At 44.0% G+C, this 60948-nt stretch overlaps 1 protein-coding gene across 6 annotated transcripts; it reads right to left on the minus strand.

Moving 5' to 3' along the window:
- Positions 1 to 25160: 25160 nt before the first annotated feature.
- LLGL2 (LLGL scribble cell polarity complex component 2) lies at positions 25161 to 60641 on the minus strand. 6 transcript variants are annotated; one of them, XM_034067448.1, is made up of 27 exons: positions 60550 to 60641; positions 51348 to 51455; positions 44828 to 44925; positions 43774 to 43855; positions 42395 to 42510; positions 41640 to 41798; positions 40719 to 40881; positions 40406 to 40538; positions 39562 to 39616; positions 39226 to 39380; positions 35541 to 35758; positions 34980 to 35047; positions 33827 to 33980; positions 33614 to 33718; positions 33239 to 33531; positions 32856 to 33009; positions 31758 to 31908; positions 30970 to 31086; positions 30287 to 30453; positions 29299 to 29563; positions 28474 to 28627; positions 27766 to 27803; positions 27252 to 27299; positions 26695 to 26737; positions 26407 to 26464; positions 25918 to 25979; positions 25161 to 25522 (listed from the first exon to the last, which is right to left on the minus strand). In XM_034067448.1, the coding sequence occupies exons 2-26, from the start codon at positions 51420 to 51422 to the stop codon at positions 25926 to 25928; spliced, it is 3123 nt and encodes a 1040-aa protein (XP_033923339.1). In that variant the 5' UTR covers positions 51423 to 51455; positions 60550 to 60641; the 3' UTR covers positions 25161 to 25522; positions 25918 to 25925. The 6 variants fall into 6 exon arrangements, with proteins under 6 accessions (XP_033923339.1, XP_030910999.1, XP_030910996.1 ...); XM_031055139.2 differs by lacking the exon at positions 60550 to 60641 and adding an exon at positions 59857 to 60146; XM_031055136.2 differs by lacking the exon at positions 60550 to 60641 and having other exon boundaries at positions 26407 to 26461.
- Positions 60642 to 60948: the final 307 nt, after the last annotated feature.

Below are 60948 nucleotides of genomic sequence, written 5' to 3' on the forward strand. Positions count from 1 at the left end.
CTTCTATTAGTAATAGCAACACAAATAATAACTAAAACATGATCCATTAAGAATTAGCTCACACAGCTCACCTCATCAGTACTGCGTGGTCAAGCTAAGTTTTTTTTCTGGGTTTGGTCCATCAAAACAGGGGAACGGGTGATGTGGGTCCCCAAGCCACTGCTGTGCAGCAGAGCACTGGCTGCAGGGAAAGGCCTCTGGCTATGTATGTTTGTGTGTGAGCATTTTAAGAAACATCTGGGGGTTTTGTCAAACCTTCTTAAGGTGAGAATCAAACCATGGACTTAAAATCCCCATGTGTCCTTTTAACATCACATGTAGCTTGGTTTGTGAACTCCAGTACACTTGCTGAAAAGACAGTTTTTATCTGTGTTTAGCACAGCATAAGAGCTAATTCTATAGGCCAAGTTGGATGAAAACACTGGCATTGTTCTGATTTAAAACCAAATTATTTTCTTCTTCCTTGAAATGACAGAGCCAAAGCTAGCTGTGTGCATTATCTATATGCACCACCATACTGGCCAGTTCATGCAAAAGTATTAAACCTGCATGGTGTATTACCAGAGACCATCCTATTCGAGACTAGGCTGTGAAGTGTGTAACAGTTGTTAGGACTCCACCTACACACCAGTGCTACCTGCAATCCACCCTGTCCTAGGACTTTAGGATTCTACCTATGCTACACAGTCAGGGAAGACTATGGGCTCCTCCAGATAGCAATTCATAGCAAGAGCCTACAGTAAAAGTGACAAATCACACCCTGAAGGAGCACTTCTATACTGCCTCTGAGAAAGAAAGTACTCCCCTGAACAGATACCTACATTACATGGTAAAATTACCATCTCTTCACTGGAAAAACAAACAAACAAACAATAACCAGAAAGCCCACCCATCAGATACCCTCCCATTTCTGGCAGTGGCTGAGGAGAATCAGCACCTGCACTTGCAGCCCAGACAACATCAAAGAACAGGAAAAGCAACCTCAAACCCATGTATGCTCACAGCACAGTCTGATTCCCAGGGAGCCAACCACTCATCGATCTGTAGAAACAGCTATTCAAATAGCAGGTAATACAGAGTCTTTGCAATGGAGTCTCTGAGTAGAAGAAGGGAGTAAACCCAGTTACTGCAAAGACAACACCTGTGAGTGCATCTCACCAACGCAGACAGCAACAGAAGTCACCTGGCTTCAGTGGCCCCTTCTGCAAACAGAGGGGTGAAGACCAAACGTAAGGTCACTGGATTAATAAAGAGCCAGAATACACTATTGTTTTCTCACAAATACCTACACATTTTTCAAATAGACAAGGAATTCAGGCTGGTTAATAAATGGTGTTGTTTTGGGGTTTTTTCCTACTTGGCCTGAGAATTTATACATGTATGAAAGGAAGGAGTAAAATGAGAATTTTGCTGCCATGTTTCAGGGTGGGAATCGTAGAATCCCAGACTGGTTTGGGCTGGAAGGGACTTTAAAGCTCATCCAGTTCCAATCCCTGCCACGAGCAGGGACCCCTTCCACTGGAGCAGCTTGCTCCAAGCCCCTGTGTCCAACCTGGCCTTGAACACTGCCAGGGATGGGGCAGCCACAGCTTCTCTGGGCACCCTGTGCCAGCGCCTCAGCACCCTCACAGGGAAGAGCTTCTGCCTAAGAGCTCATCTCAGTCTCCCCTCTCTTGGGCAGGTTCAAGCCATTCCCTTTTGCCCTGTCCCTCCAGACCCTTGTTCAAAGCCCCTCTTCAGGTTTCTTGTCAGCCCTTTTAGGCACTGGAGCTGCTCTAAGGTCTCCCTGGAGCTCAGCCTATCTCCGTAGAAGAGTTAGCTGGCCAAAGTGTTGAGCCTGAAGACACCTCATATCAAAAAAGAGCCCCCGTAGATGTGACAATCAGCACAGCAATCATTTCACTGCTGTTACCTCCCAGATTTTGGACCTTCTAAAGTGGCGGCCCTTCTTCTGACAGAGCACCAGCTAGAACATTCTATGCTTCAGGATGAGAAATCACCAAAAAGGTACTCACAGTGACACGATGAGTGACAACACTTTGCAGACTTTTGAAATCTGCTGCAACACACAACAAATTGGCCACAGTCTGAATCTCAGTCACTAGCAATGGCTGCATGTTCATAGGATTCTTTCTAAATGATGGAGAACAATAGACTCAACTATGAATGGGGTACTGAGTTCCACTAGTATCAGCTCCCCAGCTGCACGGAGCTGGTCACAGCCTGGGTAAAACAACAGCATCTAGGCTCATTTTAGATCCTCAAAGAACTACTGTAACAGATGGGAACCTATTGAATTGGTTCCCTCTCACGACTGAGAGGCATAACAAAGTATGTTTGTATCATAGTGTATTCAGTAGAGTACATATGTGTATGTTCCTGGTGACTGTTGAAAAGAGGCAGGAAAACATGAGGGTGCAGTTGTTCTATGAGCTTCCCACTTGGGCATGCTGGGGCGCCTGGCCAATGGTCTTGACACGGCCAACACAGATGATGAGAAACTGCACAGCCCCACAAGTAAACAGTGACAGAGCTGGGATAAAGCTCATTGTGTTTCTAAGGGTGTAAAAGCAGGAGCCTCTTGTAACCAAATCCAAGGCCTCAGATTTGGGTGGACACACTGCATAGGAACTTTCCAATTACCTGAGACTCCCAGCATCAGCTGCAAAGAGGCTTCCCAGCTGAAGTGTTTGCCTGGAGGATGGTTCGGTGGTGACTGGTGATGTATTTCTTCTTACTCTCTGTTCTCTTTGTGCAGTATTGATTTGATCCATTGCTACTTTTCATTTGTACTTTACTTTCATATATTACATATATATATATCTGATTTGCTTTATTGTACTTATTTACTATATATAGGTACATATCCGATTCACGTTAGTGTGCTTGTTTGCTTTAGTGTGCTTGTTTTATAAACTGTGCATTATTATACAGCTAGTTTGTGGTCATTTTGTTGCCTGCCCTGCCTATCAGCAGAACAGCCACCCAAGCTGTAATAACCCTTTGTTGCCTCCCATCTCCTGTGCCTCTGTAGGTCAGTCTAGGCCCAAACATTAGAAGAACAGAATAGCCTCCAAATGATACAATTTTCAGTCAAGAATAATGTCCCCAGTTCCATCATGTGGGATAATAGCAATGTTAGAATCATGGAATAGTTTGTGTTGGAAGGGAACTTAAAGCTCATCCAATTCTAAGTCCCTGTCACAGGCACGGACACCTTCCACTAGAGCAGGGTGCTCCAAGACTCTGTGTCCAGCCTGGCCTTGAACATTGCCAGGGATGAGGCAGTGACAGCTTCTCTGGGCACCCTGTGCCAGTGTCTCACTACACAAACAGCCCATTCCCAAGTTGCCAAGGGTTAGTGTACCTCACAGGAGGCAAAGCAATTGTTCCCATTTGCAGAGGGTAGCCAGCACAGCCCAGGTAGAGGTCAACTGATCGAGACACTGATTTCCTCCAGAGCTTGCACCAAGACCAGAGAGTGCTTGCTATCCTTTCCCAGGATGAGGGATGTGATGTGCTTTGCCCTGAGAGAATAGGGACAGATAACTGTGGTCAGCCCTTCTTGCCCCAGACTGAAGCTAAGCTACTAGTAGCAATCTTCGAAGTAGTAGTTCAGGGATCTAAGGACTGGAGAAATCTGAAATAAAGACCAAAGACACCACTAGTGGGAGCTCAGCATTCACGACAGGCCAGTCTCTTCCCTCTGGAGCTCTTGAGAGTAAGATCTCTCTTGCCAACATACCAGTTTTATTATGGCACCAATATAGGCACCCTAGCTGCTCCTTGTCCACTGTTAGACTGCAGCTTGAGAGAAGAAGGGATGCCAGAATCTACTCCCAAGTAAGTCATGTCAGAGCTGCTACTCCAAAGGGTACCAGAACCTGATGTATCAAAGCCAGTGGATTTCTGTGCACCTCGAGAGCCATCCTGGATTATAGTCCCACTCACCTCTGCCACAGAGCTTCACTACAACACAGGCATATCACTCCTATTCTTCTTGTGCTTTTCTCTACAAGAGGACACTCCTAACAACAGTCTGTGACCCTGAAATCCTGGGTCAAGGGAGCCTGTAGAACCTGTTTGTGTACGAGGACATTCTTTGACAAAAGTTTCCAGCTGATGAGGTTCTTGCAGGCCCTGGGCTGCTTCTTGCCAAGACTAAGATCCAAGAGACATGTTGTCAGTCTCTGCTAACTTCTTTACATATTATCTGTTTTTTTTCCTTTTCTTCCCTGCAACAGGCTGAGACACTCCTGTTAACTATCCCTTGGAAGAGTTTAGTTTACAATGCAGATCCTTTGCCAGCTAGGAGCATCACCCTATTAAGGGATAGGCCCTTAATTGCCCTCCATCCTTAAGTCATTATAAGTCATTAGTGGTACTTGTTCATTCCTTGCCTGAAGGAAAGATGATAGTGATCATTCCCCAGGTATTCCTCACATGACCACAGCTGCTGTAAAGAGCTTGCCCATCTGGGAAAGCTGACCCAAAGCTGAAATAGGAAAGATATCTTGCTCTTACATACTCTGGAAATGGAAAATATTCTTAAAAGAAAAAAGCTGTGCTCCAAGGTGATGACTTGCCATAAGTCTGGCAAACAATTTTCCAATTGAAATAGATTTTAGTTAGCAGTACATTTTAGTGGTTAAAAATTTTCACTCATTGACTCAGTCAATGAAGCAAGTGTTTTGAGGAAAGTAGAAGTAAATATCCCCTGCTCTTTTCAGTCCCACAGTAAATTGCAAATGCCAGGGAAAGGGAAGGAGAAAAGGATTTCTTCTCTAGAGGGGAGAGCCAAGGGCCTACTGATTCGGAGAAAACTCCATGAACAAACTCGCCAACAGAGTTTCAAGTTGACAAGCAGGTATTCTTTATTACGGCGCCGGGAGACACGGGGGATAGCTCCTCCTAACGTGTGTCCCCGTATTGCTCTACAGGTCATCCTTATATGGTCACTGAGAACATTACATCATTTCCAGAAAGTTTCCCGCATTCATACAAAATATGATGGTGGTTCCCAGCTTAATTAACATTACAGATATAGCAATCATCCTGTTCTTTTACTTATCAATAGGTTTTAACTACTGCCATCCTGGCCATCAGCTAGTCCCAGGTGCTACCCACCCCTTGGTCGTTTTCCATTCTGTTCTTGTCACACCTTTTGTATTGAGGTTCTGAGGACCTGAAACTGCCTTCAGGCAAAACGGTTACTTTTCATTACAAAGCCAAACTTATCATTACTTTAGAACTGATTACATTTTGTGCCTCTTTGTTTCAATCCCCCCTTTTTCTGTCCTTTTGCAAATTCTTTTGCAACATTTTATATAATACCATTACCATCTAGAGTCTTTTGAAAGTGTCCTGTTTCTACTTGATACTTAAGTTTCATTTCTTTTTCCAGTCTTCATAACTTATTATAGATCATTTACAATACCAGAAAGAAAATTTTGTTATACCACAAGTAATTAATATTAAGACAATATCCTGCAACCAGTTGCCTTAAACAGGAGAGATCAAGTAACCATGAAGTTAACTTTTTCCATATTTCTTTAAGCCCCCAGGAGGTATCATCCTTGGCCATTTTATGAAAGATTTTAATTTATTTCCAAATTTCCTCCAGATTTGTTTCAGGAACAGCAACTTTCACTGATTATGGAACAACCCCCTCCTTGTGAAGCCAATAATGTCTAGAGCCATTCGGCTTTGTAATACCATTTTAGATATCACCCACAAATTTGTCCATGAGATAGTGTTGGAAACTGGAATGCCAATTAATGGACGGCCCTGATCTCCTGATTCAGGCAACTGTGCACACACTCAACAGCCACTACAATTAACAATTTTAGCAACATTCTGCATTAATTTCAGGTATAAGTATTGGTCCCAAACTAGTATGCCAGTTATCATATAAGTTCAAATTACGACCGATACAATTTCATACACCAGGAGCCTGAGGGTTCAATCCGCCATGTCTTCTCTGGTTCTGGTGCTTTCTTTATTCTTGAATAATGTATCCAAGCAGGTTGTTCCTTTATCTTCACTGCTGTAAAGGTGGTCAAACTCTCAGAGATGGCCTTCTCCCACTTCCAGAAGACTTTCTCTTTTAAACTGGGACTGATATGGTCTTCCATATAAAATTTTACATGGTCTAGCCTTTTCTTTCGACCGAGGTTTAGTTCAAAGCCTTAATAGAGCCAGTAAGGCTTGGTACCAATATTAATTTATTTCCTGACATATTTTACCAATCTGATGTTCTGATCAGATGAACCATCTTTTCTACTTGCCCACTGACCTGGGGCCTGTATGGTACATGTAGTTGCCAATCAGCTTCTATTTTTGCTAGTTTCTTGTAACTATTTTGCTCTAAAGTGTAAGCCTCGGTCAGAAGAAATTGCCTCTGGTGCTCCAAAACAAGGTATATCATACAACGATGTTCCAATTACTTGTCTTACATTATTTATTCTACAAGGGAATGCTTCTGGCCATCCTGAAAAAGTATCCGTTAACACCAACAAATATTGGTAACCCCCTTTTCTTGGTAATTCAGAGAAATCTATTTGCCATTGCTGTCCCGGATAATTTCCTCTCCCAATGGTCCCAATTTGATTTCTGTTTTCAGTTTTAGGATTATTCTTAAGACAGAGCTGACATTGTTTTGTCACTGATTGAACTGTGGTGCATAGATTCCTTCCTACAATTTGTTTGTCCAAATATTTATACAAAGAGTTGCTACCCCAATGAGTTTTATTATGTTCCTCTTGAACTAGCCTCCAGAGTTGATTATAACGAATTACAATTCGCCCATCAGGTATCTGAACCCAACCCTCTTTGTTTTCCTGTCCTTCGAGATCTTCAATCAATTTTCTATCCTCCTTTGAATATCTAGGTTTAGATTTCTCAATTGTTAGTTTGTCATCAGGGATTAAAAGAATGATTTTAAGATTGTTCAGCTTCTTGTTTGGCTCCAATATTGGCCAAATTATTTCCAGTTTCCTGATCAGAGTCACCAGCTTAAATTTATTTATTTATTTTTTTTTTTAAAAAAAAGTTTTCATTCTTTTCAGACGTCACCATGTCCATGGACCACAAATGCATATTTAGAATCAGTCCAAATATTTATCCTTTTGTCTTTAGACAGTTCCAGGGCTCTTGTTCAGCATGTTCCAGGTTTCTTTCAAATTTGGTAAAAACAAAAACCAAAAGAAAAAAAAAACCATGAAGAAGATAACCAGTGGGCTTCTTTCTGTTCCAGAACTGCTAATACAACATGAGACACTAGTACAGTAATCTTTTGTCCCAAGGTAAATTTGCAAGCCTCTTCAATGTTCATGACAACTGCAGCCACAGCTCTTAGGCATCTGGGCTATCCTTTGCTTGCTTCATCCAGCTGTTTTGAAAAATGCACCACTGTCTTCTTATAGGGTCCTAGCTTCTGAGCAAGGACCAAAGCTATTCCCTCTTCATAGGAATATAGCCAAAAGGGTTTAGTCACATCTGGAAGTCACAGAGCTGCAGTTCTCATTAGCTCTGTTTTAAAGCCCTCCTCTACAGAATCGGTCTATTCCAAAGAGAGGTTTCTTTTAACAGTTCATATAGTGGTCTTACCAGAACACCATAATCACGTATCCATGTCTGCATCATTCAGTCATTCCCAGGAACGTACAGAACTCCTTGATGGTTGATGATAGTGGTGTTTGATAAATGGCTTCCTTTCTAGCAGTTCCAACTTCTATGTTCTCCTGTTGTTTCATATCCTAGGTAGGAAACTCAGGTTTGAATTAGTTTGGCCTTTTGTCTGGATACCTGATATTCATTCAGCCCCAGAAAATTCAATAATCCCACCATTAACGAGACATATTCTTCCTTTGTTCCTGTAGCAATTAATAGGTCATTCACATATTGTAACAGAGTCCCTCTGAGTGGGTGGATTCCATGTTTCTAGTTCCAGTGTTAACTGATTTCAAAACTTGTTGGACTGGTTTTAAACCCTTCAGGTAATACTGTCCAAATTAGTTGAGTTTTCCTTACTGTGTCAGGATTTTCCTTATTCAAAAGCCAATAAATTCTGGTTTTCTTTGGCCAATATTAAGCAAAGAAAGAGTCCTTTAAATCCAGGACAGCGAACCATTTGATTATTATTCAATTTAGTAACAAATGCCTATACCCCCCTTCCTTGGCAGTTAGTTACATTCAATGCTTTAGCTATATTTTCAGCAAGATTTACAAAGAGATTTTTTTAGCAACTGTGGGAATTTCATATTGGACTCCAGTTTCCATTTCATGATAATACATGATGTTGTATTGACTCTTTATATTTTTCTTTGATCTTAATACTAATAATCACATTTGGGTCTTCTTCAGTTCCATATATTTTAAGTCCAATTTTAGTTACTTTTTTTCTGTTTCTAATTTTTCAGTTAAATTTACTGGCTTGCAGGCACGGGTTGTACAGCTATTCCTGCTATTAAATTTAGTCATATCTCCAGCCTGCAGTATTCCAGCATACACAAGACCATCCTTTTCTTCCACAGAGGTGTGATGACTGATATCTAGCCGTTTGACTAGGTACATCATCAGGATTTATGTGACATTGGTATCCACCTGGGCAAATATATTTTGGTTGGCTACTGTAGTACCGCCTCTACTCTGAACTTCCACAATTAGTATCTAAATCATCATCTATAATATCACATGCATCAAAAATTATTGACAGTGAGGTACTCAAATTGGTTATAACTTCATTATAACTTATTCCAATTAATCTTCCGTCTGAATTTGTTCTCACTGAGTTTGATTGTATATGCAACTGCCTGTCTTTGTTCCTTTGCATTCATAAAAGGTGTGGTAGATCAGCATTTGAGAGGTTACTCTCCCTTGTCTAGTTGTGGTAATGCATTCACTACAGTTGTGAATGATTTTAGAAGCCACGGCATTTTCCCATATGGTTCCTATCAGAACCGACACCAAAAGAGGTCCGGTCAGGATCATAGTGCTCAGCGGTCACAGCCCCAGGGGTTGCAGCCCTCGGCAGACCTTTTCAGCTGCAGCACCGATTCCCTCCGGTCTTGCCCTCTCTGGTAGCTTAAAGGTATATTCCCCGTCGGCTACTATGGCAGTAGTATTTGACCCACAACAACTGTTCCAATGAGGTGGTAATTTCACACCGAATGCAAAAGAACTGTAATTGATTTCTCAAAAAATTGTTCCTGGTCTCCCCTACGAGTAATAATATGCTTCAAACAATTGGGACACTTAGGTCTAATATACAAATTGCAGTGTTTGCATATAGGACATGGACTGGTACTGGCCCTTATCCTATGGTTTCTTAAAATAATTTCAACTATATCTGCATTTCCCATATCAAATTTACAGGAGTCAATATGAATTCTCTCAGTTACTTATCCCAAGTCCTCTTGAGGGTCAACTTGGCGTCTCTGGGTTCAGTCACAACTTTTCCATTCTTTTATGGGTCCTTTTACTCAGGACGCATGTGTCCACCTTTTTTCAGCAGTTCTTATCGCCATTTCTGGAACTTCAGATGCCCATACTCCCAGATATACTTGATTATGGATTTCTTCTATTTCAGGGGGTGTCCTCCTGTTCGCTTTTCTGTTGAAGATATAAACTCAAAACTGAAATTAACTGATTTTTAACTCTCAATTCCATTTTACCTTCTTTAAATGCTTCTTCTAGTCCTAATATAGATTTTGGAGAATTTAGTATGCATAAATTTATGCATTCTCCTTTGTTTTTCCAATTGTCTGAAAGGGTTTCAGAAAGTTTTGTTTGTTTTGTTTTGTTTGTTTTTTTTCCTTGGTGACCATTAGCTCCCACATCTGTAACAAATTCTTTTCCCTCTGACTTAACTCTGAACAAGTTGCTCCTGTATCCACTAAAATTCTACTTTATTTCCTCTAGTCCCCGGTTTTAATTTAACCAGTAGATCTACTAGGGTAGATTACCCAGGTTCCTGTCAGTCTAGCTCCAATTCAGCCACCGGAGCCATCCCATGCATTTCCCCAGCATTCATCCCACTCAACCACAGGAGCTGCCCGAGCTCCCCTACTTTCCTTCTTGGTTTTCCTTAACTTTAAACATCTTTCCCCAGTATCACGATCTGAACAACATCTCTCCAGCTTAGCTTTCAAGTTTTTCCCTGTCCTTTTCCAAAGCCAAAATTAAGGGATCTGGCGAAGGTATATTAATTTTGCATTCCATCTGTCATATCTGCATACATTACTTAATTCAATTTTCCTTGCCACCTCAAAAACAACATTAATTATAACAATGTATCATAATTAAAAGTTCCATTTTTAGGCCATTTTTCCTGATCTTTTAAACTATACAAAGGCCACCATTGGTTACAATATTTCACCAATGTTTTCTTATTTAGCGAGCCCCCAGAAGACCCTCCCAGTTCCTTCCAATGGGCCAAAATGCAACCTAAAGGACTCTTTTTCAAGATTTCTCCACTCTGCTGATTTCCCATTATCAATCTCGCATTCACACACACACACACACACACGGGATCCCACACACACACTCCACACAGCTACAACACTTGAGACAAAGACTAAAATCGTATCAAACAATAGTTATAACCTGCTGCCAACACTAACATCACAAGACGAAAATCATCACTATAACAAGCCACAGAATAGGCACTCCACAGTTACAATACTTGAAACAGAGACACATTTATAGTAGTCTGTCACCAATACCAAAAATCACAAGACCAAAATCACAACTGTAATAAGCCACAATAGAAGTCAAATACCAGTAAAATCCAAAACCCTTCCTATAAGACACCCACTGTGTCTTGCAGGACTTTCTATAAGACACCCACTGTGTCTTGTAGGACCTTAACCACAAGATGCCCACTGCCTCCTGTGATTGTAAACCACAGGACGCCCGCTGCCTCTTGTTTTACACCTTTACCCAAACCACAAGATGCCCACTGCCCCCTGTGTCTGTAAACCACAGGACGCCCGCTGCCTCTCGTGCGTAAAACCTTTTGTTCACTGTGCCTTGCGGACCCGAACCACAAGATGCCCACTGCCCCCTGTGTCTGTAAACCACAGGGCGCCCGCTGCCTCTCGTGCGTAAAACCTTTTGTACAAGACACCCACTGTGTCTTGCGGACCCAAACCACAAGATGCTCACTGCCTCCTGTGATTGTAAACCGGTAAAACCTTTTCTACAAGACGCCTACTGCCACTGCGTCTTGCATGACCCAAACCACAAGATGCCCACTGCCTCTTGTGATTGTATACCGGTAAAAACCTTTTCTACAAGACGCCTACTGCCACTGCGTCTTGCATAACCCAAACCACAAGATGCCCACTGCCTCTTGTGATTGTATACCGGTAAAAACCTTTCCTACAAGACGCCTACTGCCACTGCGTCTTGCATAACCCAAACCACAAGATGCCCACTGCTTCTTGTGGGTGTATACCAAACGGACGCTAGCAGCCGGGTATACGCCTTTACCCACGAGATTTCCTATCTCGATTTACGGAAGGCTTCCTCACCATGCGTACGCTTACCAAACCAATATACAATGCTTTCTACAAGACGCCTTCTGCCACTGCGTCTTGCAGGATCCCCCCTTAAAATATAAAAGAATACCTTTTCTGAAGATGGTCCTTGTCTGCTCCCGCAGTGATCCGAATGAGTCGAGGGGTCCCTCCAGGAAAAACTCCCGAGGGCCCTAGGGAGCCCTGTCCTCAGCGGGTCCTGCAGCCGAGCAGAGAGGGTCCCATCTGGGTCGCCAAATTGATTCGGAGAAAACTCCATGAACAAACTCGCCAACAGAGTTTCAAGTTGACAAGCAGGTATTCTTTATTACGGCGCCGGGAGACACGGGGGATAGCTCCTCCTAACGTGTGTCCCCGTATTGCTCTACAGGTCATCCTTATATGGTCACTGAGAACATTACATCATTTCCAGAAAGTTTCCCGCATTCATACAAAATATGATGGTGGTTCCCAGCTTAATTAACATTACAGATATAGCAATCATCCTGTTCTTTTACTTATCAATAGGTTTTAACTACTGCCATCCTGGCCATCAGCTAGTCCCAGGTGCTACCCACCCCTTGGTCGTTTTCCATTCTGTTCTTGTCACACCTTTTGTATTGAGGTTCTGAGGACCTGAAACTGCCTTCAGGCAAAACGGTTACTTTTCATTACAAAGCCAAACTTATCATTACTTTAGAACTGATTACATTTTGTGCCTCTTTGTTTCACTACACAATGATTCCTTTTTCTGTTCCCTTTCTCTGGGAGCAGAAGGGGTCTGGAAGGTGAGACAATGATCACACTAGACAAAGGCATTCCTTCTTAAGTCAGGTGTGGGAAGCAGCAGAATAGATTTTTGCACAGCCCTGTGAGGCACACTCAGGAGGGAAGAAAAGTTATTAGGTACCTCACTGACCAAACAGCTGCTTCAGAGCATCCTTACCTCACTCACCTGATTCAGCTAATACCATCTCTTGCAAGTGCATCATTTTCTGCTCCATGGGCAGCTCAGCTAGTAGCTCATAAAACACATGGTAATTCCTTTCACCATGGGCCTGGGGGGCAATATAGTTCATAGAGTTGACTCATATCTGGCTCCAAAACCCTATAGAACACACTCAAAGAGCAGGGCACTGAAACCTCTGAAGTCAGGAGCCACTCAAGACCTATTTTATTTGAAAAGTTTCCAGGATTTCTTCCTGACACCTTACGAACATTCCATCTTGGGAGCAGCCCCTTTCACACAGCTCCAAAATCTGACTTTTTCCACATTCCAGACACTGAGGAAAAATTAAGTTGAGGAAAGATTTAACTTTCAGTAATTCCTAATAAGTAGCTTAATTAAACCTGTTTGAGACTGAACATTGTCCTATTTTATTAAAATAAAATAAGAGATCACTTTGTGCTACATGTGGGGCATGTATTTCTTGCTATAAGAACAAATGGGAAGCAAATACCATACTTAGTCCCATCCCTGTTATTTAACGGTAAATTTAAGATTAAATCTAAATGAGGGAGAGAAAGACCCCTCTAGGAGGTAGGAGCTCATTGGTCCTCACCTGAAAAACCACATGAGACTTCTCCAGCAGGGACTGGGAGATGGATTTTCCCACCATGACACTACAAGTATAAGATAACCACAGATCCTGTCAGAAGTTAGATTCTACAGATCCACTTCTCTGAAAGTTTAGCAGAGGGAGTTGTTGCTGAGAAACAAGGGTATGACCTGACCAGCTTGGTCTGAATTTTGAAAAGCAAGAAAATGGTGCATGAAATTCACTGTCAATAAATGTAAAGTGATGCCACAAGCTGAAGCAATCCCAGCTTCACACAAGCTGACACGCTCTAAGGTAACCGGTGCTGTTTAGGATGGAGACCTTGTGGTTATGATAGACAGAAAATACCAGGTCAGTGCTTGACAACAGTCAAAATAAGCCAATAAAAAAAAACAAAATAAAAAAAATAAAATCACAAACCAAACAAATTAAAAACAAAACTAAAAAAAGCCACACATATTCAAAACAAAAAAGGGCATTTTTCACAGAACTCATTAGACCTGTACAACACTTGCCAAAGGCTGTTGCAGAGTCGTGAAGTTTGTATGAGTCCAAGAGGAAACTGGAAAACCACAAGAGCATTGGAAAAACTTCTGTGCATGAAATTGCCTGACTCCACTTTTTCTCTTAGCAAGATGGGTCTGGTTTTGAATGGCATGTTTCATGAACAATGTTCAACGCCTTCCAGGATCTGGTTAAACTGAACACGAAGTCAAAAGCAAACTATTCCACACAACTCCTCCTGAGAGCATTGTTAGTAGCTGACACTCTAGGAAATGTTCAGTATTCCAACTGTTAATCAGCATTGGTTTTATCTTTGTCTTTCCTCTAATCATACACAGGAAATAAAGAATCTAAAAGTACCCAAAGGATTAGTCCTGACCTTTCAGCCTGTTGAAAAATATCATATATCTCCTTTCCAGATATAATGATCCTATATTTTATGAGTCAATCTCTTGCTCCTTCAGACAGACCAAAATACCACTTGGGCTCCAGACTCTACTTCTACCTATTTGTCTGAATGAAGTACTAATGGCAGACCCTGGTTTTGATTCCCTGGTCACTAAACTCTTCCAGGCAAAGCACCAAACCAGAAAGCATTAAGGGCATAACTGAAAGAAAATGATAGACCACAGAAAGGTCTATCATCTATCAAGAAAGGAAAACTTGCAGGTGAATGGAAGAGGAGGATGTGACTAAGGAAAAAATCTTATAGTGAGGAAACCCAAAAGTCTGCAGGATCTTTCCACAGGGAAAAAAGATAAAAAACCTCCTGCTAGGGGTGTTTGTTACAACTTTAGAGATTACATTAGCCAGTGATGGGTGAGAAACAACCAGCACACAGGACACAGGGAAACTCCATTATATAGAATCATAGAATATATTTTGCCCTCTCACCTCTTTCGCTGTTAAACTCTTCTCTGCCTCTTCTTTCCCTTTTTCTTTGCTCTTCACCCAACTCATAGATTCGCTACAAGCAGAAGAGAAACTTCTACCCATTACGGCCTTACAACCTCTCTCAGTAGGTAACAGAGGATCTAGCAGTCAAGATTGTGTTACTAATTCCTACCATCATCATAATTCCACAAAGCATTAACTTATTTAAAGGCTGAAATATAGTGTTGGGAAGCCTTTACTCAGATGTTGGACTATTATCAGATGCTGGCAACATATTTACCTGTCTTACAGCACTGAACCCTACATCTCAGTGATTGTGATTGCAGTGTACAAGCAAAACTAGCCATCCCCAACAGTAATGGGGCCTGCAAAGACACACAAGGGCCAGTGGGGAATTCTTGAGAGATGGGATAGAGCTGAGAGGATTAGTTGTGCTGTTTGGTACAAATGTTTTCTTCCCCATAACGAAAAATAAACCCTTGCTGGTTACTGTATACACACTACAAGCTCAAAAGAGTTCTGGTCAAGGTTTGTTGGAACTTGCTTCCATCCACAGGCCTGTCCTTGCCCTAGGGTGGGGGGATGGGGGAAGAGTACACAGTCAAGAGTCCAATTCTGCATAGTCTTAAATCTTTGCAGCTATGATAAAGTCTGACAAAGAATGAGAATTTTTAAAACTGAGCAGCTCAAGAAGGCAGCCTGCTCTGCCGGCTGGAAAGGCAGCCACTCCCCAGAACACTTGGTGATGTGCTTGCAGACTACCACTTGACAAAGCATCCTTATGAGTTATTTGCAAAAAAAAAGATATTTAAAATAAATGTATTCCAGTGTTCTGGAAACAAAGTCAATCAAAGTTTGCCTCACTTTCATCACCCCAAGGAGGGCAGCAAAACCCTATTTGAGTTTTACACAGTACAGAAAGGCTGATGTTCTAAAAAGGCACACTAGGTATATGTAAAGCACATGGATTTATTGCAGAGGGAGGTTTTGCATACCACCTATTTTGTACTCTTCTGTATGACAGAAAATCTTCCACAACTGGAAAACAACAGTATCTCCCTTCTCCCCAGCTGCAACTCTGACACTGAGCAAAAAGCTGCTGCCCTGAAAGCACTGTTATGTACAGATATGGGTTCCTCAACAATCAGAACTTTAGTGTTTCCTCTAAACTTGCTTTTTAGCTCTGGGCTAGAGTTGGCACTGTTTAAAACATCTTGGACATGTATTTTGCACAGTACAGAGTTCATCTCTTAACATAAAATCCTCTTCTTTGACCCCTCTCTTTAACCAGCACTCTCTATGATACGTGTCTGGTCACCTTATTTCAGTCCCCCTCCTTGCTTAATACACCAATATTAGTGTCCTAGATCTGTACATCCTGCAACAAGACTTTAGTTACGGAGATTAATGGTAGCTGAATTAGACCCCAAATCCTCAGTACAGAATAGTTGTTAATATTCTCTCCTCCTGGGAGCTACAAGTTGATACTGCTTCTCTACAATGCCAAATGCAGTAAAAAAAAAATAATTCATAAGTCTGCTTTTATGCACTGCTACTACATAATCATGCATCTGGAGATCATGTGTCTGGAAAGCTAAAGCTGTCTGCAAAACAAAAATGTTTCACTACTTGATGAGGAAGATCAGGAACACTGCCCAGAACTGTAGGGGCTTAGAGACAGGACTTCAGTTTTACTCATTGTAAAGATAGGACCCCCAGCCTCTGAATCCAGGTTCAAATGTAAAAACCTAGAGTTCACAGTTCTTCTGAGCCAGGGGTTTAGAGCATATTGCTTTGTACCACCACTGTTATTACTGGGAATGGTAAGATGAATCACTGCTTATATAAACAGTTCATCTGACATCAGTCCTGCTCTAATTATCTGCCCTGGAATATCTGCCTCCTAGACACACTGGAGCAGGTGAAAGATCCTGCTCATCAGTTTTTCAACTGCCCTCACTATACCAACTTCATGTAACTCACTACAGGAATAAGAACTATTTGATTTTGTTCTGAAGAAATAAGAATACATCAGAGAAAGGAGAACTCCAAGCAGCACAGCATAAAACTACAGATAAGAGGAGATAGCTCATGCTGTAATTTTAAGAACAGTAGAGAGTGAGTCTTGTCTTCTCTAAACACAGTGGTTTCTCCCAGCTCATACAGAGAAAAAAGTACAGTCATTAAAGGGAAATGCTTGGAATTAAATTCTTAACAGTTTCTATTTTCATTCATTCACCTGTATAAATTGCTCAAGCTCCTTTGCACAGCAACTACTTCAAAATGCCTATGCTGTCTGATCTAATTCCAGAGAGTACTGTGTATCCTAGGTCATATGCATGTATACGGTAAGTAACTCTCCTGTGCCTTGCTCCCACACAGACTTGAGTCTGCTCCAGAATCCTTGCAAGCCTGCCCAGCTGTGGAGTCAAACATCAAGTCCAGCTGGGCTGTGCCCAAACAGCAGAAAGGAAGGAAGGAAAGTAGCATCAATAATTCAACCTTTCTCATGGTACCTTTGAGCTTTTCAACACACAATATCACCAGCTGGTTGGCAGAGTTTTGGATAAAAGAAGAGATGGGATTTCACCTAGGCAGGAGTCAGATTCAGACATGGTATGACTAGGTACACCCCTGAAGAAAGACTGAAAAGGAGAGGTCAAGTCCAATCCCAAAACATATAACCAATAGGCTATCAGACAGGCAACAAAGAATACTAGCTAAAGAAGAGATTAGGCTAGTGAAAATGATTAAATCATAGGCCTCTTTCCTCTGTATCCCTGGAGTTTTATTTCAGGGAGCCAAGCATGGATAGTTCTGCCTCTGCTCCTTCTCCTTGCCAATACCAAACTCTCTGCTGACAACAGGAAAGGAGTTTCCAGCTCAGCACTGAAAAGACAGGAAAACTGGCACCAATTTTGTCCTCATTATGCCTAAGTTTTAGTCCAAATTGAGCAGAATGACTAAATCTCCTTTGAACTTGAATTTCCGAATAAAGCCATGCTCCCCTTTCAACAAAGCTTTTGCAGACAGGTCAAGGTTACTCCCAGCAGGTGATTTTGTCCATGCACTGTTACTGCTGGATTCAGTGATGGTTTTCCCCTGCCTAGCTTTTTCTCAAGAGAGCAGCAAACACAAATACTCACAGTCTAGTCTGTGCATGCAGTCTTCCTCTGGACTCACAAGGCTATGTAGTTACAACAGGATTTAACTGCTCTGAGGATGACCCTGGTTCTTTAAGACAGTCCCCTTTTACCCACACCACTCCCCAAAAGGCTTTCCAGAGGACCTGAAGATTAAATGAGATAAACTCAGGTGTAGCCAGTAACCAGAAGAAATGACCCTAACATGACATGTGATGAGTGCAGTTAAGATAAGCATTAGCAGCATTAGTTTTGGTGGGGCCTGTTTTTCTATCTTTTGCCAAGAACCCCCTTGCTGTGCTGCATTTTGAGAGCTACTCCACTATGAATCAAAGATGAAAACTGGGTGCTGAGCTGGAGAACTTAAGAAACACACTTTACCCAAGCTTTTGGTGACTGGGTGGTCCTCTCCTCTTAGTTCAAGAATGAGGCTGTAGAACAACAGTGTAGTTAACTACTTAATCACACTCTTTTATTTATTATTTATAAATAACTCTATCCATCTATCCCTCTCCACAGAGAAGAGAGATCTCTTTTGTAAACTCTAGAGTGATTGATGTCATCTCCATCATGAATTCCTTATCCAGTTTCTTGGGGGGGGCTCTTAGCTGTAAACTTCTGACATGTGCATAGTGGGGAGAGGAAACTTCTCTGAAAAATCCAGCTCTTCACAGTTCCTGAAGAAGAAGTGGCTCTAACAAACCATGAGTAACTCCTCATTAGCCTCTCTAGGGCTCTGTATACCGCAAACAGAACTGGAGCTCTCAATTTCTTTGGTTTCTTCAATTTATGAGAAGTCTTAGATGGTATGATTCGGTTTTGCTAAAGGAGGATGTCCAAGATGAAGGTACTAGTCATGCTCCCTTTATCATCAGGCGACTGTCTGCTTTGAGCTACACTGAGATGAGAAAGGCTAAATTGATGCTGTACAAATATTCCCTTTCCACTGCAAGCCGTTATGCCTCAGCACCCCTAACCTGGGTTCTCTTCAGAGGCTAAACACTGCATTTCTCTTTTAAAGTGCTCCTGAGAGGATGGTGGCAGCTCGGTCAGAACTTTTTAAGGGAGAGGGAAGAAAACACTGGGGAAAATGAAAGATTTCCAGATTTCAGCTCCAGATCCCTGAGCAAACTGGAGTCTGTGGCCCGAGACTTTGGTTCAGTGTCCACCTCAATCACTGCTGTAGTTTTGCTCATGCCGTTGCTTCAATAACAAGACAGATCGACCTTAGAAAGGAGAAGACTGCTGATGTGACTTGCCCTCAGACACAGCGCCCTCAGCCTCCAGTACATGCAATGACAACTGAGCCACCTTTTGAACAAAAATCTTGTTCGCACTTTCCCAATTTTACTGCCCTCCTCTGCCCATTTCTGCCTGCACTCACAGGGTTGCAAACGCATTGTTGAGTGTAGTAAGAACCTGGGAAGTACACTGCCTTTGCCAGCTATGTGCTACCCAGGGATACCAGTACTGAGAGGAATTTCCAGCTGGCCAGCTCCTCTGATTTAAAAGCCCTTTTACACTAAATAAACTACTTCAGCTGAGGAATCCAGCAACAGATGAAAGGAACAGAAGGCTACATTCCTTGAGAAAGTACAAGGCTTCCCAGTTTCCTACAAATACCTTAATTTATGCAAAATATAGACTCATAGAATAATTAGGGTTGGAAAAGACCTTAAGATCACCCAGTTCCAAACCCCTGCCATGGGCAGGGACACCACACCATAAACCATGTCACCCAGGACTCCATCCAACTCATGACTGATCAGAGAAATTGCATTTTGCATTAACTCATAACAATCTTTTATTGGCTGGCTAGTAGTTTGGGTAAGAGGGGTGGTCAATCCTGTTCCTGACTACCTTAAGATGAAACTTCCCCCCCCCCCATGCATTAATGCAAAGTTCCATGCTTATCCTATGCTGCCTCATATTGACAGAAAACATTCTCCCTTGAGCCTGTACCCCAGGCTATTAAGAGAGAATTCCTGGCCTCACTGCTTCAAACTGGTGAGGCATCTACTCTCTTTTTCCAGCTATCCTGAGATGAGCTAAAGGGTCTCCAAGGTCCTTTTCTTCAGCAATAACCTGAGGAAGCCAGATAAATTATTTATGACTGCAAGAAGAAACCAAAACAATTAAGTTACATACATTTCGTAACAGCCTACTTAAATATTTCAGGGAGCACTTTGTTGCCCAGTTGTCTGTCATTCAGTGAGGCTGTTGCATTGCAAGTTAGCAAACCATGGCCCCTATCCAGAAGTCAGCCAAAACAACAGAGCAGAACACCGTACAGATGGTATTACACCCTACTGGAGGGATGGACTTTAGCTGAGTCTGAGTTGAAGGACTGCGCTGTGTAAAGATGCAGCTGAGGCTTCTTCCTTTTCACTCCTCAACCTACCTCTCCAATTAGTATCTAAAAAGAGCAAACTGAAAATCCAAGACCAGGCAAGCCTATACTCATTTCACTCTTCCTGGGCTGGTAACCAGAGCAGGTAACAACAGTAAATAGCCAATAATGACTGCAGCAGGAACTCTGGCTAGAAACCAGCAAACAGACCCATGTGTCATTCTACTGCATCTCCATTGCTGTTGTGCTCTGTGATAGAATATAACTAAAGAGGATGTTGTCTTTGTGCTTCCATGATACTTTACTGGGCACACTGAGGTGCCTGGGTGGCCTCAAATAAGAAACAGTCCTTGTTCCAATTTTCAGCAGACCTGGGAACTGTGGGTTGGTAAAATCCCATGAACTTGAACTGGGTTTCAAACTAGTTATACATTAATGCAAGAGATCTTCCACTTGTGTTCGCTGCAGCCCTGGTATGTGGCTGCGCACAGGTTCTGTTCTCCCATAAGAAATTACTTCTCTGCTGAAAGCATCATAATCCTTGAAGTATCAAAGGATCAAAAGCGAAAGTTAGATTGTCCAGACTGAAATTATTATACCCAAGTATTTGAAAATCCCCAGCAGATGCTAATAAGCTTGCAGAGATAAAAGGTAGAAGGGATCATGCAGTCTCAGCTGGACTTGCTCATGAACAGTTCCTTTACACAGCAGAGTTTCACGGCCGAGCAAATTAACGGCTCTGGAGGCCCTGGCAAGAGCTGGCTGGCATCGCAGGGAACGACCCCTTTTCTGCTCAGAGCTGGTGCTGGAAGAGACCATTGCTTCAATTTCCCATCCCCCACCTTCGTCGCTTTGTAGCTTTCACACCTGTTTGAGGTGGCAGAAGCAGAGGCAGAGAAGCAACAGCATTGCTGACCCTCTGCTGAGCGTGAGGGTAAAGTACCGGGAAGGTTAAGTATTTTATGCATTTACAGCACGCGTTGAAAACATTCACTGGTGGCAGCCATGAACAGCATCCAGCCCTCACCCAGGACACTTCAGCATTCGGCTGGGGGACAAAGGTACCTGTTTGGCGGCACAGCCCCCGCGCGACCTGCTCTGAAGGGGGCCCGTGCCCTAAGGAGCTGCCCAGCAGCAGCGGCCATGGCAGGCAAAGGGGCGGAGAGAGTCCGCCCATCCCCCTGAGGAGCAGCAGGGGCACTGCAGCTTTCCCCAAGCACCGCCGGACCCGCCGCCATGGCTGTCCCGGCTCGGAGGCAAAGCAGGAGGAGAGGGCTGAGACCCTGCAACTGCCGTGAGAAAGCAAGTTCAGCACCCCCGCTCCGGAAACGTGTCTGACCAGAGGCCATAGCGACAGGAAGCATAAAAAGCACCACAAATCCTCTCTCGGGAGGCCATGGAGCACCCAGGCAAGAACGGAAGCAGCACGCCTTCCAGGGGACACACAGCTGTGGGCTCAGAGCAACTTCCTGACACGTGAGCCTGTGCAGCTTTGCAGCTGCACAGAGCCAGGCAGTGGAAAATGCGCTATAAGAGCATTGATTTCAGTTGCTTACTTCCCATACTACAGGGAAGACTAACTGAAGGATAAACTAGTTGAGTGGAGAAATGCTTTCCTTGCAATCGTTTACTGTTATCAACACAGAGCTTTCAATTGCCACCAGAGAAGGCCACCTCAGTCTGTACGCATCTCCACAGGCACAGCATGAAGGACCTTCCTCGACTAGAAACCACAACCTAGATGTGTTTGGGAAGAGGCTCTGCCCAAGAGGAACCATTTCTATCCAGGCAACAACTGGAATGAATGAATAAATAAATCAACAGTAAGGCCACCCTACAGCTACTGCAGCCTTTTCACATAGGATCCTCTAGTGAGTTGCACCTGATCTGGAAAGTCTGTCAAACACCCCATAATCGTGTTGGAGAAAGCGGTTAATGTGCTGCTTGAAAACAACCCAAGCACTTGGGGCTTGCAGCTGTTTGTGAAGACATCAGACTTTCTGTGACCAAGGGCTTGTGGCAGCTACTGAAGGAACTGGCCTTCCCCACCTGGCTTACCTCTGGGCATCAGCTAGAGCTGCAACACAGCCTTGGCCTTTGCTTGAGGTAATGAGTAACTGAAATAATGTGGCTTACACAGACTGCTGGCTTTAGGAGAAAACTTCCACTAAAGTTTGTCACCTTCTTCAGCCATGCCAATTCAACACCAGATCCCAGTCCTGCTGTTATTAAAGACATCCCAATTCATGAGGCCACAGCAGCAGTGACGTGCCTTGCAGGCTGAATTTAGGACTCCACTCCAGGCATGTGTTTATTCTAGTCACATAGATACAAACTATATTCTCAGAAACAGATCAATTCAGCTGTAACAAAAAATAATTCTCTCACTAACCAGACATGCCCCAGGCCACTAAGATGAAAAGTATTTTTCCATCCAACATTATGTTCTAATAGAAATTTTAGACAAATACAGCATATATTTAGTTCCTAAAGATCTAAGGGAAGCTTGCATTACTATTGGTGGGGGTAGAGGGAAGAAGAAAAAGAGAGCCACAGGCCAAGCTTTTCTAGGATTACAGAATTTTGGCACTGAATATGCAACCCTAAAAAGAACTCATGTTAAAAGAAAGCATTTGACCTAAATCTCAGGCCACTATAGGACAACATCCCAGATTAGATACCCAATATGTGCATTCAGATGTGGAGAATGTGGGGCTGTTCTTTAGTTGTGATCCAAGACTTTCCTCTCTGAAGAAAAACAGGTCTACAAGGGCTAGGAAACATGCTGCCAGATGGTTCTAAGAATGGATTTTTTCAAGCACTAGCAGCCAGTGTTAGCAGCAGCTCAGCTCCTGCAGCAAAGGGGCACTTTACTGTGCCAGACCCCAATGAGACTGCATAAAGGAGAAGGGGAGAGCAGTGCCAAAGCTTGAGTGGCAATAACATTAATAGGGGCCAACAAGCCCTCAGTGTGCTTCCAAGCATTAAGCATTAGCTCCTGGAGAGAGAAACTATCAGATTCCAGACAAGGAGTTCAAGTGAAAAGTAGAGGTAGGCACAAATCTCAAGGAGTTTGGCAGCAACTGAATTCTCTGATCAGAAACAGGCTATTATTATTGTCAGCTGATGGGCAGACAGGGTGACAGAAAGGCTCAGAAGGCAGTTCCTGAAAGGGAGATGATTTTTTCCCATTACATTAAAAAGCTGCTTACAGACATTCATTGAAGACTCCATCCTTCATGAACATCACTGGTTTTACTTGCTAGTGGTTTTCTGACAGCACAGAAAATGCCCTAGTTCTGAATGTCACAAGCCTTTCCCTCCTCTCCTGCTCAGAACATAACTTTTTCTTTGCCCTTTGCCATTTATCGTGTATTTTAGGCATGGCAATTCTAAAAGGATTCTTAATGCCTCTGCTCACAGTAAGTCAAGCAGCTTACTCCAGTGTATCCTTCAGATGTAGGTTTCAAAGCATTGCTAGGCAAAATTTGCCAGGTATCAGTATACACCCTAAACTACTCAATCCCATTAGTAGTCTGGTTTGTGTTTTCAGGGAAAAAAATAAAAAAAAAGAATCAACAACAAAACCAAACACCACAAACAAACAAAAAGTTTTTTTCTTTGTTTTTAAATTTAAATTGACTTTCAGGTGTATGAAATACAGTGACATTTCTGTGATTTGGTGAACTTTTTCAGTGGACCTACTGGATTTTTCAAGTTATGTGGCTGAAAACAAGCAGAAGTTATAAATTGTTTCTGCCCTTTCTGAGAACTGCCACATCACTTACCCCACACCCGCCAGCAAATTAAATACTCAGAAAAGGCATAAGATCAGCCCATCTGAGAGGGCTGACAGAAGCAGCTGGGTGTACCAGGATGATGCACATGCACAGCATCACACCAGCTGAGACACCCCTAATTAAACCATGACTTCCTTTAAATCTGCAGCACGAGTGCCTGGCACAAAAGGTGGGAAACAGCAGGCCACCTTTCTGTTAGCCTCAATTCTGCAGCAACAGAAACAAGGAAATAATGAAGCTAGTAGAAATAAGGAAATGGAAAGTAGTTTGTCAGACCATGCTGAGTAGAGAGTAGGCTTTCTAAAACTTCATTAGCAAGAAATCGGGTTGGCAAAAGAGACAGTAGCACTTCTAGGAGGAAAGATGCCTGAAACACACCTGAGGAAAAGCAGCTCTGCAACCATATTCTTCTGTATAGTAGAAAGTGCCACCCTACTACTGTACAAAAGAAAGGATCCCTTCACCTTGCTCAGGAAGATCAAGACAAAGCCTGAAACAAGAGGGCTTCCAAAGAGAGGTTTCCAAAGCATGCCAAGGATGACAGCTCAGCACCCACTCTGGGTGGATATGGTTTTCTCTCTTACTGCCTTTTGTACTGCTACAAGGCAGTTACAAGACAGAAATCTGAAAATACCCTTCTTAGCTGGAAAATGAGAAAGTGGCCTTAGGGACAAAGGAATCAAAAAGTCTGAAGAATAATGAACTGTTCTACACAGAGTTTCACCAGTTTCACTGCAAAACCTGTTGGCTGATGAGCACAGCAGCACTGCCAGATCAGTTCAGTGTGTTATCACACAAGTTATTTCAGAACAAGCCAGCAGATGACCTTCTAGGGACTAAATCTGAATCAGTGCCTTTCCTGGCAACATACTGCATGGACTGCAGAACAGTAATACAATCAAGCTTGCCCACCACATTTGGCTTCTCCAAACCACCACCTTGCTGAACGAGGCCACCTGATCTCCAGGAGTGCTCTTTGTCTCTACAGCTCAGAGAAAGCTCCATGTTCTGTAAGAGGTAAGTTGACATGAGCCTGCTGCCAGTGTGAAAGCAGCTGCTGATGGAAAGAATAGATATGAGAGCAGACAAGGATCACAAAAGGAATTCAGAGTTTTATTTCCAAAAAAGAGCAATGTAGTGTTGAAACAAAAATCAAGTCCAATTAGTTATCCTCAGATTTGAATGGCTACAAAAATAGATTCTACCCAAATCCATAAAGCCAGTTAACAGTACCATAACAAACCCCCAAATTACTCAATCAGATACCACATACAGCAGTCACAGGAATCTAGCATATATTATTCAATTTTTTAAAGTAAATTTCTGAACTGTTTCTGTTATAACTGAAATACCAGATTTAAAAAAATTGTACAAAAAATAATTTTAACCCATTTGGAGGTAACAGTGTGCGTTTATTAAAATCCTGCACCAAGGCAGTAACATTTATAATTTAAAACCCAGCCCAGTAGAAAAGAGAAATGTGCAAACATTTAAAAGTTAGATGTACTCAGAGGCTTGTGGTGCATTGGACCTGGCAACTGACTTCTGTCCTAATGCAAGGCGGGCTCCAAGAGGAGAGGTCTCTAATGAGGCACTAAAGGGGGAGGCAGAGGCCAGCATGCTGCAAGCTGCAGCTCTCTAGCCTGCAATGCAGGAGCAGCGGTGCCTTCTCCCCAGGGACGGTTTGCCCAATCAGTAGTGTATGGCACTCAGTCCGACGCCAGAAAGTCCATGATGAATTCTGGTCAATCTGCTTTTGGACAAAAAACAAAATGCAAAAGACATTTTACAAAACAGAAGTCAAAAGCTACTGAGAGCCAAGGAGTTGATATATTCAACAGATGATTGGTGTGAACTCTGGCTACCTCTCCAGTTTGCTTTAAGGTAAGATTAAGAGGCAGAAGCCTCCAAAGGTTTTTTAGCATTTCCTTTAAAACTGATGCAGCATATTTACTTATGTGGCACATCAGGTGCTGAACAGTACTAGTACACTACTCTGACAGCAGATTTGCAACGTGAAAATTCATATCAGAGTTTTGCACTACCACAAACCACTTAAATAAGCTGAATTTTATCAAAAAACTTCATTCTGCTTTCTGCTTCCTTTGGCTGCTTCACTGCTCCTGACATAGGTTTACCCTCACCTACCTCCTCCATTACTTAGTCCATGACCTAATGGACTTCTTGCCAAATTTCTTTCTGCATAGCTCCTGTAATGACACAAGAAAAGATTCATTATTGCAATGCAGTATCATCCCATCCACTCCCAGCTGCTGACAGAAGACCAGGATTAGGTAGTGTCCAGAGGAAGTGTGCAGAGCAGAGCAGGTCAGGCAGTCACTTATCCTTACACACCAGCAGTTACCAATCCCACCAAGCTTCCTGCATCCGTTGCAGACAGTAGTCCTTTGTCTAGATTTCTGTAGCCCCTGTCACCTGAATGAACATCAGTATTCTAGGGAAACAAGATAAAGCCCCGCACCCATGGTGGTAGCTGTATAGACAGAATGGGAGCAAAGATACTGAACACATCCAAGTGAGTGTCAAGCCAGGATTAAACTCCGAAGTCCCATCCTAGACCGACTAAGCCCATATGGACTGCCCTTTAGATCAGTATGGGTTGACACAAATAGAAACCTGTATGCGAATACTCAGAGTCCTGTTCCTTTGGGATGTGGGAATGTGATCTCTCCTGCTTTTCGGAGAGAAAGAGACAAAGCATTATTCATAAAAATTGCCAAGGGACAACACGTGAAAAAGAACCTGCCTCTCTTTCTATTGCCTTTTGGTAGTCTGTGGGACACGTACATAACCAGATTCCAGCACAGCATCCCTGCCATCACATTGGGCAATCCCCTGCTTTCAACTAGAAACATCCTCCCTTACCAGCCCAACCATTAGGAACAGCAGTTGGTTGACACTCACCCTCTGCTCCCCTCCAGAGTACTCTGGATCTCCTTCAGGACTTCTGGAAAGCAGAGGGTTAAAGCAGTGAGCCAAAACCAATGGAGCTCTGCTTCCAGGCAGCAGCCTAGCCACATTCCACCTCCCAGCAGAACATCCTTTAAAGCCCACCTCCCACAGTATGAGCTCAGACCATGCATGTAACACCACTGCCTCTTCAGCAGTATCAGGCTGGCATAAAAAACTGAAGCAGTTATTTCCCGGAGGAAATGTTGCCAATCCCAGTGTACCAGAGCCCCAAAGGAACTGCCTGTTCCAGCTGCCATTTTATACAAATCCTGTTAGAAAATAAAGATCCTTCTCTTATCACAGCAGCTGTGTGGCGCAACTCCTGCCTGAGGGCATGACTATCTGTCCAACCCCTCACTTCTAATTCATGAAAACCCAATACTTCTATCAGTATAACTGCAGACCCCTTGAAACCAAGTACTGGAATCCACAAAATTCCTAGCGGCTTTCTTTTTTTCCCACCCAGAAAGGCACTTGCCCTGTAAGTAGCAAGTCTTCATTTCACTCACTTTCATCGTTGAGCAAGGCATGTTCCATCAGCCTCCCAGACTTCCTTTCTAAAAGAGAGTAGGAAAAGAGCTTTTACCTAACAATATTTTTCCCTTTTCATGAAATATGTGCAGTTTTGGAAACCCACACTACAACTGGATTTCCCCCTCCTCTCCACTAAGTACCGTGTGACTTTATTGAATGCTTCATGGCTAATCCTTAAAGCCTCTCAAATACTCAACTATATTTTCCAGCAACACTAGTTAGGCTAACAGATCTCATCAGATTTCACACCTGTTCTTCCCACAGCTTACTCCTTCCAGCAGAAACTCAGTCCTATTCTTTCAAGGCAATTTTGCCACACAACAACTTACTTTAGAGCTAGCAACTACTGTGTCTAAGCAGGTCACAATGTTTCCTTCACGTCCCTCCTTACTTTCCCCTTTCTTGGGTAGAAAACATTGTAGCAACTGGAAAGATGCCTCAGGTTTACACCTCACCATACTGCATTTAGTACAATTATTTTTTGCTTACCATCTTCTCCACAGCCACCCGAACTTCTTCCTGATCCCCTAAAAAAGGAAGCGGCAAACAATCACCGACTTGGAGGCATAGGGACACAGAGAATTCATGTATACTCTTGGCATCTACAAGGAGCTCCAGTGCACGCTAACTAAATTGTTTATTGAGAGAGACTGTTGGAAGGGGGCTTTATCATGTGCTGGCGATGCAGAAGCCAGCACACATTAAAGAACTTTCCTAAACTTTTGGAATAAAATTCGTATAGGATGTCCATGAGTGTCAGGTCTACTGGTATTTCCTGATGTTCCAAGATGAGAGGAGGAACTCTCCACCATCCCTTCACAGGCCAACAGTTCAGTCTTGCCAGTAACACCCAGCCCCTGAAGAGTGCAAGAGTCAGGTGTCAGACACATCATCTGGGAACAAGTAAAGCAAGCCAAGGCTTACAGTTTGTGACTAACCACCCAGGGATACCAATTCCAGTGCTTTGTCTACTACTTTATCCCATCAGCTATACTGCAAATAGAAAAAACATCAGGAAGAAAGTTACATTTCCTGATGCTGATCCATCTAGGAATGTTGATAACACACTTCAAAGTCGTCTTTTTGTTGTTGTTGTTCCTGCTGCCGTGTTTTGTTTCCTATTTGTTTGGGTTTGTTTGGTTGTTTTCTTCTCACTACTCAGACACAGCCAGCATGCAGGAGTTTTACAGACTTTACCTGGATTTTCTTGCAGCATTCTCCATGCCAGACTTGGTGTGCACATGGTTGTTACTTGTAACTTCTGGCATGTCCACAATGCACCGTGGCTCCACTAACCATTTAGCAGAGAGGGAAAACCTCTCAAACTCCGACGGTGAGATCAGATAGAAACCTATAGATGATTGGGAATTTATAAGCAATTCTCAATTCCAAGAACTAAAGGTGATACAAAAAAATAACAGATCTAAGTATCCTCTGTGTTTGACAGAAAGGGTTGCAACTCCTCCTATCTAAATGAATCACTGAGGAAGATATTACCCGTTTCACAAGGATTGGTTAGTCTAGAGACTGGGCAATTTAAGATGATGCAGAGAACTGTACTGTGCTGTGCTGACACTTGTTAAAAGCAGCACAGAAAGATGTGAAAACTGAACTGCAACACAGAGATTCACCCTCAGCAGCCAGAGGATACTGGATCCCAGTTTTGCAACTTGAATGTTGAGCACATACAGAAGGCACCATGCAGATGCCTGCTGCTTTTAGAGCCATCCTTTTGATTCCAGACAAGAGGAGAGTGGCCAGATGGAAGCTACCCATGAGGCACATCCTCTGTGTTAGGTGAAAACCACTGTATGCATTAACAATGATGGAATAAATTCACTTCTGCTAATTCATGTGTCAGTATCTGTCAGCATCTGGTGCTGGCCAGAAACATGTGATGGATATATTTATGTAACATTAACATGTATACACAGCCAGATCTAAACACTAAGCCCTATCATCTCTTTTACATTGTCTCAAACACATAACAAAGGTAAGTGATTTGGGAGAAGCACACCTTACCTTGTCCGTATTTGGTGAAGACACAGGATGCAATGCCACTCACATCCTCTTTGCGGATGCAAGGGTAGCGGATTTGTAACTTGAGGAAGGGCAGTGAGATGATCTGAATGTCTCCCAGGTTAGTCAGAACAGCAAGGTCATTTTCACTATAATCATCAGTCTTGCAGCTGCTGAAGTTTGCAACTGTCACCTTCCGTACCCTACAGCCTTCCAGGGCTGTCAGTTTGAGCTTCAGTTTGGAGCTAACCTTAGGTAAGGTGAATACCTGTCATAGAAACAAGACACATCTCTTTCCTGCACAATAGCAGCAGTCACTCCCCAGACATCTGCTACTCCCTCCTTTAAAGCTGTTTTCATTCACAGTGAATACACACCAGTGTAATCAAGTCAGCCTGTCTCCCTGCTCACCAAACAAGAAGGAATCAGCCACAGTCAATATTAGACTCTCTTTCTGTTCTGACATCAAGCAATCCTAACCTTCAGGTTGCAAACTGCATTTCTCTCCCTAGTTCTTTCAAACCCCCTCCAAATTTGGGTACAAATTATTACAGAAATAGAATGGGATTTACACTAACCACGTGTTCTTCCACATTTTTAATGTAGGCCAGCCTACTGCAAGCTAGTTCAAGTCTTACAATGACTAGTTAAGTGTGGAAAGCAAGAAGATTTTTAGCTGCTTCACAGAAATGCCTACCAATTTCCACTTCTGTACTAACCACAGCAAAAGCTCTTTCCCAAAAATGGAAGCAGCCTTGTCCAAAGAGCATAATGTAATTCACGAATACAATTTTCATGTTCAGCATGTACATCACTATACTGAATACCCAATTTGTCAGCACACACCTGATTTATGGACTGCACCAAACAGAAGTGCTAGCCCAGAGGCGTTACTCAGGTATGCAAGAATACGCACTCTCAAGACTTATCTTTCCACTGAGCAGTGCTCAGTGCTTTAGCAGATTTTACGTGCCTCCTAGGTGATACTTACCTTAAATTGCTCTTCAGACACCACCAACAACTGATGGCTGCCTTGCATATCAGGACTCTTAGAAAGGTCATGTGCTACTTCTAGAGGTTCTGGGAGGGGTGTGCTGCGTCCATCTAAGACAAGTATACCCACAACAGGAGCCCTGTGCATCAGCTGAATTTCTTTGGCTAGAGAAGCAAGATAAGCAGGAAAATAAACAGACATAGGAGTCTAGTCAGACACACTGTGTTAGAACCTCACTCACACCCTCTCAGTTAGAGACCTACCCAACATGGCTCTAGAAACTCTGCCTGAAAAGATTTACTAGTTAAAGGGTATTTGAACTGAATCAGTTTGTGTTAAACAGTATCTATTATTACATAAAGAATGCAGATCCAGCTGTCAGAATAAGGTACATGTGCATGGAGACTTGAAGGTAAACTTCAGCAACAGCCAACATGAATTTAAATTCCTGAAGCTGCTAGAAAATGAGGCTAAGGCATATCAAGCAGTGCTGAAGCTCACTTAGTCTTTAGTTCAGGTGCTGCAGTGAGCACTGTTTAGCTCAGACATTGTGACATGTAGCTCCACTCTCACAGACAAAACAGCAGTAACTGAGCTACCTCACATTCTGTATGCAACTCCTGGTTATATGAGTGACAGCTCACATCCATTAGGGCTTTGCTTTCACAAGGCATACTTACCCTGCTCTGCCCTGACAGGTTCATCCATTCTTCTCTCTGCTGGAGGAACACGTAAACAGAAGGCATAGACTGTACCTCCATTGGTGCCTGCCCACAAGGATGGGCAGTGGCGAGAGCCTAGAGCAACAAGAAGGCTCATGAGCAAGGCACCATCTGTGACATCCTTGGATAACTGCTTTCCACTACACATCCCTGCTCTGTTAACACCCTGTATATCTTTATGTTAGGGCAGACTTGCCATGGAAACTACAGGTTCTTGCACTTCTTTTCCCAATACATGCACATCGGCAGCCCTGATAAAGGACATAGGTTGTCAGTAAAGGGAAGGAAGTGCTGTTTCAATCAGACACCACAGCTGCTGCATCCAGTTTTCATATATTTATATCCCATGTGAGCAGAGTAAATTTGTGCAAGGTATAGTTTGGGCTCTGATGCACAACCAGCCAAAATCAAAAGGCTCTGCTGGGGTCAGGGGTGGAATTTTGAGTAATGAGACAAAAAAACCCACCTTACACTAAAATGTCAGATGTCATTCCAGCACATTTGCAAATTGCACATAAAGGCTGCATCCAAAGATGCACTACTGCTTGATTTGGATTAACCAGCAGCCAGAATGGCTAAATAATTCTGCATGACAACATATGCTCTTGTTCTATATTAGTTTTTCAGCATCAACAGAGTAGGACACAGGAGATGCCAAATTTTCTTGGCAGTAAATCCTAATACATTCCTTTGCAGGAGGAGTAAAAATCTATTCGGAAGAAAAGATAGATGTTTGTTCTACTCACTGTCTCTCAAGAAGGTATCAGCAAAATATAAGGTTCGCACAAAGCCAGTGAAAGAGTCTTCTGCAGAGCGGGCTTCAATCTTTCGCTGGACTGGAGCCAGTTCCATTTCCTGCAATGTGTCTTGGTCAAATTTGGCATTTGCTTCTTGCACCTTCAGAGATGACAAGACATTCTGTCAGTCAGGCAAAGACATGGGAAAGAATGAGAGATAGTGAAAGTGGCAGCAATAGAAAAGGAAGCATCATCTACCAGTGAACCAGTACATCCTAAATCCCATGATCAGCTACAGACTATATCTTCTCTAAAAACATGACTAACAGAGCAGCATCAGAAATGGTCATTTTTGCTCTTATGTCAATAGCAACCAGTACTATAGCAGGACTGCAGACCACCTCCTGCTCTCAGCAGTCTAATCAGGACCCCGCATGCTTGCCCTGGGTTCAGCTGTAATTTTTCTCCTTAGTAGCTGGTGCAGTGCTGTGTTTTGGCTTTAGTCTGAGAATAACACTGGTAACACACTAGTGTTTTAGTTGTTGCTAAGTAATGCTTACTCTGATGGTCAAGGACTTTTCAGTTTCTCATGCTCTGCTGGTGAGGAAGGACACAAGAAGCCAGGAGGAAGCCGAGACAGGATACCTGGCCCAAACTGGCCAAAGGGGTAATTCCATACCACAGCACATCATGCTCAGGACAGAAACTGGAGTGAATCACCGAGAAGGCCCAGATTGCTGCTCGGGTCAGGCTGGGTATCGGTCAGTGGGTACTGAGTAATTGTACTGTGCATTACTTGTGTTTATTGTGGGGTTTTTTTCCCCTTTGCAGTTTTATATTCTTTCCTCTTGTTTTCTCCCTTATCATGATTATTATTAGTAGTAGTAATAGTAGTAGTTTTGTATTATACTTTAGTTATTGGACTGATTTTATCTCAACCCATGGGGTTTACATTCTTTCTATTCTCCTCCCAGTCCCACCTGGAGTGGGGGGGAAAAAAAGGGGAACGTGAGCAAGCAGATACGTGGTGCTGCGTTACCCGCTGGGCTTAAACCATGACAATGCTCCAAGCTGTAAATAGACAGGGCTCCAAAACTGACCACTCACCTCTGAAGCATTTCCACTACCTCCTCGTCGCTTCCTACTGGACACACGGCTTCTTCTGATCCGCCTGAATGACTGACGGAGGGACTTCTTCAAGGATTTCACTCGAGACAGTGGGCCTTCTAAGGCCAATTGGTCACTGGGATGCAGCGTACACCTGAAAGAGGGTGATAGGAGGCACATGGTCACTCTCTGCTGGGTTGCATCACTCTCAAAAGTCCAGTGGGACACAAACAAATGTCAACATGCTTGTGTGTGCTTGAAAACTGTCCACAGATGCAGGGCTTCTTACTATGTTGACCGCTCGCAAGAAATCACTTTCTTAGCAATTCCAGGCCATCTTTAACAGAGGATTACCACAGACCTCATGGAAAGAAGACACTTACTTGACAAAGACCAGTCGTTTCTGCTGGTGGTCAAAAAGCCCAAAACCATGACTGGTACCAAAGGCCACAAGCTTCCATTCAGAGTGAAGGGCCAATGAGGTGACCACAGCTGGTGGTTGACACTGGACAAGGACAAATGGCTGAAAACCAGCTTCAAATCGAACAGGTCCATCTCGAGTTTTTAGTTTCTCATGACCTTTCCATCGATAGCCCTCTTGGTCCTGCAGAAGATCTGCTTCAGCATGGTCCACAACATGTTCTGCATCTTCATCATTCAGTTCCATTACCAGTACCTGCAATTCAAATTTTAACATATCTCCAGAATACAAACCTGCACTAAAAGTAAGGTTTATTATGACTATTTCATTTGAATACCTGTCCTGCTGTACCAGCTACAGCCAAGTATCCGCTGTATTTACACAGGTAGATCTTCTGGATCCCAAGTCTGGGATCATCACTGTAAGGGTCGAAGGTCCCAACCTACACAAGAGAATGCACAGTGGCTGATCTTTGCAGCTGCATTACCTAGGACAGGAATTATAGCTCCTCAGGTTTTCAAAAAGCTCCTACAAGCACCAGCAAACTCACCTTGCGAAGCGGAGGCCACTCATCCTCACCCAGGGTGTTCATATTGTCATTGGGATCAGCATCGGTGAGAAACACTCGCACTGTACTCAGCTTATAAAGGAGATGTAAGCAGACACCAGATGCATCCCAAAACCTCACAGTGCCATCTTCATGCCTGGAGTGGGGAGGGTTACAGAAACACACATCATACAGGAGAAGAGCACAGCACCTAGCTGAGGATAGTAAAACAGAGAGGAAAAAACACACCAAAAATGAAACCACACTGTTTACAAAGCCCTGAGCTGCAGCAACTTAGAGCTTCCAGAGAAAGATTTTGTGGAGCTTTTTGTGGGGTTTGGGTTTTTGTTTATGTTGTTGGGTGTTTTTTTTGTTTTTGGTTTTTTTTTAAACTTTGAATCCAGTGTGTTTCCAAGGCTCTGACACCCATACACAATTTAAGATTTCTCCAAAAAGCACTGAAAAGGAAAAAAAAAAAACCTTTGCATATAGAAGGAATAACTCATGCTGACAAAAGTTCTAGTACTGGGAGGGAAAGAAAGAAATCAAGCTTCAATATTAGTTCTCCAGGTGAAAATGAAGGACTTCTAACACAGTGCTGCATCAAGAATGAAGCTGGAAAAACAGCCCACTGAAATTTTTAAAAGTGCTTTTTAAAAACAAAAAAACAAAATCCAAACATTTTTATGGGATGTGACAATCTCTTGCTACTTCCACCACTTAGCCCAATTTGCTCATGCTGATCAGAGCATTCAGAAGTCCAAGCTAACCTCTTTTTTGAGGTTTAGGACAGTGTAAGGTATGGAGGTAAAATGCTTCAAAACCTGTAGATTAAGCCCTGCTTTACACTGTTCCCTTTGAACCACTTTGGAATACTGCATGTGCTTCTACACTGGTGTTTGTGGGGGGGAATTGGATAACATCAGAACAACAAAGAAGCCAATTTCATAGATTATCTGTGGTCATCACAGTCTCAGTTGTAACAGAATCAGCTGTACAAAGCTGGCAACCCAGCTTTGAGGAGTTACACTGTAAAGTTACAGCCTTCTCACTAGGAGATGAGTGGACTTGAATCTCATGGGAAAGCCTCAGTTAGTTCAAAAGGAAGAACAGAACCCCGAAAGGGCTCCTTGACTGTTATCAGTTAAGTACATACCCTGTTAGAAGCAAGTCCCTCTGTGGAGGATCTGGAGCTATGCTGGTGCCACCATCAATAGGCCACGGCTACAAATACATTAAGGGAAGACTGTGATTTTCTAGGCAGTGACAGTGTGAAGAGCATATGCAATCAGCAGGGGAGCATGAACTTCAGTCCAAGTGGTAGTGAAACAGTCCATGCTGTTAGCTTTTGTTTGGATCAAATGTTCAAGTTCTGACACTAGCTGTGCTTTCTAGAAGACATTCTACGTATTTCCTCAAGAAGCTGTGCCGAAAGCTTCATGTTAGCACTGACAACTGGGAACACTCAGACTTTCCTTCTAGCTTGTCAAAGCTGGAAAAAATAATAAATCACATTTTAATCCCCCAGTGTGAGTAACTGTCTTGGTGGTGCTCTGGGAAAAAGCCTCTCGACCCTATCAAGAGGCAGGATGTCTGTTAGGACTCATCCCTCCACATGCAATTAGCAGCACAGACCACCCACATTCCAAGCAGTCATGCTGTTCTTAAATGCATATGGGAACCCACATCCATTTAAAGCTATGAGAAGCTGCCATACCATATTCGAGTAGTGAATGTTCTGCTTGCTCCCAGCACTGATAATTCTCTCCCACAGTTTGAGCGGGATGTTGGAGACGTGGTGTGAACAGGTGATAGCTGAGCAATGGAGAGAAGCCAGGTATGGAGGATGGACTGCTGGCCAGCCTGCAGTTTTCAGGTCTATAACTACCAGCTCTTCTTCTGCCAGCACCACCATAGCAGAAGGGTCATCAAACTCTGCAGGAACAAGATTCATTCAGGCTGACAAAAATGACTATTCCAAGGTTAAGAGAAACAAGCTTCCCATCAGGCTTATTTGAAAACTGCTATCAGAGTTCTAACACAAGCATTTTTGTTGGCAAAACTTTTAACTGCTTCTATGTTAACTGGGCCTACGGAGGCACTGACATGAATAAATTTCAATATACCAGCAGTTTTATTGCAAATTCGTGTTTCTTTACAGCCCTCCTAGGACTGTCAGAGTGACTCATTATAGATTCCACTGCAAAATCCAAAAATCTGTTAACAACATATGTGGCTAAATAAAACAAATTTAGATTCACCATTTTAACAGCCTGAAACCCAAGGACTCTATCTGCTGCTAATGACCAGCATGGGGTGGACAGACAGAAACATCCCAGCAGTGACCCATTAAGTAGTGGGTTAGGCCCACAGTCCATTGAGGCTAAGCTGCTTAAACACAGTAATACCTTGGGTTCTGCAGAATGCTTCTCTGCTTGAACTGACAAGTATTTACAGTTCAGCTCTCTTATCATTTGCCCTGCTTCTCATATGTTGTGACACATCCTCTGGACTTTCTTTTTTTAAAGAGTGTGCATATCATCTAACATATATTCATATGTATATTTAACAGATTTAATTTGTAATCTTGTCTACGTAACTTTACAGAGGACACCTGACAATCAAGAATTTAAGATTTTTCATCACACCTAGAATTAAAGTGAAAAATGTTCAGTGTACAATGTTTTTGCAGGAACATTCACAAGAGCCACAATAGCAGCTGGTAAGGAAAATCAAAACCACAAATCAGTTGACACCAACAATGTTTAACATAGCTACAGAAATCTAAGTGAATGCATCACTGATGCATAACATTGCAAGAGGAGGGGTAATAAACAGTGACCCACAAGCAAACTAGCAACTTTTTCCTGACCTTCCCTGCTAACCTATACTTTTACTTCCCTTCTTTAGTTCACTACATAGAATATACTTGCAAGATACAGCACATCTATACGCAAGCACATACCAACACTGTTCACTCAGCAAAATTAATTTCAAGTAATTAGTACTTGGCCTCACTGTAGTTAAGGCACCCCACATTTCACCTCTGTCTAGTCACAGCTGTAACTCAATAAGAGTTCAGTTTGTTCATGAGAGAATCTTTTATATTTAGTTTTACTTTGCTTTCTTATGTGCCATCATCTGCAGGACTTCTGAATAGAATAAATACTACCATAGCTGTACTATGCATGGTCATCCCTGCACTGCGACTGCTGCTGCCAACGTTAACCAAATATACTCCATTTTAATCCTATTTTTTCTTGCAAAGGCACACATCTGAGGTCATTGCTTATGGCAAGAATCTATTTTAAGTTGCTGAAGTAGCAGGCATACTAGAATGTGTCATGACTGCCATACACTCATCCACATGCTAATTTAAAAAACAAGAAAACAGGAAGGGCCAGCCTTTAAAAAATTGTTTCCACAGCATATTCAGGGTGGTGGAAAGTCACCAGCTACCACCATGCTGCAATGCATAAGCTTTGTGCTTATTAAATTAAGTGGCTTTGGTGTACAATTAATACCTTCATGCTGTCATCACAGGGAAGACTGCTTAAGGGCAAAAAAAGCAAGCTGCATAGACCCACTAAGCTTAGGCAATCAGCCACAAGGAAGCTTGTCAACCACAGAAACCTCATTTTATTGTAAAAAACCTTCCTCATCTAGGTGCAACAGCTTCAGCTTCAGTAGCAGCTCCAGTCTGTGCCCTCTAGAAGTCCTGTTAACTAGAGAATTCAACCCTTAGGAAGCATACTATAAAGCCTGTTAAGTTGTTACTTTATCCTAAAGGGCTTCTAATCATATCCAGGAATTCGACTTCAAGAAGTCAATCTCCTACTCAAAAAAACCTCAGATTTCTTTCTTTCATTTTTAGAGACTTTTGTCCATCTTTTATAATCTCAGCTCTGACAACCTCACAAAAAGTCAATTAGTCTAGTTTCTTCAACGGTTAAAGCTAAACAGTATCTCAAGCTTGAAGGTTTAGACTTACACATTCTGCACATTTGGAAGATGCTTATAAAAGGCAGTGCTGTGAAGGGAAAGATCTATAACAAATGTATACAGGCACTTCATAGAATCATAGAATAGTTAGGGTTGGAAAGGACCTTAAAATCATTCAATTCCAACTTCTGCCATGAGCAGGGACACCTCACACTAAACCATGGCACCCAAGGCTCTGTCCAATCTGGCCTTGAACACCACCAGGGATGGAACATTCACAACTTCTCTGGGCAAGTCATTCCAGTGCATCACAGTTACATTCTGCCTATCCCTTTACTGGTTGTTTTTCAGAGACTTGGGAGGGTCTGTGAAGGTCTGCGGACAAACACAGGGAGGGATCCAAAAGCTATTTCTTTATGCTGACTTTCCCCCTGGATCTGTGGTCTGAAGGAGCCAACCTGCATCAATGTATCTGAATGCCCATGCCTTTGGGGAGCTGTCACCACCACCACAGACAGCACATAAGAGAGAGAAGTTTGGAAACTAGTCTACTAGGCAAACCAGAAACTAGAAAGCCTGAGAAGATTCACCAAGAGAAGATCTGAATACAAGCTCCTAAAAAGCATCTACAGACTTTTGCAATCTGGTCTAACCCAAATCTCATTACTGCACATTTGTGAAGCTTGAAATCGCATTTTTTACTTGGTTACTTCAAGATAACCAGAAGCAAGAACTACACCAGCATTAGACAAACGGTTCCTGAGCAAAATCCTTTATAATTCCATGAAAATAAAGAGTATTACGATTTCTCTGGAAATAACTGAAGCAAAGCTCTTCAACAAAAGCAAGAATCTGAAAAGCTCGAAGCAAGCTGTGGAACATGTGCTATTTAGATTTAGAACTGTTTACATTCATGCTCACTGGCAGTAGGTAAATGAAGTTCTCTATACACTGACTCTTGGTTCTGCATCAGCTTTTGCTGATTTATTACCAAGAGCCCTAGTCATAAATACACGTAGTAATTAAAAGAAACAGTAGGAGTAGTCCTCAGTAGGAGTAAATTCTGGTTTTAATTATTGCCTCCTTTGAAGTGTTATTTCCAAACAGCACTATTTAGATCCTCACAACATGGTTATGCCCAGTGTCCAGTTTACATAGACATGAACTTAAGAGATCTTTTATCATTAATGGAGTAGCTTAATTTTTTGAGGAATGTATGGCATTTGTAACCAGCCCATTCTTTGTATCAGTATTTTACACTTTCAAATGGCAAATCTTTTCTATGGTTAGACTCATCTTAAGGGTCTTTTCCACTCTAAAAGATTCTATGACTTCCTGTTAAAGTCTCAGAAAACCTGCAAATACTGACCTTATTATATTTTATATGCTATTTACACCAGGCAGATATCCACATGCCTACAATTATTCCAATTCTTCAGTATTCTCCTTTCATCACATACCTGCAGTAGGCTCTGAACTGAAGATTATAAAGAAGTCTATCACCCGTGATGTGAAGTCAAAGGCTGTTTGCTGACTGCCGTGGACAACAGAGATACTGTGCCGGTCACCATAGCTAGCCCGGGGCATCCCTCCTTGGAATATAATGTAAGGAAGCCTTAAGAGGAAGAGAGTGGTGTACATTGAAACGAGCCATAAGCAAATTTCAAAGACACGAGGCAAGTCAAACATTCTAAAAAACTTAAAATGTTCCTCTAATGGGCTCTTACAGGACAGGGTGCAGCACCCTTTAAATGCCTTGAAACAGGTAAAAGTGAAGGGATACACCACAAACTCACCCATTTTTTGTTGTCTGCCAGTAGATCTTGGAGATGGCCTTACAAGGAAAAGGACCTAAGAGAACAGAAGCAGCACATATGAAGTTCCTTATTCTGCTTCACCGAGGTCACCTCTGCCTCCAAGCCAAGGGGAGCCACCTGAATTAGTAGGCACCACCACCTCCGCCCCAGACCAAGCCACATCAGACAAGTCTTCTGGGACACACTGATCACAGGACTCCCCAGCAAAACAAGGCCTTAGGCTCAGAGGAAGTTTTGAACCCTACTGCTGATGGCTAACAGGGAGTGGAAATGCTGTTGCAGAAGGTGATTAACTAGAAAGGATTGTTAAAAACATGGGTATTCCTGAAACTAATGTAAAGGCAACAGAGCTTTAGAAGCTTCTTCAGAGCTTTAGAATCTTTATTTCTGCTTGAAAGATTAGGTCATCCCCATTTGATGGGTTTCAGCAAATCAGAGGCTTCATTTCATCAATGCTCAGGTCGACAAAAAGTACACTTGGCTCACTATTAATCAAAGAAGATCCAAGCAACTCCTGCTGAATAGGACACTTGAACTAAAACAAAGGGCTGAATCACCAACACTCTTCATAAAGGGCACTCATTTCTTCAGCACTTTTGCTCTCCATGTTCAGGACAGACATCTACAACGTAAAGGAGTTTAAAAACCTGAGGAAAACACTGGACTGAAATCCCTTAGTCGAGGCTCATGAACCATTCATTCAAAAGGCAGCTCTGCATTTTGCCATTAGGATTAAACACTAAGCAGAACACAGCTTGAATATCCTACACAAGCTCAAAATGAGTTCAGACAAATATGCAACAATTAAACCTCACTTACTGACCATAAGGCACAAGGTGTTCCAGGGGCTCAGGCTGCCTGTTGTCACTGGATACTGGCCACTGTGTGTAACTTCCATCATAGTGACAGCTAACAAATTTACTGCCATCCCTCTGCCAGTAGAGGTTCTCCAGTTGCTGAAGAGAAAGATATACAACAGCTCTCCAGAGAGCTGTTAACCCCACCAAACCCAATACATTCTTACTAAAAAAAAGAAGCTTTGTCAGGCTCCCCCTGCACCCACACTTGTCTTGAGAGTGCCTAAGAGGGGAAATCCCTTCCTCCCCCGCTGAACTAACTTCGGGTTAAATGAATACCTGAGTGCCAAGGAAAAGGTGTGTCACTTTGTTACTCTGCAGGTCCCAAAGGAAAATCAAGCCCCTGCTGTATCCAATCAGGATCTGATCAGGGTTCTTAGGACGTTCTCGAAGGGCTTCCACCAATTCACATGATCGCCTGTTACAATAATCTTCTGGTACCCTACAGAAGCAGAAGAGAAAAGCAAGGAACGTTTATCCCAGGTATAATCTGATTATAGTAACAGTTAAGGTGTAAGAAGGAGAAATTAAGCAACAAAAAGTTCAAACAAGTGAGAATAAGTACAATCTTTCCTCAAATCCTTCAAAAGCAGCAGAAAAACCTTACATAAGACATCACACCAGGCCTCCACATAAACATGCATCCAGTCCCACTTGCTTTATGAAAAACCCAAGGTTTAGAATGAATTCCAAGATTGGATCCCAGGAATGTAAGTAAAGTCTGAATAGCCCACCCTACTCTCTTGGTACCCTTACAGAGTTAACACTAACATGGAAATGTCAGTAGGAAACAACAGGGATGTGAATTAGGCCAGTTTTCACCAGCATTTGAATTGGAAAGTGACAAAAAAAGCTCACTGGACAAAGCAGCATCAGAAGTTTCACTAATGATCATAAAAATCACATGGATAATTTGCTAAATGTAATGCTTTTTTTGCAAAAGTAAATGCCAGGTTTGCAGATTTACTCCAAGTCCCTCCTGTACCACTCTGTCTATATGCTGTACCTCCATGGTGACAGTACCAGTTGATAGGACACACACCAGGACCAAAAGTTCCTTTCACAGGAGTCAAGCAGATCTGGACAATGCTTAACACAACAGTGAGGCCCCAGTAAATAATCTAGGGTGACATTTTAACAAAGGATGTGTCTGCTAATGGGATTCCACCTCAATGCAGCAGTGCCTGTCTGCTCACTCACCGCTGCAGCACAGCCTCAGAGGTTATGGTCCTGTCCTCCAGCACTCTGAATGATGGAAGCTCCACTACAAAGATGTTGCCACTCTCCGTGCCAAGATACAAAACTTCCCGTGAGGAATGAGGAAGGACAGCTGTTATCTGCGTGGCACTTGGTGAAGACCTGGGGAAGCAAAGAGACACTCTTCAACTGCATGCAAAAAGACTTGCTACTGCACTCAAGAGAGCTAACTACTCAACGGGGATATTTACAAATGTCATTTGTTTTATAGGCAAAGATTGAGCTAGGCATGATTTTTTGGAAGGAGGAAAACACTGTCTTTAAGATAAATTACATCAAAAGACATTTGACAAGCACATGAACAAAGATGCTGATGCCTTTTTACAGCAGCCTCTCTTACTAAGTGTTCCCAAAGGACATAGCTCACCCCCAACTGGCAAGATCAAGTGAAACTAAAACCATACTAATATTTTAAGCTCTGACTTAAGGGATGCTTAGATTTGCTTAACCTTAAGATTTACAGCTCCTGTACACACAGAAGCAGATGCACAATATTAAAAATAATGTCACCCTTTACGTTGATATAACACTCTAAGAGGTGGTCTCCCAGCCAACTCCTGTCTGGTTTCTATGGATGACCCTTTAACAGATTCAGAGGAGTGAGCCTGTAAGAACAGGGTAAGTTCTACCTAGAACAACAGCAGAGTTTTCTAACTTACTTATCCCCAAACTAGCTCAAAACATCTCTTGCAAATTACCCAGGCGGTCCTTTCAGTGTGAAGCGATGCTCCTCCCGCAGCTCAGAGGCTCCACCATGCTGCTTCAAGCTCCAGAGGTGCAAGCTGTTGTCATCCAGCAATGTCACCAGCTGGCACTACAAAACCCACACAATATGCTCTTTTTTTCAGAATCACTGTATTAAATATAGTGAATTTAGCAGTAACGCTGCTGCTGTTCATAATCTCTGTCAAAACAGGACTGAGTAGCCAGACACAGTTTTTTATAGCAGCAAATATTTACTGCAGCATTGCTGTTAGCTCACAGTGAGATTTGAGGGGAGGGGGGGGGGGGGGGGAGGGGAAGAGTAGGAGAGACAAGAAGCAGACTAATGGCTAAAAAACCTCTTATACAGGATAAAGGCACAGGTTATCAGTGAGTTGGGTGACAAGGATTTAGGTTCTTAAAAGCGATCAGCCTGTGCTGTGAAGCTCAGCAGGGCAGCTGCAGGCTGCCTGCACTTGGTGTGGTTTGCTGCAACACACCCCAGCTTTGGGTGGGGTTGATACACTTTACTACACCACACTCCTTGCATTCTTCATGTCCAACCTCATTCTGCAGGGTTGTGTCAGAGACCTTTTATGAGCCCAGCCCTGCTGGCTGTATGTTCAAACTGAAGCATTTTACCTGCCGAAGCCACACCTGGTGCAACACTCCCCGTGGGAGTTTCAGCTTATACCATTATTTAAGAAGACAGACACCCAAATCCACCTCAAGAATTAAATCCTTCTCATAAAGAGGCCACTCATGCTATACTGGGGGCATCAGGCAAACAGTTTGTGGCCAAGACACCAGTCTGTCAGTCAAGGGATGGGAAAGTGGTTATGCGGCCACCAGACACTTAGAAAGTTCTGCCTTCCTAATTTTAGTTTGTGGCAATAACTGTTCAGTGATCCCCAGGAGCAAGCTTCAGTACCCCAGAACACAAAGGCAACAAGTTCAACAAGAGGCAAAGTTAGCAGCACTGCTCTGAACTCCTGAAAACGATTGAGTGGCTTCAGCAGCAGCTCCTGTCTGCTGTTCTGCAGAAGGCCAACCACTCAGTCCTACTGAAATAGGGGCTGCAAAAAGAAGTTCTCACTTCTGTAGCAGATTGCCTGAGCTACTCTGGCCTTATTACCACTACCAGTATGTTGTTTGAGATACTTGACTGACAGTTGCGAACAATAAAGCTACTAAGTTTTACAGAGCAGCTCCACAGCAACAAATACTACTGCAAGCACAAAATACACTGGGATAAGCAATCCTGAACAGGCAGCATTTGAATACACTTGGTCATAAGGGCTCAGCTGCCTGAAACAAACAACACCTGTTTAAGAGAGCTCTTTGTAAGTCACAGAGGTACTGAAAATACACTTACCTGATCAGGTATAAAGTGAATCTGCATTACAGTATTGTTTTCTTCATGTAAACCCATGAACTCCACCCCAGGAGCACCATATCTGAAGGGTTAGTTGAGGATCTACAGTATTTAAGATGACCCACAGCTACAATTCATTGGTAACAAGCTTGTTAGCAAGCAAGATGAAAAGAGCTCAGTTGGAAACCATTTTCTACTGTTAGTGATCTGGACTGAAAAGAACCAATGCAAACCTCCTTTGATTTTATATGCTTGTGGCAGGTTACACACACTACAGAAGATGGAAGTTCACTTCATACTCCTTTGAGGGTATGCAGAAGAGGTGCCTGGACCCTGAGCTTTCTCAGAGATGTTCAGTGGTTTGCCAGACACTACAATCCTACTTAACTAATTTGTAACCCAGAGACAGATGCTACCGCCTGCTTGTGGAGCCCAGCCTCCAAACACAAACACACCAGGAATGAGTGATTAAGCAGGCAGTGGGAGCACCAACTTTCCATGTCTGGGCTGTGCCTGTTTTACAGCTTGCCCAGCTGGTGCCGTGCCTCAAGAACCACACACTGCAATGGGACTGGACATCAGCTAAAAAAGTCACCACCTTCCATGCTTAGGTCTATAATGCCTGGACAGTGGAGGCTCAGGATGAAATGTTCCTGACCCCGGGTTTAACCTGGGAGATAGAACTGCTGGAGTTTTGTTGGTTTGGGGTTTTTTTTTGGCTTTTTTTCTTTTTTTTTTTTTTTTTAATGGAAACCTGACATAAGTATTTACCCAAGGCTGGAATTTACAACAGAAAGGGCTGCTAAATACAGGCCAGATCTAGTCTGACCTTCTGAAGAGCAAGAGTAAAGAGTCTTATCTAACATCTACATGGGTTCAGCTTCTGTTGGAGCTATAACCTCTGGGCAAGATAATCCCATTCTGATCAGACCAAAGTCACTTCAAACCTAGGCAAACTGTTCCTCACTCAAGTAACCCTTGCCTGCAGATTTAGACTCAGTCTAACTTTTCTGATGTGGTCAGAGAAATCCAGCCGAAGTTGTTCAAAAGATACAGTTTAATGGCTCCTGATCGCGTTCCAATGGCCATGAGGCGGAGAAATGGGCTATAGCCCAGTGCACTAGGTTGATGGGGAAATCCATGTTCCACAGTCTGGCAGGGAGAAAGAAAAGATCATGATCAGCATGTTTCAAGGGCATTGTTGTATATAGACAAAAGCCAGAAGTTAAATATGGTACAGCAGTCTGAAATATAACACTAATGGTAGCTTTTTCTGTTGAAAAGTGTTAAAACGCAGGTTATATTTGCTCAACCAGAGCCTAAGGATAAATCTGTTCCAAGAAGCCAGGGTATGCAGAAGTGTAAATGAAATGAAAGAGAATAGTCTGAAAACAGTAACCCAAGCAGCTCTTTATGTTAAAGTTATAAATAACTCTGCATAAGCACAGCTTACTCAGCCACCACATTGATCACTCCACATCAACTTTGTATCTGTAAACCAACTGCTCAGCACAATTTCAAAGTCTGACAAAAATACTGCAGCTTTATCTGCCAAACTCCACACAGGTCAGCCTGCATGACCTCCTCTTCCTGACTGACATCAAGAAACAGTGCAAATCTATGAAGAACTATTGAGTGAACATCAGTGCCTTGCAAGAAAACTAACCAGATTTTCTATGGGGCAGTCAAGAAATGTAAATGGTAAAATTCTTCACTAAGGAAAAAATTCTTCCCTGTGAGGTTGTTGAGGCGCTGGCACAGGGTGCCCAGAGAAGCTGTGGCTGCCCCATCCCTGGCAGGGTTCAAGGCCAGGTTGGACACAAGGGCTTGGATCAAGCTGCTTCAGTGGAAGGTGTCCCTGCCTGTGGCAGGGGTTGGAACTGGATGAGCTTTAAGGTCCCTTCAAACCCAAACCAGTCTGGGATTCTATGGTGATACTTATTTATCAGAGTAGCACAAGGAACCCTGGAATTTATCTATAGCAGGAGCCTGCTAGTACACCTCAGACTCATTCAAAGCCATTTTGTACTAAAAAGATGTCAGTCCCCAACATGGGAAGCAGTGCATTGCTTGGCATCAGTGGCTTCCCTAAAGGACAGTTTACACTGTACCAAGCAGAAGATTTGGAGCATGTTGTAAACACCACACTTAGCATCACTGATGCATTCACACACTCTGCAGTAATACACTGCCAGGATGCAACCAAGCTGCTTGTAAATTAGCTCAGACAAGTTTTTAGAAGTGCTAATGTACAGCGATTATCATTGTTTAGACAAAACAAGTATTTGTGAGTGTTCAGCAACATGCAGCATGTGAAGAGTGTGACTTTCAAAAAAAAATCTGTTGTTATCGTCCCAGCTTCTGCAAAAATATGTTCTTCTAAGGCAAACTGCTCAGCTCCAGGACAGGAATTTGTAACAAAACAACATAAGAACCATTCACAAAAAAAAACCCCAACATAGTAAGCAGAGAATCCTCTTTCATCTAGAGAAGTAAGCACTATTACCTCACTCCCACTCTCATTTCCATCATGTCTTTGAGACAGAGCGCATCACTTGGCTTTATGGTTTATTCAGCCTAAAAGTAACACTTAATTTCCTGGATAGTGATAGTGACAGCCAGTTTCATTTCTGTGGTCATCTCATTAGCCTGAGGTGCCCTCAGCTGCTGGAGCAGTTAAATGCCTTTTTACTGTTCCCACTCAAAGACACAGGCAGAGGAGGATGTGGCTGACTCCAGCCTACCAGACTGCTTCAGCTTCAGCCATTTAATCACCATTCATGCACTGTAAATATAGACTTCTTTTCTCTAAAGATCAGCTAACCCAGTCTGAGGTCCTACTAGGGGAAGATGAGCCATTCTAGAGATAAAAACCAGGAAATACTGGATCATTTCCCAGTCTTCTGCTTACCAACTCGTAAGACAGGGCAAAGGAGTAGATACTAATTTTTAGCCTTTTATACATAGTAGATTAAGATTAGTAGTACTGGCTCTAAGAGTACTAAGCTTAATTCCCTTTATGATAACTTAATCTCATAGTTAATCTCCAGCCTCACTTATTTATATTCTAAGATAATTTAAGTGTTACGTTTGTATTATTAAAAACAAATGTTGACAAGTCAATCTTTTTCATGTCACCTTTGCTTAGCTATACATGTAAAACTTCCTGCAGGAGACTGTATGAAATCAGGAACTTATGTATGGACGCAGCACTGATACATGGCAATCTTCTGATCCAACATAGGCAAAGAGGAACTTCTCTGTACCACAATAGCTACTGAGACGACACAGTAAAGCTTCTTAGTTGTGGGAGTATGAAGTGATGGCATACAATTCTGAGAAGAAGCTTCCAGGTAACATGTTATCTTGACAATAAATCATACATATAATTGATCAGGTGTAGCATGGGCAATAGACACCATTCCCCTCTCACCCAGAACAGAGTGAGGAACTTGTTAGGGAGACACTGGTGTAATTCCACTGTTACTTTTAGTTTCAACTTGTTCACAGTCACTATCCTGTCATCATCACAACTAGGTGCCATTTTTTCATGAACCATCAATTAAAAACAGTGTTTATTCTGAGATTTCTTCAAGCACAGAAGATAAGGTTTTAAGCCATAGTTCTCGTAATAAACAAACATGATTTAAACTATACTGCCTGTTAGGAAGCTGTCAATACTAGTCTTATTATTGGCCTAATTGTATCTTGGATTTGATGTGATAATTTGTAAACACATTAGACAAGTCAATAAAAGCTTTAATTTTTAAGTATAAGACCTATGAACTGCATATCCGAGTGTACACCATTCAGTAATAATAATAGGAGGGTAAGTTTTTCTCCAGTTTTTTCTTCAATAGAAAATTTCAAGTACCTCCCCCATCCTAGACAAATTTGCAAAAGCCACAGTAACTATTACATCCAGGAGTAAACTGCTAGCAATAGGAGACCACTGCAGAAAATAACATCACATGCAGAAGCACAAGAACAGTGCTAGTAACAACCACAGTGTGTTACACAACTGCTTATGCAGTAAAGTAAATGTACTAGTGGTTTCTGATAGCTCTGCATCTTCACCAAGATGCCTGTAATGTAACAAAAGTAACTCCCTCCTATGTCACTGATTTGTTTCCACAGCCGGGCATGAAAGGCATCGGGGTGGCTTTTGGGCTGTACTGGACCTCACTGGGGCCAGCCACTCACATTCACTGTACTGCCTACCCAGCTCTCTCTCTTGTACCTGCACCCAGCTGTTCAATCACATTGAGTCAGCTTTCCTGCTGCCCTCTGCCCCCTCCCTATCCTGGGCAGCGTTCCTTAGCCAGCCCTTCACCTGTTCAGCAGGTAATCCCACTGAGGGGCCGGGGGTGGGGGGCAGAAGGCAGGAGAGGTAACAATGGAGCCTTTCAGTTGAGCTGAAACAAGAAACCAGGGTGCCCAGGACGTGCCCTTCTTCACAAAAGGGCCTTTGTTTCCCCGAGGAAAGGTGGGAGCTTTCCTTTTCACTTTCCTCAGACCACAGATGTGTCAGCCTCGGTAAAAGCACGCCCAGCGTCAGCAGCATTCACTAACAGCGATGCCTCACTCGGTCTCATTTACTGCAGGAAAAGCTCGGCCAGACTTCCCAGCTGTTCCCAGCCCACACTGGAGCTGTGCAGATGAAACTCAGACCTGACTCCTGCTTTAGTTTCTCTCCACTTTTCCTCTCACATTGTTTTATGACAGAGCAGAGACAATCCCAACCACAGGCAATACAAGCCCGTACCTTTGTCAATATGTCTTTTGAAGAAACAATGAAGCCTGTATGTGCTAAATCTACTTTGCATAGACACTAATTCAGATTTAACGTAAGTTATCCATCATGCCCATTAGCAAAGGGTTAGGAAGAATGAAGGGGGGGGGGGGGGGACACACGAAGCCATAAATTAAATGCAATGTTCCCAGTTTGGTAACATTCAGCTGTAAGACAGGCTGGTTCACCTGTGTGTTACCCATCATCTAGTCTGACAATGCCAGCCTGAACATGTTTGTTCTGCAGGGCTTGGACAGAGCCAAAGGCATCCAAATACTACTTCCAAAAGCAGAATAAACTTAGAGATGTAGGCTGCCAAGTCCACATACCTTATCCTTCATTCTATCCACTGAGCTAAAAACAGTTTCTTGCAACAGGTACACACAAGTATGGGAAGTTCTTACTCATACAAACAGATATGCAAAGCTGAGTGACTGGCAGAATTCAGGAGTGTTTTTTGAAACAAACATAAGTTTGAGGATAGCTTAAAGTCAGTCCTTTAAAACCATCTGGATGACCTCTTATCTGGAAGGGAAATGCAAAGGGACAACAGCAGAAAGATCACAAGCTATTTATACTCAGAGGAGTAAATGATTGAAAAAAATCAACCACCACCACCAATTAGAAAGTCTTCTTAAACTGAAATCCATCACTAGGCCAGCATGGCTAAATACATGGCACCACACTAACACTAAACTTGTGTGGTATCACACATTCATATTCAACTTCAGTGTAAACAATAAAACGAGGGCAGGAATCCCCAGCACTTTTAAGGTACAGACTTTGATTTAGTCACTACCAGCACCACACACCGGAGGTACAAACACACCATCCCATTGCTCTGATCAGCAACTTCACAGTCCCACAAAATATTTCCCAAGCAGGTTCTTAACCAGAAGTGTTTCAAAGACCTCAAACAGGTGTTTAAAAAGTTCCTCACCAGCACTAATGCTCTTGCTTTACCAGCACATTAGGGGAGGACAGTCTTAGCACACAAGGTGCTATATTTCTTGGCAGCTAGAAGCCACAGCCTTCAACAGGTCTGACTTTCCCAGATCTTCCCAGTGTACCTAGATGTGAGTAGATGTTTACTGTATTCAAAGGGTACAGGCTTTCAAATGACCCCATATCTCTGGAAATACCAGAATGGGACACACAAGACTTGGAAAATGAGGCAACTTTATGCAAGAAAAAAGTATAATGTAAAAGATTCTGGTATAATGTAATGGTATAATGTTAATTCCCTTTCTGATTCTTGATGGAAAAGAACAAGTTACTGTGACTTAAAAGTGCAAATGCATTTTGCAAGGCCTTTCATTAACAAGTTGTTAATAAGAAAAAACCATTAAGAAGTGTCCAAAGTAGTAGCCTCCCTAGAAATGAGATGCAATATTTACCTTCACAACTGAATCAAATGGAGTCACAAATCCTGATACCAACTTCTAACATATTCAGACGTTCCCCTCTGCTGCAACAGCTGGTTCTTTCAACCCTACTTTGCATCATCCAAATTAGCCTGTCTCTAGCAGGTAAAGTTTAGCCAAAGGTTCTCATAAGAGAAAAGCATATTCAAGGAAGAGACATCCCTGAAACAGCAAAGGTTTTTCCACGGTATATACAATTTCATACTCTTAAAAGCAATTCTGACCCATCCCTGGATGTTTTTTCTGAAGCTGACATTGCGTTCAGCTGAATGCAAGGTACTCCATCCAGGTCTTCGCTTCCTGAAATTTTTACTGTATCTGCACTAGCATTCCCTCATGGTAGCGAACAGAAAATAGGTCTGAAGCACTCCTGAGTTCCTTTTGTCTCCCCAGTGGGAGGGAGGTATGCATGGAAATGGTGTGGTTTAGTACCAAATGACATTAAATCATTCATCTCAAATATCTGAAGTTCCACTTTAAGTCTATCTCTACACTCCAATTTTAATGAATCAAAGAGGTTATTTCCTAGGCTGACTTCATTTATCTGTTATACTTTGAAGCAAAATTGCATTTAAACCTTGGAAATACAAAACCTACAAATATATTTCTGATATCCAATAAAGGTGTAAGTAGCCATTAGCCTAGCAATGAATTAATAGGAGGCATTTACAAAGATGAAAGCACTATGTTCCTGGCCAGGGCTCAAAAGAAAAATGCGCAGAAAGCTGGATAAATAGCACAGCCATTGTTCTTCCCTCTTCACAGAGGAGAGGAAAAAGCCTAGATACAGACTAAGATAATAACAAATTCATTATTAATGACCATTGTGCTGCCTTGGTGCCACCACATTTCTGCTGCAGACTTTTAAATTCACATTTCAAAGTGGAGGTATACTTATAAACTCAAAGTATAAGCACAGACAAAGACCTCTGAATTCAGCTGCATCATGAGCTGTGGCTTTGGTGTATATTTAGAAAATACACTTTCATAGTGGTGCTGCAAAGACTACCTGTAACATAAGTAGTCACAGTACATAGCAGGACAAGCTACAGAATACTCAAGAGTATATAAAAGCTTCTGTGCAGATCTCATCTTATAGCAAGTGCCACTCCACAGCGTGACAATATCCTTTCTAAAGGATGAAAGCCAGAACTGAGAACAAGCTCATGAAGAAAACTAGTCAGGCACATAGGGGAAAAAAGGACAGAACCGAAAGAGGGAACAAACCACCTCTCCTAAATATAACTTTTCCACCCACACTCTAGAAGTTTTCCCTCCTGTTTGCACTGTGCTCAGTGTGGCTCAGGAGGGATCTGCCTTGCACACATGTGCCTTGGAGTTTGAGGAAAGCGCCGTACCTTGTTAAACTGGAAAAGGTCACGTTTAAGCCTCTCTCTCACTGGATCATGTCCGGGTCTTAAGAACCTTCTCATCTTCCTCACTGTAGTATCTTGGCAACAAAAATCCTAACAAAAAAAAACCCAACAAAGCCATTAAACAAGAGCAGCCTGAGAAGAGAAGCAGAGGAAGGAGGTTATTTATTTTGGTTTAGCAGGTAATACAAATCGGCCAGAACACAATGAGACAGCACCGCTATCGAGTAACAAAAACCTGATCCCACCAGGGTGGCATCACCGGTGCAGGACTTGCACAGTACCGTTCTCACAGCACTAAAGCAAACTGTAACAGATCAGCCAAGAGGATTTTAGAAGAGTTTTTACACTTGGCCATTCTGTGACCACTTCAGACAAGCAAAACTGCAGCATTTGCATAAACATTCAGGCAAACCCACTCTAAAGGCTGACTCGGGGGCTCACAGGCAGCATTCGGTAGTATCAGTTTTCACCCCAGGTAACCCTCCAGCTATGCAGCTAAAAGAGAAAGAATGGCACTTTGGGCTCACTCCATGGGGACAGCAGGAAGACGCTGCACTGCCTGGGGGTGGCTGCAGTAATTATTAACTTGCTGTGGTGAAAAATCAAGCCTAACTCCCTGCGCAAGGTGGGGGCAGGGAAGGAAACCTTGCACCTGCAGCTCAGTGCAGAGCTCGAAGCACAAGCCCTTCAGTATATCTCACTGCACCAGGAGAATCCAAACAGGACAGATCAGACCTGACCTGCAGCCCAGCAATCACACTGGACGTACCAGGCTACAGCCTCATACTCAGCAGTACTCAAGATTCTTCCTCATATCTCCCTTCTGCAAGTAAAGCTCTGCCAACTCAAGAGCAGAAGTCTAAACTGCACCCTGACAACTCACCTTGGCAAAAGTGCTCCTGCCTGCCCTTACCGCCACTCACAGGCTCCATTCCCAGAGCACAGCAAGCTCAGCTGTTCATGAAGCAGATACTGGACACTCCAGTGAGTATTTTAACTTGTTGGACAGGAAATTACAGCAACTTACCAGCTACTCTGTACACAACACATGCACAGTGGGGGCCAGCACTACTGAGGCGCAATGAAGAATCAATATAAATGCCTTACAGTAACCCATCATCAGAAGTGGTACAGCAAAGCGGGGAGCAGACTAGTGTTGCAACTGAGACAGGGACCAGGAGCATCAAAGGGTCTGTCAAGTGATCAAGGGCCTTGGGCCTTTGTTCAAACTGGGGGGCTGAAGGGTGATCAAGAGACAAGAGCTTTCGCATCAATCTGTAAGGGGGGAGTAGCAGAGCTGGCAAACAAGGTGGCTGTCAGTGTGCTCCTGCCAGTAAGGATGGTCTTTGGTTAATGACTGAAACCAGTGCTCTGGGTGCAGCTGTAGCAGGAGCCAGCTGCAACTAAAGAGCTTAAATTGTTGTTTGGAAGGTTTCTACCAAGGCCTTACCAGCTGTGAAGAACCAGAAAAAGGAAATGGTATTATAAACAGGATGCTCCATAGCTATAGTTTGAGAACTCCCTTTAGAAATTCTCCGAGCTAGAACTCATTATCTCTGTGTGGCACTACCACCCAAAAGAGTGGTTAGCTTTCTTGCTCACACCCCAAGACCTCCAGCCACTTAGGCAGCACTGTCCAGAGCTCACCAAGAGGAGTGCAGTGCAGTCCTAGTTCAGAGGGCCAGAAGATCCCATCAGCACCAAGAGCCTGAGACACTTAGTCCCCACCTAGAATCACTGACATCTCCACTTGCCACACAGCAAAGTGCCTCTGAGCAGTGGCCCATGCCATTAGCACATTCAGGGCTGAATACTCACGGAAATACATATATGGGAAGGGATCCCTGAAAAGAGAGGAACAGTAAAAGTGCAGTTTACTTGGAATATATATCCTTCTATAAGGATTTAGGTACCACAGCTGAGTTTTCAAAACTGCATCAGACATGTCTTCTTACACGAGGCATTTCTGAGAGAAACAAGGACATATTTATCTTGAGTTAGCAAAAGTTACAGAGCACTGACAAGCTGCTGTGCTATGCAAGGAGAGCAAATCACACCCATGTACAGTTTCCCCTTAGCCAGACAAGGAAAGGAAAGTGCCAGACGCGCCCTCTTCCACTGTCAGTCAATATCCTGGACCTGTTAAACTGGGCAAACCCACAGAGAAACTCAACTCAGTGTCCTCCCCAGTTCAGATAGAGACCTCCTCTGCTTTGACAGCAGAGGCAAACCCATGGTTACGAGCACAGGAGAGTGGGTTTGATTTGAGAGAGACACAACTTCATATTTAACACCCTCCTGGAATGTTTTATCCTGAAATATTAATTGCACCCAGAAGCACGCCGTTTTAACCTGCTTATGCAAGAGATCTCACATTCACACTCCAGCCCACAACTTGCTCAACTGGCTAAGGAGCATTAGTAGTTCAGAATCAGACAGTAACTCACTTGAAGAAATGTCATCCTGGCAAGCTGCTGTGTCCATTACCATCAGAGCAGCCACGCTGCAGAGGCCAGCTCTCATTGACTTGGATCGAGGTTTCATGCACGACCACAGAACTCAAAACTGTCACAGTATGGGAGGAGGCAAGAGGTAAAGACATTTTGAGCAGAGGCAAAGAAGGAACAGCAAACGGCCTCCACTGCAGCACAGGCTGTTCAGGTGGAATTGTTACTACCCTTTACAAGGCTCTTGTCAATGAGATTTTTCAGTACAATAATCAAGTGCCTTTTCTAATTCTAGGAAACCCAAAAGATCCCACAGTCTGTATAACCCCATCTTCCAGATGCACACTTACATACTGCAGACCAGTTTCTCTCCCACGCACCTTCAGTGTCTTACATAAAACTCCATCCCATGTGCTCTGCAGTTATCTGCCAGTCAGCATTTACAGCCATATGGTAACAGTTGTGGCTACCAGTAGCCTCTGAAGCCATGCCAGGTCTGCATGTATCTGATGTTCCTATTTTCCAGGGAAATAATGCTGTAGCTTTCAACGACGAGCTTTTTTAGCAGAAACTGTGTACAACATTCCCCTCTACAATGCCTTGGGGTCAGCTGCTCATGGACAACAGCAGCCCAAGGCTGAGCCCATCCCAATTTTGCTTATATTGAGTACCTGGACACTTGACAGCAAAGCCTGGAGTGCTCTGTACATAGATCTTCTGCCACTCTGTCAGCTGAATGCTCTGCTAAATATGAAGACGCACCCGTTTTCACCTCATTTTATTAGATGCAGCCACAGAACAAAACTTCTTCACTATTCAGAGAGAAGCGAACGCTATTCAATGAAAGCATGAGTTGCAAGATGATCCCGTTTCCAGTCACAGACTAAGGACCAGTTAACATCAAAACCAGGTTTCAGTCCAGCTTCCCTGCTCAGCACTGTTCATTTTGGACGTTGAGATTTATGACAAGCACACAGGCCACGTCCCAGGACAAGTCATGGAGTAGACAGACCATCCTGAGTGAGATCACACAGCACGTGTGGGAAAACAGGGGATGAGACACGGTCAGTAAGGGCTCATGAAGGGCAGGTCCTGCTTAAGCAACCTGATCTCCTCCTGCAACAAGGTGACCCACCTGGTTGATGAGGAAAAGGCTGTGGACATTGTCTATTTGGACTTTAGTAAAGCATTGGACACTCTCCCACAGCTTTTTCCTGGAGAAACTGACTGCTCATGGCCTTAAGAAGTGGATTCCTCACTGGATTGGAAAGTGGCTGGATGGCAGAGCCCAAAGAGTGGTGGTAAATGGTGTCACATTCAGTTTGTGACCGATCACTAGTGGTGTCCCTCAGGACTCAGTACTGGGGCCAGTGGATGAGAGGATCGAGGGCACCCTCAGTAAATTTGTAGATAGACACCAAATCGCATGGGAGTGCTGATCTGCTGGAGGGTAGGAGGCTCTGCAGAGGGATCTGGACAGGCTGGATCACAGAATCCCAGAATCCCAAGGGTTGGAAGGGACCTCAAAAGATCATCCAGTCCAACCCCCCTGCAAGAGCAGGGTAACCTACAGTACATCACACAGGAACTTGTCCAAGCGGGCCTTGAATATCTCCAGCGTAGGAGACTCCACAACCCCCCTGGGCAACCTGTTCCAGTGCTCTGTCACTCTTACAGTAAGGAAGTTCTTCCTGATGTTAACATGGAACCACCTATGCTCCAGTTTACACCCATTGTCCCTTGTCCTATCACTGGATATCACTGAAAAAAGCCTAGCTCCATCATCCTGACACCCACCCTTTACATATTTGTAAACACTGATGAGCTCACCCCTCAGTCTCCTCCAAGCTAAGGAGACCCAGCTCCCTCAGCCTCTCCTCATAAGGGAGATGTTCCACTCCTTTAATCATCTTTGTGGCTCTGCGCTGGACTCTTTCAAGCAATTCCCTGTCCTTCTTGAACTGAGGGGCCCAGAACTGGACACAATACTCCAGATGCAGCCTCACCAAGGCAGAGTAGAAGGGAGGAGAACCTCTCTTGCCCTACTAACCACACCCTTTCTAATGCACCCTAGGATGCCATTTGCCTTCTTGGCCACAAGGGATCCACGGGCTGTGGCCAATGGGATGAGGTTCAAGAAGGCAAAGTGCCAGGTCCTGCACTTGGGTCACAACAACCCCCCACAATGCTCCAGACTTGGGGAAGAGCAGCTGGAAACTGCTCATGGGAAAGGGCCCAGGAGTGTTGATTGATGGAGCTGAGCATGAGCAGCTTGTGCCCAGGCAGCCAGGAAGCCCCCAGCATCCTGGCCTGGATCAGCCCCAGTGTGGCAGCAGGGCCAGGGCAGGGATTGTGCCCCTGCACTGGGCACTGGTGAGGCTGCACCTCACATCCTGTGTTCAATTCTGGGCCCCTCACTACAAGAGACCTTGAGGGGCTGGAGCGGGGCCAGAGAAGGGCAATGGAGCTGGTGCAGGCCTGGAGCACAAGAAAGATGGGGAAGGGCTGAGGGACCTGGGGGGTTCAGATGGAGAAGAGAAGGCTCAGGGGGGACCTGATGGCTCCCTACAAGTGCCTGACAGGAGGATGGAGCCAGGAGGGGCTGGGCTCTGCTCCCAATGAACAAGGGATGGGACAAGAGGAAACGGCCTCAAGCTGCACCAGGGCAGGTTTAGATGCAGCTGAGGAACAATTCCTGCCCCAGAGGGTGCTCAGGCATTGGAACAGGCTGCCCAGGGCAGGGCTGCAGTCACCGTCCCTGTAAGTGTTCACACAGCGTGGAGACGAGGCCTCAGTGCCAGGGGTTAGGGGTGGCCTTGGCAGTGTGGGGAATGGTTGGACTTGTTTATTTTAAAAGGTTTTTCCAACACAGCTGATTCTATATTCAACAGAAAGCCAAATGTTTTTTCCTATGAGAAGCATTAGTTGTTCCTCATTGCTGTGTGTTAGCAATCACAGAATCCCAGACTGATTTGTGTTGAAAAGGAACTTAAAGCTCACTCAGTTGCAAATCCTGCCACGGGCAGGGACACCTTCCACTAGAGCAGGCTGCTCCAAGCTCTGTCCAACCTTGCATTGAACACTTCAGTCCCAGAGATCCACCTTTTGCTTTGCCTTTATTGCTTCTGCACGCAGCAATGTGTCTTGATGCCAATGCACAGTTTCCTGAGACACTGTGGATTTTCTCTATCAGCCAAGCATAGGCTGGCAGGGAATTACTCTTTGTAGAAATTTGTTGCCAGTTTTGCTTATATCCTCACATTATTATGGAATTTCCAGCCAAAAGTAGGAGAGAACCAATATTGTAAGTTACAATCACACAAGTTAATCCAGTCTTGCAAGGCAATGAAAGTCAGCAGTTTTTACTATGTAGACAGTATTAAGTGTGGATACAGTCCCAAGTTAACCCCACAACAAAAACATACCCATAATGAGTTTATTTTGCTCACAGAGGATAGTTGCAAGGTTCCATCTATGTGATTCCTGGGAAACCTTTATGTTACTTGCATGGGTTTTCAATGGGGTAGGGTCTCAAGAACTCTTAAGTCTTACCTTGCTTTAGGTCTGTTTTCATTCCTCCCTCAGCACCCCTTCCTGCTCACAGGTCCTTACAGTGAGAACTTCTCCCTGTGCATCTGATACTACTTTATCAACCTTGCTAAAATAAAAGAGGCCTTTCTTATCAACAAGCTTTGTTTGAACTACAAGCAGTGAGTGCTCTTGTAACAAACAGGCACCACTGTGGCCTTGTCTGAACCAAGTTTCCTCCCGCACCCAGAAATTTGCCTTGTTCCTGTTGCAACAGCCAGCAACAACAAGACAGAGACAAGATCAATCGCACAGGAAAAAGCTATTCCTCATCACCAAGGATCTCACAACCACCGAAACGACCATTTAAATGCCCCCACATCAGGTTTACAGATGGCAGGAGCCATCAGACGTGACTCACTGTGAAATTACAATTTTAAGAACACTTTTAGCTTGAGTTCAGTGAAATAACCTCTTGCTGCCCTTTAACTGGGCTGTCACTAAAGTTCACCTCTACAGCCAGGCATGGTTGTAACACACCATCAAGACAGACACTCAAGAAGAAAGCACAAGCCAAGCAGAACAGCTGGAGCCAGGGATGGAACACTTACAGTCTGTGGAAAGCTTGGAAGTGTAAGATACCACCCCCTTTTCCCAGGATAAGGCTTCACTGGGAAGATGCTCTAACAACAGTCATCTAACAGTTCAATGAGACCATATGCAGCTCCCCTATACACAACACCAGCTCCCATGGTTCTATAAACTAGAGAGTGTTGAGATGCACTCTGCATGCAACAGTCAGGCAGGAACAGAGGTAAACCAACAAATCTTCCTGTGAAAAGGAGTTACTTTTGCCAACATGGAGAGACAGAGGTGAATGAACAACTGAGCAGACTGTGTGTGACACCCGGTGCACAGGGCTGCCCTCCCAAAACACAGAAAACAACAAATCAAAGTCAGACATACTCCAACAACTCTTGGAAAATAAGTGAGAACCCATCATACAAACCAGGAGAGTTCCTGTACTTCCACAGCTTTGTACTTGGAGTTACCAGGGACCACCAACTTGCACTGAATTTACTAATTGTGCAAACCTTGTGTGTCACGACTCCCATTGTGTTCTCCTTGTCACAGGAGCATGACAACACGAAGTTTCGAAACGCTACAGCAGAACAGTCTTTGCACTGAACAACACTATTGCATGTGATGCAAAACTCTTTGTGTGCTTCAGCTGAGAAGTGTAATTCAAATGGAAGAGCAGCGTATGACTTTGGAACAGCATTTTACACCAGACTTGGTGGGTCCATGCAGTAAACCATGAAAGCATTTACTTCTTACAGCAACACAAAGAGATATAGCTAGAAAAAACTTTTAGATGAGAACTGGAGTTTCCACAGGATTTTCTTGACTTGTTTGGATTAAAGCCCATCCAGTTCCAACCCCAGCCACAGGCAGGGACCCCTTCCACTGGAGCAGCTTGCTCCAAGCCCCTGTGTCCAACCTGGCCTTGAGCACTGCCAGGGATGGGGCATTTACTTATTCCAGATTTCTGCACAAAAATCAAACTTTTCGTTACCACCAGTCCCTCCTCTGATAGACTGTTTTAAAGAAAAATCAGGCTATGAGCAGTATCACATACCTTTATTGCCATGTACTAACTGCATTGCATGTGTTAATTGCTCTCACTCTGACGTCTCTCAAGCCTCTTTGTCAGCCAAGAAAAAAACCCACACCTATTCCATAAGCAATTCCTGGTAATCATCACATCGCTGCACCAAAAAGCCACTGGAAGATACAGGGCTCTCAGTAGGGTTAACTCCAATATTTTTTCCAGTCAGTAGTTACAGCAGATGCAATTTGTTCAAAACCAAATCAAAGCCATTCCTCTGCACCATCCCATGGGTGTGGTTGAGAACTCTCCTCTCTCTTCAATACCATGAAGTAAATGGAGCCCCTACAGATAGAGTGGCTACAAACAGCACTGCTCACAACTTGCACAGACCATCCCTGTCCCCTCCGTGGGCCAGGCTGCAGCAACAAGAAACGTGCCAGGATACACATAAGAGCCTTGGGACATAACCTCCACTTTGCATCCCACTTGCCAGAAGCACCAGCTTCCCGAATCAAAGTTAGAATATCTAGGCAGCTGCTCTGAGCACAGAGCTTCACCTGAGACTTGGTAAAGCAAGATATTCCAGTTGACTGCAGTGTTCTGGGATGACAACAAAGAGCAGCATTCCCCACGGAGTAACACGTTACAACGGGCTGCTTCCACATTTATTATCTCAGCGAAGTTGCCCTCCTGCCTTGTCACCATCCTCCCATGAATGCAGAGCTTCACGCTGCTCTGCTGCAGAACCCTGCTTCAGCATTGACACCGCAAACAGTAACACACAGAACTTCCTCCAAAGCCAAGGCTAAACCTCACCTCCAGAAGAGGAGACTTCGGAGCCAGCTTATTCACAGGCCACAGCTACAGGACAACCCCGGACAAAGGCTTAAGCAGCCGGATTTACCTTCTTGTGTCACCTGCTTGCTGTTGAACACGACGTGCTACCTCACCCCCGAAGCGCTTCCAGTTCTGGAAGGGAAACCCCCGGTAACGCGGTACCTATGATACGGGCAGGGCTTTCACAGAAACAAGAAAATCCGAAGCCGTCACTGGGCGTCCCACAGGGAACACGGCGAGTCCGCGTAACGCATCTGCTCCAAGCCGGGCGTACACGAGCCCCGGGGCCCCGGCAGTGGGCAGGGGCAGCCCCAGGCGGTGATAGGCTGGTTCTCGCTGCCCGGCTCGGGCCCCGGAACGGCCCCGGCCGGACCCACTCGCGCCGGGGTAAACCAGGAAGTCCCGGAGCCGCGACCTCCGCCACCAAGTCCCAGGATGTAAAAGCTGCCCAAGTCCCACGGGGAGCCGATACCCATGCCCCAGGCGCGCCCGGGGCTCCGAGTGCTGGCCGGAGCCGGGCAGCGCGGGGGGCCCGGGCACCCGGCGAGGTGGGAATCTCGGGGGCGGAGGAACCGGCGAGCAGCGGCCCGCCCCCCGGCGGGGATCCGGAACAAAGTCGCGATAGGCGCGCAGGGGCGGGCGGCGGCCGTCCCGCCGCCGCGATCCACGCCAGAGCCGGCCCGGCCGGACCCCCGAGAGATGCCCCCGGAGCCGGCCCCGGCGCTGCCCGCCCCGCGGAGCCCCAGCGACCCTCGCTCACCTGCGGGGCTGGAGCCGCCCGCCCCGGCCTCACTCCGCTCCCGATCCGCTCCCGCGGCAGCGGCCGCGCTCCCCGGGCACCTCCGGGACGGGTGGGGCGGGGCGGGGCCTCGCGCGAGAACCGCCCCGGGGGGAGGGGCTACTGCGGGACACGCCCGGATGAGGCGGTGCCACAACAAGGCGCGCGGCCACCTGCGGCGGAGCCTCGCATGCAAATGAGGCAGAGTCGCTGCCAATCCCCTCCTCTCGCTCTCTCATGAATAATTCATAACCCCGCTCCCGCGGGGCCAATCACAACTCGGGAAGGGCCAAGCGCTGCCTGCCGCTGGGAGAGCGCACCCCCGGCGGCCCCGGGGACGCTGAGCCATGAGCTGCGGGCAGGGCTCGGCTCCGCTGCCGC

Source organism: Melopsittacus undulatus, chromosome 11 (assembly GCF_012275295.1).
Source record: "Melopsittacus undulatus isolate bMelUnd1 chromosome 11, bMelUnd1.mat.Z, whole genome shotgun sequence".
Taxonomy (NCBI): Eukaryota; Metazoa; Chordata; class Aves; order Psittaciformes; family Psittaculidae; genus Melopsittacus; species Melopsittacus undulatus.

Excerpts from the sequence above, each read along its gene's own strand:
- LLGL2 (XM_034067448.1), bottom strand. The coding sequence starts at position 51,422 with ATGAGAAGGTTCTTAAGACCCGGACATGATCCAGTGAGAGAGAGGCTT. Across the intron at positions 39,381-39,561 it reads TGGCAGACAACAAAAAATGG|GCTTCCTTACATTATATTCC; the intron begins GTGAGTTTGTGG and ends CTTCCTCTTAAG. Across the intron at positions 27,300-27,765 it reads GGGTGGCTGTGGAGAAGATG|AAAGGAAGTCTGGGAGGCTG; the intron begins GTAAGCAAAAAA and ends ACTCTCTTTTAG.